General features: G+C 34.1%; 2 protein-coding genes across 7 annotated transcripts; one reads left to right on the top strand and one right to left on the bottom strand.

Annotated features, from left to right (window-relative positions):
* Positions 1–16526: 16526 nt before the first annotated feature.
* On the top strand, positions 16527–53936 carry LOC141483901 (uncharacterized). Its single transcript, XM_074178931.1, has 3 exons — positions 16527–16577; positions 18313–18761; positions 53726–53936. Exons 2-3 carry the CDS (start codon positions 18403–18405, stop codon positions 53835–53837), a joined length of 471 nt encoding a protein of 156 aa, XP_074035032.1. The 5' UTR covers positions 16527–16577; positions 18313–18402; the 3' UTR covers positions 53838–53936.
* Positions 20061–60271, bottom strand: LOC111508628 (uncharacterized). 6 transcript variants are annotated; one of them, XM_074178929.1, is made up of 15 exons: positions 60083–60271; positions 45516–45748; positions 43203–43266; positions 43086–43145; positions 40695–40775; positions 37839–37877; positions 37373–37429; positions 32189–32245; positions 31174–31248; positions 30699–30773; positions 27490–27552; positions 27261–27326; positions 27011–27073; positions 22960–23058; positions 20061–20587 (listed from the first exon to the last, which is right to left on the bottom strand). In XM_074178929.1, the coding sequence occupies exons 2-15, from the start codon at positions 45647–45649 to the stop codon at positions 20501–20503; spliced, it is 1020 nt and encodes a 339-aa protein (XP_074035030.1). In that variant the 5' UTR covers positions 45650–45748; positions 60083–60271; the 3' UTR covers positions 20061–20500. The 6 variants fall into 6 exon arrangements, with proteins under 6 accessions (XP_074035030.1, XP_074035031.1, XP_023019961.2 ...); XM_074178930.1 differs by having other exon boundaries at positions 60163–60259; XM_023164193.2 differs by lacking the exon at positions 60083–60271 and adding an exon at positions 52556–53315.
* Positions 60272–60948: the final 677 nt, after the last annotated feature.

Consider the following 60948-nt stretch of genomic DNA (forward strand, 5'->3'; position numbering starts at 1 on the left):
AACGCTTCCATCAAGATATCAAAACGATGGAAGAGAGATATCAGGGGAGATGGGACACTCACATGATGGCGGATTACTGCTGGAGTCTTCAAATGATCTGTCCTTTTAAAGCCTTTGCAAGAAAATAATATATAAGGACGTTCCTGGTTAGGTTACATGAAAAGTTAAGTTTTTTTTGGCAAATATGTGTGATGATTTTTGTAAGTATATTGTTGTACAATAAATATCTCACTTTTTATTCGTGTTTCGTTCATTTGATGGGTAGCAGCACTACATATATGTAGGTAGTGCTGCGTTAAATTACCCTATATGTTAGAAGTGTGATCTGTTGTCTTTTTTTCTGAAAACGATCTGATGGAGCAAATCTGGTGGCATTTTTGGATTCAGCAGACCTAAATTACCTAGAAACAGTAAAAAAATGTCCGGTAGCAAACTGTGGGTTTACCAGTGTTATGTAATATTCATTATAGACAAATGTATGTGTCTAAATTGAATAAATTGATTGATTGATTGATTGATTGATTGATTGATTCATTGATTGATATTAAAACTATTTTGGTACTATTGGCGGATACTTGATGAAAATCCAAATAAAAACTAATCAATATGGTTTATTGTATAATTTTCACTATTAAGGGTTTCACAAAAACGCTTGTGGAAGCTATTGTATAGCGAAACACGTGTCGCGGTTTTTGTAAAACCCTTTATAGTGAAAATCATACAATAAACTGTATTAATTAGTTTGATTTTGGTATTGATGTCATGGATTTTTATATATTTCTTGTTTCAATTGAATTGTTATTATTGAATCTAAAACTATCAAAGATTCATTCAATCACAAAGATCAAATTGACTGAATTAAATGCTGTAAAATTTATCCAAATCTCAAAATGGATATATTTGAATGTGAAATGAAAACATAATTTAGGTATAGATTCATTAAGTAACCAGTTAAAATTCGAATAAGTAATTCACTCATCACAATTTTTCGTTCTGTGATTATAAATTGACATTGACTATCACTATAACTATGTGAGGTGGATTCACAATTATCCAAAAGCATTCGCCGCCTTGCTGTTCTTACGTTTAATCGGTTAAGATAGAAGACTAGTTGATGTGTGTAATGTGGTGAAAATGTAGACAATCCTATAACAGAAGCTATGCTTAAATTGACCCATTTCTATGTTAAGTGTGGATGTGTTGGTTAAAAGCCCAAAAGAATTGGTAAGGTGAAACAGGTAGAATTTTTCATCAAGTAGAGGCTGCAACGTTACATTATCTGTCCAGAATTAATAGATCCAGCAAGGCAAAATTAAAAACCGTGACCACGTTACACAACATCCGTAGTTATAACAATTGAAGTTATGATATCCAGTTTTTGGGAAGTTTTTGCACGGATCAAGCGTTACTACGTATCTATCCTTATAAAACCCTGACTGTGACTCGAGTGACCCGTTGCTAACTTCACCAATATAACATTCGACCAGCGATCTGACCCGTCTCCGCACGGATGCAATGCTGATACTAAATATAAATTCACCCACCGGAAATTCAAGGGCATGGAGAAACAGTGACTTCGCCCCAGTAGGAATATTCAAAAATCCTTTGTCATTGCACATCTACAACATGAAACACATCTACATACAAAATTGCAGCCTTCGGAAAAATAGTGATGAAAACGTAATTTTCATTCGTACACACGCCCCATTCGCCCCCACGGGGGGTTTCCCAGTTGGAATATTTGAAAATATTTTCTTAGTGCACATTGAATTCCTGAAAAGCACCTATATAGTGAATTTTAGCTTCCTAGGACTCACCAATACGGAGAAACAGAGATGAGTGACAGTGTTAAGTGACTTTCGCATTCATAAGTATAGATCAATGGTCGCCAACCTGTCGATCGCGAGCTACCGGTAGCTCACGGAGACAATTCTGGTAGCTCTCACAACGATTTTAATTTAAAAAATACAAACTGCAAAAATTAGAGAAGCTTCCGAAAATTCCACAAAACAATCTAATTGTCATAATATTAAACATAAACATCGGCAACTTTCCGATGAACGATCTGCCGCTGACGCCATCAAGCTAGAATCGGCTAGAACCGACCAGCCGGACCAGCGCGTTAGTGTTCAAGAACGATCTGGATTGCTTTGAACGGATAAATACGCACGGCGCGGCGACATTGCGCTTAGTTTAAAACTGAACGCGTGACCAACGTCCAGCGGTTGGATTAGTAGAGAACAACAAAAATAATATTATGGCAAGCAGTTGTAAGAAGGTAAAGACATACCACTTTCATTCGGAATAGGAAGAACAGTACTTTTTTACAGAAGTTAAAGATAAAAATGTGTGTTTGTTATGTAATAATTCGGTCTCCGTTGCTAAAAAAGGAATTATTGAGAGACATCATAAAACTGTACATTCTCATTTTGAAAAATCATTCCCACTACATTCTGCCGCCAGAAAGGAGAAACTGAAACAGTTAAAAAAGCAGTTAATTGGACAACAATCAATATTTTTAAGAACAGTCGACAAAAATAAGGCTGTGTTCCAGATAATTGCACAAAAAAAGAAACCTTATGAAGACGGGAAAATGATAAAACAGGCGTTTTTAGAAGCTGCTGATTCGTTATTTGCCAACTTTAGAAATAAAGACGAGATAGTTTCAGCTATGAAATATATGCAACTTTCTGCTAATAAAGTGATGAGACGTGTAGAAGTAATGAGCAATGATACTTTTTTACAGTTAAGAACTGACTTAGATAACTGTGTTTTTTTTCACTTCAACTGGATGAATCAACAGATGTCGTTGACACTGCCCAGATGGCCGTGTTCGTCAGGATGGTTTTTAGTGATTTTACGATTAAAGAAGATCTTTTGAAGTTCATTCCACTGAAAGGACACACTACTGGACATGAGTTGTTTTCTCATTTAAAAAATATTATGCCTTCCGAGAAAATTCCAATATCGAAAATGGCTTGACAACCGATGGCGCTCCAGCTATGGTGGGTTGTGATAAGGGTCTGGTGGCATTATGTCGTAAAGATGAAACTTTTCCGCAATTTATCTGTTACCACTGCATTATCCATCAGCAAGCATTATGTGGAAATTTCCTGAAACTAAACAACGCTATGAAACTGGTGGTAAAAATTGTGAACAAGATTAGAGCTCAAGCGTTACAAAGAAGATTATTCAGAACCTTGGCCGATGAAGTTGACTATCAATACGGGGACCTACTCCTTCACTCTGAAGTCCGATGGTTAAGTAGAGGACGGGTATTGAAACGTTTCAATGATGGCCTATCTGGCATAGTTCAATTTTTCAAACAACGCGATGAACCGACTCCGGAACTAGAAAATTCAATCTGGCTTAGAGATTTTGGTTTTCTCGTGGACATTACAGAGAAATTAAACGAACTTAATTTGCAGCTTCAGGGGAGGGACAAAGAACTAGCGGAAATGATTTCTGATATAAAAGCATTTATCAAAAAGCTGGAGTTTTGGGAACAAAACCTAATTAACAGCGATGCTAAGCATTTTCCTATTCTTTCAGAAAAAATATCTCAAAATCCATTAGAACCCTATGACAACAAATATCATGTATAAATAATTTCTACCCTGAAGAATAACTTCAAAAATCGTTTTAAGGATTTCAATGAAATGGCTTTAGTAGCGCAGTTTGTTGTTTCACCCTTTATGGAAATTGATATCCAACAGTTTGCAACTTGTGTTATGCAGAACTTTGGCGAAGACATCGCTGCAACAGAAATGGAAGTTATTGAGTTTCAAAATGATTTAGCCTTAAAATCGTTAGTCTCAAGTACTGAATGTATCTGGCCTATTGTAAGTAAAAAAAATATTCAGTTTTATGCCGTGTTGCCTTGAAAGTGAAAGCATTATTCAGTTCAACCTATTTGTGTGTATCTTCTTTTTCCAATATAAAGTTTATTAAGAACAAATATCGCAATCGACTTACAGATGAACATTTGGTAATTGTATTCGAATGGCTGCATCAAATTATACTGCAAACATTAAAAAAATTATCGATGAGGCTGAGTGTCAGCCTTCTCATTGAACGTGCTTTTTTATTTTTCAATGTTTATGTTCATGATAGTGCGTTACTTTTTTGTTGTTATTATTAACTATTTTTAAATCATACGTGACATGCCGTTGTGGCTGGATAAAAGTTTGTGTTTATTTTTCAAACACCTTCGTTTGATAGGTAGGAATGTAGCTATGAACAAGTACGTACTAGTAATATTAGTTATTTTGTTATTAGTTTATTATTAGTACCTATGTATTATGTATTACCAGTTAAATAGTAAAATAAATACATATAATGGATTGTTTCATTTACGTTGCGTTACGTGGCTTCCGTGTGGGTAGCGCGCTGTTTATTCCAAAATTAACAAAGTAACTCAACACATTAAAGAGGTTGACGACCACTGGTATAGATAGACTAGCTGTTTTACCCGTACTTCATTACGGGTAATAATATTGTAAGTTTAGACATCAATGATGCTTATCTATATCATATATCCTTATTCATCGAAGGATGTACAAATATGAATTTAAATGAAAGTTTGTTATGTAAATGTTCTCAATTTTTAATTATTCTAACTATGTAGTAAATCTGGACGGTTTTACTATTATTATTATATTTACGTATCTCTTACGTATCTACAGGTTTATAGCTGAGTCATCTGTGGAACAATACGTCATTAACTGTCTATCAACCCTTGGTAACCCTTTTGCTATTTCCGTGTTTGTTTTATTCAAATAAAATGCTGCTGCTGTCACCAGATGCGAATTTCTCCATATCAAATTTTGGATGTCAGGCCAATCCGAAAGAGGCTTGAATTCCGCTTCCTGCACTAGGATGAGATCTTTGGATGCAGAGAGAAAATACCTTAAAAAAATTCGCAGACACTTCCTTCCAAGTAGTTACTATAGTAGATTTCGAAATAAAAGTCTGCTTAAAACCTTCACAAGATACTATATTCAATAAAAAAGAAAGCTAAAGAAAAAAAATTATAATACAAAATAGACAAAGAACAGAAACACCCAAAAAATTTAAAAAAATAACTATAACCAATATTTGTGCCTTCGCCGGAAGTTACTATAATATACGAGAGTGACGAAATACTCTAACTTGGCCGATGATTTCTGACCGCTAGATATATATAGACAATTATTAGGTCCACTCTGTATACAAATTTATTCCCAAAATCATTAAATGGTTAGTACACATGTTTATTTAACTTACCGCTGCCTTTTTCCTGCTCGTCCCCTATCTTACACTACACTGCTCGACTTTCGCTCGAAGCTTACACGCTCATTTATTTCTATGTCAGAATAAATAACTACCCAAAATCGCGCTAACCGCCTGTTTTTCAAAAATAAAAAAATTAAAGGTTCCACCCCGGAAAAGCATTTCCCAAAACAAAATACCGCCCTTGATTGACCGTCAAGAGAACCCTTCAAATTCCCAAGTTTTTGAAAATTCTCAAAATTCACGAAGACTTTTGCACCACTCTAAGACCGCTGCGCGCTGCCTCAGGCGAAGAGCTCCCAGAACTCTCTGTCTTTTCTTCTTTCAAAAGCCAAGAAGAAATCACGGATTCATCTTCCTCCTCCCATTCCTCAAAGCATTCTTTATAACAGTCGCCCACGTGAAACTGAGGTCACAAAAAAAAACATATTTCGCTGAGTTGACAATGCTTTCAATGCTGGGATATTGATATGCCCATATTTACATTTTGAGCTACGTGACAAATATCTGACCGTGAATCTTTTCAAACCACGCCGATAAATAGTGTTTATATAAACACTCTCGATCTTGCCGTAATTTACATTGTATGAGAGACAGATCCCGCGTTTGAAAAATTATGAAATAAAGAAATCTGTCTCTTCCCTAAGTTATAATTTATATTACCATACGTAGCTCTCGCTAGGTATTACAACTATTTCAACTGGGAGGCCGCCAGTCGCAGAAAAAAGATGTGTTTAGAAGTCAAAATCACCTATTTTTCACTGTTTCTCCTTACCGGTAAGTTTCACGTGGCCCAAATATTGTTTGTGATTTGAAATAAAAAAATGTTCCACATATTATGGTCGCTACGAAAGAGCATTTTTCCAACGCCTCGTATGATACATTAATTTTTAGAAAGTCCTATGTGGCTGAAATCTGAGTGTAACTTATATGTACAACATACACATTTGGTTCGTAAGAAAGTTGCCTAAGGAGAAAAAGTTTTCACGCTATTAAGAAAAGTGTCGTTATCGAGTTGGTGGTCACAATGTAGACATTTTCAACACTAAACACTGGCGGAGTTGTTATAAACAAAAGCAATATATGGAATTGATAATTTACTCTGTTAGAAAAGATTTCCGCTATTGTTCAATGTTAACATTATCTGAGTGTGAGTGTGAGCATTCGCTATCTCTATCGGTCTAAAACTTCATAATACACAATATTTTTTGTTTTGCCCTCGGGTTGAAGAATCACCAGGCTTGCAACATTGCAGTAGTGAATGAAGTAGCGCAGTAAACTTGCACGTACGGTGACCTGGGTTCGAATCCCAGCGAAAACTGAATTTCTCGGCACTGTACTTTGGATGTTACGGGGTCCACTCACATCTCGCAGCTACTCAAATATGAGTAGCTGCTTTCATGTGAGCAATGACCACATTATGGACAGATTGGCGTATTACTTGGAATATTAACCCATACAAAAATTCACCCACCGCAAACTCAAGGGCATGGAGAAACAGCAATGGAAACATACTTTTGTTTTATGGACATGCCTTTTCCCCGCGGCTGGCGCCACAGTTGTAATATTTAAAAATCCTTTTTATTGCACATCTCCAACACCTACATACAATATTTCAGCGTCCGAAAATAAGCAGTACGGAGAAACAGTGTTGAAAAGGTAACTATAATCCATGCACCCGCCTTTTCCCCCACGACTGGCGTCGTACTTGGATTATTGATCATGGAAGCAATTATATAATTTCGGAGATCATAGCATACTGAAAAATTTTTCAAATGCTTCTCTAAAATAGGACGTTTGTATGTAAAATGAACTGCAGAATCCACAAATGTATAAAAATACTGGATGTTTGATTTAAAATTACAAAGTTGGAGTAACTTTTTGTAAACCTGAAAATGCCACAAATGATATCGTCGATTCATTCGAATCAGCATGTTGATACCAGGAGAGACAATAACGTTATGAGGACGGCCCTAAAAGAATATACCACCCCGAGTATAGTCGAAGTAAACGATATTGTGCACTCTTGAAGTTGGCAGCACTCTCAAAGGCCAAAAAACCAATGCATAGAAATGAACCGACAGCGAACTAGTCCACGTGGACTGTAGACTTGGCGGTTCATATTGGATAATTTTCACTAACCGAGTTTTATAATAATAATAATAATGGTCTTTATTATTTCCAAAAAAAAGTACATATTTCTCATAATTTTTGCCTGGAAATAAAATATTGGAAATAAAAGACGAAGTTCAATTCATTCAGCGAGAATATCAGTGATGACTTGTCATTAGCTTAAGAGTCATAAAATTAAATTTGAAGTCATGTTACGGTGACGAATAGTAATCGGAAGTGCGGGGATGGTTATCGCCGTCGTGTTCAGTTCAGGAACTGATCGCGATTTGAGTGTTGAAATTCGATATCGGTACAGTTAATGACTTAAAATTTTTGTTATATGTTCAAAATGTGACGTCCTTGGACAAGTACTAATAGTAATAAGAAGTGTGATAACAACTCAGACTTTTTCCAGTGTAGTGATTCCAATAGCGATGGTGAACAATGCGAAAATGAGATACCAGTGAATAAGATTCCGATGCATTTGAATATTGAAACACAGAGAGTATGTTTCAATAAGTATAAGAGTCTACATCTCAAGTTTGGTTTCGAAGAAGCTTTCAAAGAAAGTTAGTGAAGTGTTTTTGAAGCGATCGATTGTATATATATATATATATATATATATATATATATATATATATATATATATATATATATATATATATATCAGAAGTATATTTTCAATCATCACCCTGTTGCAAAATGTGGCATAAAACCTTAACAGCGTTAAGGTTTTATGCCACAGATCAAACGATTTTGTTGATGTTGAATGTCAATTCGTCTTGAGCCCCGTAATTGGCTTATACAGCGCATGCTAATTTTGGATTACATGTCATATGTCTTTTTTTGAATCATGCACGTGGTTTCCTTTTCAAGGAACAGGTGTTTTTTTAATTTGATAACACAATGATATATCATTAAATCTACTATATATTGTTTGTCTGTAACGTCCTGAGTGACATCATAGTAATTTTTCATATATGTTATGTCCATACTTCTTTCAACCTGCCATATAACCTCACATGCACTGTAAGTTGGTTTGAATTATTATTTTATAAATATGACTGTTTTTTACCCTTATTGTAGCATCCCTGATGATGATAATAAAGATTATCGAAAGCTTGGAATCTGTGTTATAAGAGTACACTAAATTTTGGCCTGCTGCATACCCAAATATTGTTTCACTTATTTTCTGACTAGTCAGCAAAAAGACTACTTTTTTCTATATATATATATATATATATATATATATATATATATATATATATATATATATATATATATATATATATATATATATATATATACATCGACAAAGATTAATGCAGTCAAGCTGCTGGAAAATAATTCCATGAAAATCAAAATATAAATAGATAAGTACTATTTTGATCATTCCCATATTGATTTCAATTTAAGAGCTCTTAAGGCCAGGTGCATGTCATAGGAACCTGAAATAACAAATGTTACCTGAATAATCAATACCAATGGTACAATAACTAATTATCTTCTATAATATATCACAATTATCAACTGTTGAATGGATCCAAAAGTGGATGTCAAAATTGACACATTCAAAAGGGGCGAGCTGTATAGTTCTCGTTGATCATTGAGCGTTTGTACAATTGATTAATTTTCAATGCTACCAACAAATTCATATCCCTTCCTTCATTGCACGTATGAAGAATTTTCATGTTTTATTTATTTAGCCAATTTTAGACTACCTTCAGACCAGAGTCAAATTCTGACAAACACTGAAAACCTGTTTCGATTTGCGACGAGACAGGCTTTAAGAATGTGTTTTGCTGTTTCATCATCTTCCAAACAGAGATGGCACTGACTTTCGACAACCCAAGTCTCTTGTGCATATAATTGTTCAGACGATAGTGAGAAGGTCTGTTAGACTACATAGGTAATTCCTGCTGTAGTCTAAAGATTGCTTGGTACCATAGGAAGGATGTATAACTACTTCGCAATAGGCCAATCCTTCTAGATTTTGCGGAAAATCTGAATCTTTTCTCGCAGTCCACTTGTTCAGTGTTTGGTTTGCAAAGCCTTAAGCAATACCAATGACAAAAGGAGTCAGTATAGTTTCATTATCTTCCAGGCCACTGTAGTTAGGAATCCAGAGCAGAGACAATTTGTTGGGTCTTCCTTTTTTTGCATTTTACTACCAACTTGGACGTTACTCGATGAGGAGCATGTGCTTCCAAAACCACTTGGTTGTCCATGAATATTTCTATTTATTAATGTATGAAGTTATTTTCTACCTATCTCTCCATACACTCAATCGCATAGATTTCCGCTCCTTCGACATTGTGAACTGCGGCGCCGGATTCTCTATATTGTTGGAAAGGTTGTTCAATGCTGAGTCCGTCGATTTGTCGGTTTAATAAACCTACTGGTGATATGAATTAGCATCACATATCATTATCATTTGATAATAACTGACCATTTTGCTACAGTCGATTAGTAGGCGTACATCGAGAGAAGGAACTGTAATCAAAAGTCCGAAATGCAGAGCTGGCGATGATGTTCGTCGTATTCTCCTTGTTCGGTAGAAAAACTTGGATAGCTGATGAAGACAAATATAATAAAGAAAAAATAAAAAAGTTTTGGAAAAACTTCTCGGAGTTAATGCTATTGTCACGATCAAAATCAATAATATTATCAAATAAATCAGAATCACAACTGGATAATATTCTTAAGTCACACTTCATGATAATTTTGTTTGTTCACCAGGCGCTTCTCTTGCTTCCGAACTACTGCATGTTTTCAACTAATCTTCGAATTAATTCACACTCCAAAACAAACAGTACTCGTTTTGGATTTATTCCAGGCGACATATTGTAGTCTACCTTTAATTAATTCCCTCTGTCTCTACAACTGGAAGCTCTCGTAAACCATATTTCAACATCCTCACACAATTACGTACAAGGTAATATTTCAGCACTTAAGAAAAATAATTTGAATGCACTTTCAAAAATCTCTCAAACATGTTGAAATCATATATAATAGCGCTACTATTTGTCAAGTTTATGTTTGATTAAACTGTTGACCACTGTTGATTTTTTGCATAATGAATGAATGAAAACAGAATCAATATCAAAAACCACTCACCACTGATCATAATCGCGGAAATATAAATGCAAAAAAAAACATTAGAAAGTTGGTTTATTTTCATTATTCCGTTTCCCCTGTAAATGTATCCATTTATTTGCTACAAAGAAACATTTGTTTTGTCATGCAACTTAATTGTATTTTATGGTAATCTCGGAATCGGCTCACGCAAACACATTAATTTTCCGAAAATAAACTACTTTGTACTTGTAATAAGTTCGAGGAAGTATCCTCCTGCAACAATAAAAGAAGATTATGGCTCTGGTGAAGTAAATAGAATAAGGGGTAGAAACGCTGTAAAAGATAGATGGATGAGCTAGGTTTGGTGTATCAACTTTATAATTCTTAGAAATCTTGATAATTTCTGATCGAACGTTCTAGGGAATTAATTTTTCACGTCACAAACTTTTAGTGAGAGTAAGATAATGGAAAACATTTTTCTTCAGAAAATAGTTATTTTTTTTTAATACCTTGCGAATTTGTTATGTGTCTATAAAGAACTACGACAGGACAGAATTCACCAAAAACAAGATTTGAAGTTGCGTCTAGGCAAGACCGTAGCCAGAAAACAATTTCGGGGAGGGGGGGGGGGGGGGGGGGTTTCGTTTGGTGGAACGGTAGAAAAACGTGAAATATAAAAATAACGAAAGAAATAAATGGTGTTACATGAAAATATATATTTATTAGAAAACAATTACAGAAATATTAACATCTTTTTGCAAAATCATATTTAATTTTCTAGCTTTCTTTGCAGCGAACAAATCAATTACCTCCTCGGTGTCGATGTCAATTCTACGGTGGATTGACATTAACGCCAAACCATTTAGTCGTTCCTGGCTTGTGGAGTTTCTTAAATAAGTTTTGAGTCGTTTCAGGAAAGAGAAAGTCCTCTCAGGGGTACATGTGGAAACAGGCAGTGTCGCCAAAATCTTTAAAAGTTTGTACGCACATTGCCGTAAGTTTTTTTCATTGTGTTCCGAGAAAGTTATTTCAATATTCTCTTTCAAGCACTTGGTTCGTTTTGCAAAAGACTTGATAAAATTTCTAACGGAGTTTATAAATCCAATAGTATCTGTAGAGTAGGAACGATGAGTATAGACCCACAGCACTTAGGCCACATGTGACCCATTGTACATCCTCCCGAGGAGTTGTCCTCCTAGGTCATCGTCCATCTTGTCCTTTCCAGAAAGGTGAACAGGTAACTAGGAGACATCTCCTTTATATCGGCAGGTGTATGCCAAGACTCGCCGAATACACGTCTCTCATTGACGATAACTCCGGGCACTCTAATCCAGTCATTTAAGCTTAAATTAGGTAAGAATCTCGGAATTCGAGATACCCAGCTGTAAGTCTGTAAATACTTGTATATTGACACCCTAAAAGTTGTCTCAAAACCTACATATGGTAGGGTGTAAGCAACTATTAAATTTCAAGGTCAAAGGTCACAAAAATCGGTTTTTTGCGCTTTTTTGTAAATATCTCATTTCCTATGGGTTTTTTGCTATTTGTATTTTATCAATATTGTAGAATACAAAATTCTCTACAAATTTTGTTTAAAAAAAATTTTTATACGGTGAACCGTTTTCGAGATAGAGGGCGGAGAGCGCGCTGTCAGAGCATCACTTCAGGTCAACCGGTGCCTCCGGTCGAAAACGCGCCATATATAGTTGATGAACTATCGATAAATCAATGATTATAAATAAATTGAGAAACTGACAAATTTGGATAAACTAGCTGCATTTGAGGAAGAAAATTGTTCGGCCCAAAGATTATTAGAGAGTGGAACTCAAACCTTATTGGCAGTCTATAATGCTCCGAAATCTGTGAAAAGTCTCGATCATCTTCGTTATATGCATTACGTCAAGTCTACAAAACTTAATAAACCTGTGCAGCTTTCAAATATTCCACCAACAAGTGCAGCTGCTCATCAACATTTCAACCGTGTATATTATCAAGTTCAAACTTGGTTAGGACATGATTTGGAACCCCAGGTATGGGGTTGGGCAATGCGAAACGATTTTCTGGAGCCTATCATGACAATTTTACCACCTGCTCCAGAAGATTTGCTAAATACAATTTTCTGCAACTGCAAGAGTGGTTGTGGTTCGCGATGCGGATGCAGGAAAGCAGGCTTGCAATACTCTTTAGCTTGTGGCCAATGTAATGGGCAAGCTTGTCTCAATGCTCTACCATATCAGAGCGACATTAACGAAGATGGAACCTTTGACCCCGAAATCATGGAAGAACTTGAGACAAATGTCGTTGAAGACGATAATGAAGACCAGTTTGAAATTTACCAGCAGCCAGAAGACGACGATGTAGAGGAAGAAGATGATTAAAATTATAAATTGTAGTTTTTGTACCCTTTATTCCATTTCTTTACTTTCAATAAAAATAAATGTATTCAATGATATTTTTTAATAAAAAGATTAATTCATAATTTATTTGTTTTTTTTTTTCATCATGTAAGAAGTTATAAATATTAATTAGGTTAAAATTCAAATAAAATTCCTATATTTTCATTAACAATTCTGCAATTACATGGGCAGGTAAGTGCTGTTAAATAAATTAATACTGAATAAAAAGTGGATAAGTTAGGAAAAAAATTATAAAATATAATATAATAGTTAATAAAAATTGACAAATATTTATAATCATTGATTTATCGATAGTTCATCAACTATATATGGCGCGTTTTCGACCGGAGGCACCGGTTGACCTGAAGTGATGCTGTGACCGCGCGCTCTCAGCCCTCTATCTCGAAAACGGTTCACCGTATAAAAAATTTTTTTAAACAAAATTTGTAGAGAATTTTGTATTCTACAATATTGATAAAATACAAATAGCAAAAAACCCATAGGAAATGAGATATTTACAAAAAAGCGCAAAAAACCGATTTTTGTGACCTTTGACCTTGAAATTTAATAGTTGCGTACACCCTACCATATGTAGGTTTTGAGACAACTTTTAGGGTGTCAATATACAAGTATTTACAGACTTACAGCTGGGTATCCCGAATTCCGAGGTGTACTTACTATAATGACTGGACTACTCGCATAGGATGTGCCTGACAGTTTCATCTTCCTGTTCACACATCCTGCATAGAGATGTGTCCACTAGCCCCATATCATGGAGGTGTTTTCTTAGTTGACAGTGGCCAGTCAGAAATCATACTGTTAAGCGTAGACATTTTCTGTTCATCGCCAAATATTTCTTCGGCGCCAGCTTCCCAGAGTCGCCCAGGGTTACCCTGGCAACATTGCATCCTTTGATTCCATCCATCTCTTTAGGGATTGAGCATGGGTGTAACGTTTGGCTAGCTCCGCAATTGTCGAAGTCATCAGGCCGTATGTGCCACTGGGTCCTAAAATCATTAGTCCAGCCGCTTCCTTGGCTAAAGAGTCGGCAATGCAATTACTTTTACTTCTGTCGTGCCCTTTAATCCATCTCAGGATAATGTTATTATCTACCGAGGCTTTGGCTGAATCTTGGTGGCACTCTATGGTGATCCGGAGTACACTTCACATCCTGAGCCTTCTTTGGTTTTTGAGCCGTCCGTATATATGCGTATTGCATTTGTAGTATCTGACTTCGTGTTCTGTTTTATTTGTATTTTGTAGGGTTTATTAAACACAAACCTGAGTTCACTTGCATCACTGGTTGCCTGCAGCAGAGGTTGCGCAGTGAGTGCTTCTCGCCATAGGCTCAGCCTCAATTGACCCATTTCAACTTCGAGGTTCACACCAGCCGTGCGCAATCGTAACATGGTCATTAACGCGACCTTCTTAACGTACAGGTCCAGAGGGTACAGACTAATGATTAATTCCATTGTCGCGGTTGGTGTTGTTCTCATGGCTCCTGTGATGTTTAAACAAGCCAATCGTTGTATTTGATATGATTTTTGGATGGCTGTTGCTTGTCGAACTTTCGGGGGGACCAATCCCCCTTGATCCCCTCCTGGTTACGGCCTTGCGTTTAGGTATACAACATAGATGGAATTTACAATAGCATTTCGATGAAAATATAACACTTACAGAAGATTCAAATTAGTAAATAGAGAAAAATTCATAAATAAGATGGGTTAATAAAATGATTTTGTATTTGTTATAAGACGCGTACACAACTGTAACAAACGACCTGTAACGTAATCTCGAATAGGTTATGTTACACCATTTGTCGATTTTTGAGCGTCACACCGAAGAATGTTCTGTATCTGTAGAATAGGGAGGGTGAGTGCAGACTCATGTGACCCATTGTACATCCTCCTGAGGAGTTGTCCTCCTAGGTCATCGTCCATCAAGTCCTTTCCAGAAAGATGAACAGGTAACTAGGAGACATCTCTTTTATATTGGCAGGTGTAGGCCAAGACTCGCTGAAACCTTGAGGTATCTCACGGTGGCCTCCGCAAAGGTTTTGGAAGGTGCAACGATATTGTCGTTGCGCGGCTTCTTCAACCTTCTTGGGGTTCCCTGCGTGGAGGTGAACAAGTGAGGGAGCTTTCCTGCAGAGGCAGCCGGTTCCTTGCCTTTATTCAAGGCGGAGCTCTTGGCGCCCGCCGTAGGAAGTGCCCTTGCTGTTGGAGGTGATCTGCTATGTCCAGCCTCATTCCAAGCGGTAGATAGGGGTCAACATTTCTGTTCATCGAAGAATGTTTTTCACAGCGACAAGTTGCGACGAGTATACATATTTATATATCGCGTATTTTTGCTGGTTCGAACAATCGAAACGGACAAAACTAAAAATGCTTTCGTATCATCTTACAACGAACCGAGATTCAGCTACATATTCAAAATCACGACGTATACATGCTTGTTGCAGAATCATATCAACTTCAACCAGATTAATTCCTCCGAGAAAAATATCTGATCGAGATTGGTATCCGAACTCACGACCTTCCGATCGTGAGTCGGGGCACTAATAGAAATTTAAAATATTAAATCAGTGAATATGTTTTCAATCGCAGGAAGCCAGTTTGTTTTTTCAATAAGCCTACTCACTTTCATCGAGTTTCTCATCGTGTAATATTGGACTTAGGTTTACTCGTAGTATCTTTTAACAATCGTCTTTACTTGTATGTTGTATTTTTCTTAGTTCCGATTTATTTTTTCAGGGCTTCATAGCAACTCTTTTGAAGCATATTTGTATCATACAAAATATTTTGATAGACAGGCCTCGTTAATTCCCAGTTCGTACAAGTTTCGACTTTTGAGTGTTGACGTTCTTGGGGCGACAACAGCTGATTAACGGAAAAACAGATTTCTACAGATCCTCTGTGTGTGTATACATATACAAGAATAAGACATAGGCATTTTTGGCGCGAATGAAATAATTTGGAATAAAATGCTAGTGCACCCCCCAAATCATTTATATTCCTCACCAAAATGTTTCAAAAGATGTACTACCAAATTAGTGATTTAAATAATTAATGAAAAGAAAGACAAAGCTATTAAGTAGCACCGTTTTTAATTTTTGGTTGAAATGCCTTATGATGGGAAACCCACTATGAATTTTTTTTTGGTGGGACATGATATATACTGGAATCAATTTATAAGAAAATGGTTAAGATGTATGTTAGATAACCGGAGAATCTGGAAATAATGGGCATGGGCAAACTGCAAAAATTCACCCAGTAAAATTAACTCGTAATAAAAACTCTGAAGAGTTCAGTCATTTATCAGTCAATTTTATTTTAAAATTTGCCTGTTAAAAAGTCGTTAATGGAAAAATATATCCTTAATACTCAGTTTTCTTTGCAATGGCTAGCGTTTCGCAAAGCGGTCTCTTTCCGTTCTCAAAACGTAAAATTCGTAAAAAATGTCTGGATTGAAAATTTGTCGATTTTATTTATATACTCAAATGCCCTCTAGACTCCACTCTTTTCTATTCACAAGTTCAGATTAGAAAACTGCATCTTGACATTGTACAACACATATGTTGTGCTTTCGCTTGATAGATGGCGGAAGCATTCAATTTTCAAACTACCCCAGAAACGTGTTATACAGTTTTTTACTTCATTATTGAAAAATTCTTAGTCGTATTGGTGTTGATTGTAGTTTGTATTGTCATAAATGAATATGGTACGTACGTACTCACGTTTTCTTGTAACCTCCCTAGTCAAGCAAAAATAAATTGAATTACACTTTTCTATATAGTCTATATTAGATAAGGAGTAACTTTGGGGACTCCCAACTGTGCGTATTTGTTCGATATATCGATAATGCTGATGCGAATACACGTGTGAACAAAGTATATACAGTGTCATCCCCAAAGTATGCACCATATGAGAAACTTCTTTATTAAGGGTTTTTCGACAAAAAGTTATTATTGATAAAATACAGTAAAACACACCTAATATATGAGGAGCCATCAAATATTTGATTTTGAGACAAGAGTAAAGTACTCTCATTTTGAAAAATCTTGGGAAATGTTATTTAGAAACGTTGTTCAGCATTGAAAAATAGGTACATCTAAATTTGAAGACATTGCCATCTAAGTGAAGTTTCATTTTTTTACCTTTTTTCTTAATGGGGACTACGAAAAGAAAAGTTTGCTAAAACGATAAATAGTCAGCATCCTGTATATGACGTTTTATTTTAAAATCCTGAAATATTACAAATCACATAACTATGGTGTTAACCACGGTTAATTTTTTTGAGGAGTAAAATAATTTTCAAAGTTTTTGATGCTGAGTTTTTTTATTTTTTGTTAACACCGAAAATTACTCAAAATTATACGGTATTGTAATAAGAACCTAATATTCAATAATATCAAATCTCGTTGATTTTCTGGAGATTATTTTGGAGAATATTATTTTGGACAAGAAAATCTCCAGAAAATCAACAAGTTTGTTCCGAAATACCTATTTTATTTTGATGTTTTGTGATTTGATATTATTGAATATCAAGTTCTTGTTACAGTACTGTATAATTTTGAGTAATTTTCGTTAACAAAAAATAAAAATAACTTTACATCAGTAACTTTGAAAAGTTTTTTATTTTTCAAAAAAATTGACCGTGGTTAACACCATAGTTGTGTAATTCGTAATATTCCAGGCTTTTAAAATGAACCGTCTTATACAGGATGATATCTATTTATCGTTTCAGCAATTTTTTTTCGTAGTGCCCATTTAAAAAAATGGGTAAAAAATAAAACTCCACTTAGATGGCCATGATTTCAAATCTGGATGTATTTTTCAATGCTGAACAACTTTTTAAAATGACATTTTCCGAGATTTTTTTTCAAAATAAGAGTACTTTATTCCTGACTCAAAATCAAATATTTGAAGGCTCCTCGTATATTAGGTACGTGTTTTATTGTATTTTGTTGGTGCATGTTAAGTTCAGGGGATGCACAAACTTTTATCAAGAATAACTTTTTGTCGAAAAGCTCTTAATAAATAAGTTTCCCATATGGTGCATACTAATCTCTGTGAGGCATCTTGCATAAATGTCTGTCGGATATAATTCAATATCTATCGTGGTACTAGCCGGGGAATTAGTTCTTTTCCAGCAGGCATTTACCATGATAATGATGTTTCTTCAAAAAGTATAATAACAAGTCTTGATTTTAAAAGCTGGTTTGAACTTCCGTAGACCTCAGAGAAACTGATATCACAGAAAATATGGTGCTTATAATACGGAAGCGAAGAAATGTCACATTTTTAATGTTCGTTCCGTAGTATACACAATCATCTTCGGGTGATGACTAGAGATTTCAAATCATATCATATTAGACGGAAGTCCTAACTGATGAAATTCACCATGAAACATTGTCAACTACCTTCAAACAATCTTTTTCCTTGTTTACCTCTAGGTTAAATCATGTGGTGTGTGAAATAGTAACTACATACAGGTCTTGAAATAAAAACTGAAAAAAATAACAAGTGTGCCATCTAAAAAAGACATGGTTTCATTGAATACGTCCACTATTAGCTCCCCAATGACCGTCGGTTCAACCCCGGTTTTGGATTCCGCATATCCAATTTCAGAAGGGGAGAGTGAAACGGCTTCTCCTCAGACAGATGACAGCCTAACGACCCACAAGAGTTCTAGATCAAGAAGTTGCAAAGTAACTGCATGGTCTTATGAAAAACTTCCAGATATGGACTCCTCCCCTCAGATGCACCCGGCGAGGGCTAGGGTAAATTTTCCTCCCGAAATGATGGATAGAAGGACTAGCAGATCACTCTTTATTCCGAAAAGAAGTAGAAGCATGAGTGCGTGGAGTGACATCAGCAGGTCTAGTTGGCGATTAGATGACAGGTGAGTTCCTTTAAGTTATATAAGCATTTGTCGTGCTTAGAAATGTGATAATAGAGAGCGCTATAATAACCAATTATTTCAGGCCCTTGATTGGTACAAATAAGAAAATTAAAATAGGATGTGATCAGCAATAAAAAACACGTACTCAATATCGATTTTATATTTTTTTGGAAAGTGTAAATGTCTATTGTTTCCCATAGTTTCATTTCAGACCAAAGATTCCAAAGGAAATGTGGTTGTATATTTCATAGACATACCACTTCTAACTATATATTGATAAAATATTGTGCTTTCCAAGAATCATGTTTTCATACATATCGTTCTGAAGAGACCATGCCCGGTACTGAAGATGGGGCAATCATCACGAAACCGGTCTATTGATTGGTCGGATCGACCAAACGAAATTAATTTCTGCTTTTCATAGTGGAAAATAATTTGCCACGAATCTTCCAGGTCGAAGACATTGCACAGGTGCCTGATGGTTTTACTTCAACTCTCTGGGCGGCATTAGCTGGGTTAGTTGCCATTTTTTCCGTTGGGTATCTGCCACACGTACCTACAAAGTCGTAGGTCTGCATGAGAGGAAAGAAGGAACCTTGAGCATGTCATATATGTATATAAAAACTACTGATTCGATTTATATACATTATGAACAACCTGGCTATGCAAATAACAGTTTTACATTATCTGAAAAATAAACTCTACAGCACCTTCAACTATCACCAAGCCAATGCTGAACCAGCTGGGCTACAGACCATAATATCCGACATATGCGAAAAATTCTTGCCTTTTGGGTAGTGAGACTAGCATCTACTCGATGAAAGTTTGGGTATGTTGAAACATTATCCACATCATTGAATATTAATAAAGGGATCAAATAAAAAAAGAAACAATATATTAATAATATAACTTTCACAAAAGATTAATACGTGACAACATGAATTATTAATTTTTCCAGATTCTTGAAATGTTGATTTTCATTTTGGATTGAATGATAGTGATTCATTGAAATAACCAGTAATCAAGAAATATCAGTTCAATTTCTATCATTATTATTATTATGGAAATAAAATTCTACATATTTTTATCAGATCACAGGTCATATGTGTTTGTGGTGCAATATGTATTACTAAATATTCTAAGCATAGAGACAATGTACACATAACATCCCAAATAAATATCTCTCATAATGACAAGATATATAAACTTCCAAATGGCCTCAAAATAAATTTTGGAATACTAGAATTCTATCATCTATCTACCTTGAATTGTATAATTAGATCAGAAATAATAAACTAATTGAAATTTAATTTTATTTAATACAGTCAAACAATTACATAAACGTTATCAAAAATGTTCAATTCAAGATTGCTATTAAAATTATTGAATCCTATAAAAGTATAAGCTATGTTCAATGAAATCAATTGAAACAGTAACAAAGTGGACATACAAAATACAACACAATGGTGTATGTATTGAGAACTGTCAATAAAATACTAATAATTAAAATCTACAAACTATTGGATAAATATAAATATCAACTCGAAACTTAATCTAAATATTTGAAAATTATTGCAACATTTTGAGTACAACATTTTTCAAAATTTACAAGTACAAGTACAAATTACTAATACAAACAGATATAAGCCTAGTTAACTATCAAAATGTAGTATAACTCTAAGAATACAATATTTAACTTTGAAAATTATTTAAAATATATGCAATAAGAGATGATTATACTAATAGTGTTGTCCGTTAACCTGGAGAACAACTACATTGTATGGCAGAGTTGCTGGAGAGAGGTTTATGAATTGACAAGTTTCATTCTGAAAAAAGAATAGTTCATTAATTAAATGAAAAGCTTGAAATTATCACAAGCTTTTATTAAAGTTGACCTGTTAGTATGTTAGTGCAGTAAAAATCTTGTTTAAATGCTAAAACGGCGGACGCCACAAAATGAAGATTTGCCTTTCCATAGTCATGAGATCAAACGTATCAAATGAAAGGGTTTGATGGGAGGTAATGCCAACTCGCCGACGAGTGATGCAACATCTTTCTTGTCAAGAAGTAATGAAAATAGTACGTAAATTATATTCTACCTTGATATCTTGTCCAGTTCACAAGTTATTATAATTATTATTAGTACTATCAAAACGAATACCGGGGAGCATAATACAGCTGTGGAATAGACTATAAGTAGTTTGAATTGAAGGGGTTATATTTTTAGATGTGATTAATTTTTTGGGAAAGAAAGTTTTTGGCTTTCTACTACTCCATCTGATAAAAAAAAGGGGGATGAGAGAATCTTCCAAAGAAAGGAAGGAAGTAATCAATTTGAAACTCTATACATGAATGTGTAGATCATACAAAGAAGTAACTTTCAGACAAAAACTGAAAGAAAGTCCTCCTGAAACAGCTACTTTCATATAAACTTTGAATTACACGAAAGAAAATAATTCTTTCGAAACAAATACTTCTATATGAACAATGAATTATACAGTAGATACTTTTCTCTACTCAGTTTGTATTTCAAACATTTGTTGTGGAATAAGAATCGGATATCATTCACATGAGTTCTACTTTGAATGAATGGTAATAAATTGTACTCACATAGAACACTGTCACCCTCACTGGTATACACCGATGTTTTGCCTTAAGACACTTGCCCTAAGGCTCTTCAGTACCAAATTGGATAGCATAGAAAATACAGACACTTCATTCATGAATTACGATTTTGAATGTCACGGAATAAGCTTGATCTGCTTATGTCATCGATGACATCGTAATGACATTCATTCACCTATTTGATTTAATCCCAGCCAAGAGGAATCTTATTTGAATTGAAGGGGTTATATTTTTAGGAGTGATTAATTTTTTGGGAAAGAAAGTTTTTGGCTTTCTACTACTCCATTTGATACAAAAAAAGGGGATGAGAGAATCTTCCAAAGAAAGGAAGGAAGTAATCAATTTGAAACTATATACATGAATGTGTAGATCATACAAAGAAGTAACTTTCAGACACAAACTGAAAGAAAGTCCTCCTGAAACAGCTACTTTCATATAAACATTGAATTACTCAAAAGAAAAAATTCTTTCGAAACAAATACTTTTATATGAACACTGAATTATACAGAAGATACTTTTCCTTACTCAGCTTGCATTTCAAACATTCGTTGTGGAATAAAAATCAGATATCATTCACATGATATCCCGTGTTAGGAATCACACGTTAAAAGGTAAGACCTCGTTAATCCTCAGCTCGCACAAGTTTCGACTTTTGAGGGTTGTTGTTCGTAGGGGTGCGACAGCTGGTTAACGGAAAAACAGATTTTAAAACAGACAGAACAGACAGATGAGTTCTACTTTAAATGAATGGTAATAAATTGCACTTACATGGAACACTGTCACCCTCACTGGTATACACCGATGTTCATTCAAAGTAGAACTCATGTGAATGATATCTGATTTTTATTCCACAACGAATATTTGAAATACAAACTGAGTAGAGAAAAGTATCTTCTGTATAATTCAGTGTTCATTTAGAGGTATTTGTTTCGAAAGAATGTTTTTCTTTCGTGTAATTCAATGTTTATATGAAAGTAGCTGTTTCAGGAGGACTTTCTTTCAGTTTTTGTCTGAAAGTTACTTCTTTGTATGATCTACACATTCATGTATAGAGTTTCAAATTGATTACTTCCTTCCTTTCTTTGGAAGATTCTCTCATCCCCTTTTTTGTATCAGATGGAGTAGTAGAAAGCCAAAAACTTTCTTTCCCAAAAAACTATAAGTAGTGTACTCCAGCATCGGAGTTTTGGGCAAATTCAAAACTGTTGGTCCTCAAGAGTTCGTCCAGGGAGTATTGGCTGGTGACAAAGAGAAATGTATATTTGAAGAGGATTAAATGGACTGTCAACTTATTTCAACCTTATCAGTCATGGAGACCAGATTGCATTCATCCAGTAATGTTGCAAAAAGAATTGGGATGTCTACTTTAAAAACTGCGAATCAATTATGGTTGAAATCCAAAACAAGTACTTCTGGTGTTTGAGAAAAGTGCTTGGAATATTAAACTTTTTTGGCTGCTGGAAATCATAATCCATTTGAGACTATTTGGAGGGAAAAACAGCCCGAGGATAGTGCCCTATCAACATCTATTATACTGTAAAAAAACAATCTGAAATCTACTATCTTTACTTACAGTGTTCAGATATCTTGGGAAAACCTCATCATTCCTTTGAGAATATGGTATGCCACTGACCAAGTACGAATTTTCAATATCGATTTGTCTCGGTATTTGCTGAAATAAGTCATTCGGTTATTCAATGATTAGAAGATTTATTTAACATCACTTTTTTACTTGTGATGTACTGTTTGGAACCTTTGGTGTAGTAATGAATATTACTGAAATTTTTCCAAACACCAAAACGTTATTTTAACACCTCGACACGTGTTTCGATCACCAAGTGATCATCTTCAAGAGGAAGATTGAACTTTTTTATCGAGTGTGTTTTTTTCAAGTTTTCTGGTTCAATAAAAAAATGTAATTGATTGATTGATTGATTGATAGCACTTTATTTCCAACAGGCATTCACCCAATTACAGGAAATGTACAAAGGTGTTGATGAAAATATATGCAAAACAGTATAATTAGTTAAAAAAAAAGATTGGTGCAAGTAAAAGAAAAATAAGTAGAAATAGAAATATATCCAGATGCAATAGTTAAAATAGATCCACGTCAACAGTGAAATATTTGTAATATGGTATTCAAGTCTTCCCTCCTCAAAACACTTATGAATGTCTAAAAATAGTGAAATATTTGCCAGAACTGTAGAGGGAAATATTGCTTGAATAGGTAAATCTAATATATGCTCTAATTTTTTTTGCGGAAATCTGATTGTTAAAGTGTCCAGTTAAGATCTATTAATATATTCAAATGATTAACCAACTTGAGTAAAGATATTAGTGTGCCTTCATTGCGGTAATTATGGTTGAAATGTTGAACATGAGCGAAAATCGGGTACGACGAGGTGCGTGAAATGGTAACATACTGAGAATTCTGAGGAATCAACATTTATCAAGAGTTTGTGCATGAATATCATTGAAGATAATTGGCGTCGCTGTTCTGATGATAAGTAATATTTTAAATTCATGTCGTAGATCCAAAGACCTTGTCGAGTTATAGTTTGGCCACTTGTGATATTGCTTAAAAAATAAATACCTCAAGAATTTCTTCTGAATTTTCTCTAGTTTTTTCATATAGGTTTGGTAGGTACTCCGCAAACCAAATAATGGAAGCAAACTCCAAGTTCGTTCTCACCAACGAAAAATTAAGTAATTTAATAATATCTATATTGGAGAATGAATGCCTGGTTACAAAACACAACATCTAACTACCAGATTTCATATCTCGTATATGATTAAGAAATGATAATTGTGCATTTTATCTCAACCCAAGATCTTTGGTTTCAGTTTTTCTTTGAAGAACCTTACCATCCATCTCATAACTCAATATGATTGGATCCATTATGCGAGTTATTGAGATGACTGAACATTTATTGAGATTGGAGTATAATTTGTTCTTCAAACTCTAATCTAAGATGTTATTTATATCCTTTTGCATATATGTACACGGTCTCGGACTGATTTGAAAAGTTTCGAATCAATTCAATCTGAATATTTCAGAGTTGACGGTAAATCACTGATGAAGTGGACCTAGATTCGATCCTTGTGGTACACCTGACCTAGCTGGAACTTTATCTGAGATTTTTCCATCGTGTTTGACGATGTAAAACCGATCTTGAAGACAAGTTTTCGTTAGTTCCAAAAGTTTTTTGAAAGTACATATTTACTAAGCTTTGCCTTCAGAACATCATGATGGACCTGATCAAAATCTTTACGAAAATCAGTTAAAGCAAAGTCTAACTAAATTTTTTTTTCCAAAAGTTCGAAGGCTTTATTACTGAATTCAAATAAATTTGTATTGATAGACTTTTGTCTCATAAATGCATGTTGTTGAGGTATAAGGTATTTGTTGTTGTACGCACTGAGTTTCCTAAAAAAGAGATGTTCGAATAATTTTGCTGTTGAATACAATTGATATACCTCTACAATTTTGAATATCCATTTTATTTCCGGATTTGTATATAGGTGTCGAAATTAAAGTTTTCCATACACCATGATAAATATTTGATTTGATTGAATTAAATATATGGACGAGAGGAGTTCTCAACCAATCGCCATATCCTTTCAATATATAAGAAGGAATCCCATCAGTTCCCGCTGCCTTCTTAGGTTTTAAACTTTTCAATGCCTTGTCAAAATCAATATAAATTGTCGAATGTACTGTAAAGTATTCGTTACAAATCCTAACATCATTCAAAGAATTATAATTATGTATATGTAGCAGTATCAGCACAAATAACGGAATGAAAGAAATTTGCAAATACATCTGCTGTTTTTTTTCCTCTGGTACGACCTCATCGTTATATACGTAAGTAACTAAATTTGTTCTGTTTCTTCTTTTACTATTTACATCATTCCAAAATTCATTGATATTCGCTTTTATGCCTTGCTCAATATTTTTGAAGTACAATTCATCTTCATGTCTAATCAAAAATTTCAACCTATTGTTATAATAATCTGAAATGGATTTAAGTTTTCTATAGCTCTTGTTTTCACGCAACAAATCCTTGATTCCTTTCAAAAACAAAATTAAATATGTTTCATTTCTTTTGTTTGCTAAATACTTTGGAACGCATTTTGCTATAATATCATTCCAAGTAGTGTATATAGAACACATCTAAAGCTACTTTTACATCACTTTCCGCTAATACTCTACCCCAATCTATTTTACCACTAATTTTAATCAAACCATCAAAGTTAGCTTTTTAATAGTTATACAACAAGATATTGCGCACTTTTAGGAATTAATACATTGGCACGGTAAGTGTCTTCCTTAACGAACGGTAAACCATCTGTATTTACTTCACAAATACTGAATTATTATCCGCAGAAAGAACCAAGTCGAGCATACGATTTTGATAATTTCTTGAATTGAATAATCAATGCCTCAAACGATGATGCATATTTGATAATGTTCAAAATTTTATATCTATCTTTAATTGCAATTAGGACATTACTAGAGAGCTGTAAATTTCTACTTTCTGAATTTTCACAGATATGCGTTATGTAACTTGATTTCCATTCAAAAGGAACTTCACCTAGACTATGTGAAGATGAAAAACGTAAAAATAGTGGTCTTACCAAAGTGAATCTACAAATTTTCAATAGCAATTCATAGCTTTTGGTTTTGGACCTTTCAGATCTAATTGAAACAGTTCATTGAAAATAATTTCTAAATTAATTGTATGACAATTCATTACCAGTTTTTTTGGTTACGAAGCTTGGTATTTCATCAACTGTATCAGATTTGTACACTAATTGAAACTGTTGTGCAAATGCATTTCGAATATTATTATCAATATCAAAAGTCAAATTATCACAGTACATAATCTAAGGAAAGTCTGTTATTTCCAATTTTTTTTTATTTTCGTAACTTACATTGCATGCTAATTTCACTAAAACATTATCGACCTCTTTTGCTATTCATTGCTTCGTTCAAATATTCACTTTGCGTTTCTACTGCTCTTATAAAAATTCAATTTTCATTTTCGTTTTTGTTTTATTTACTTTATCTTCAATATCATTTTGTAAATATAATCTGTTTACACATGATTTTTGTTATATCACTTTTTATTGTAAATGGTGATACTTTTGTTACTTTTCTATGCTTTTTTCTTTTCTTTAGGTGGTTTCTTTAAAATATTATCAAACCTTCGGAGAAATCTTGCCTCAGAAAGACGAACAGAGGAAAGTAGCGATTGTTGATATGATTAAAGATTATGAAACGAGAAGCAGTCTAACATTGTTTGGTCAGCAATATTGTTATTGTTAAGAGCAGACAAACCTAGCTCATCATAAGACCAGTCAATATTTGACAAGTTATAATCTCTTTATAGACAAAAATGATGCTGAGGAAACTTATCAATACACTTTCAACACTAGAAAAAGTAGTCCACGTACAAATCTAGGTTGGAAGCTGGCACATAACAAACTTGTATATGAAGTAGTCTCACAGTGTTCTCAATATATATGAAACATTTGAGCTTATTAAAGCACAAATAGCGCATTTCATCATATTATACTGAAAAATACTTATATAGATCAAAATATAAGTAATGGTAACTCACTGGTGTTAAAGCAGGCACATGATGTGCTGGAGAGGAAATCAAAGTATTCATCTGCACGGGATTCTGAAAACAAATTGATACATTTGTATGGAGCTATTTAAATTGAAGATCTCTTCAACGGTAAGAGACATTCTCACGTTTTCTCAAAATAGATACACTATTTGAAGTTATTGAAGCACAAATGGCACAATTTATCATATTATATTGAAAAATACTCATATAGATCAAAATATAAGTAATTGTAACTCACTTGTGTTAGAGCAGACATAATATGTTGTGCAGGAGAGGAAGTCAAAGTATTCATCTGCATGGGATTCTGAAAACAAATTGATACATTCATATAGAGCTATTTAAATTGAAGATGTCTTCAACGATCAGATAGATACACCATTTGAGCACTTATTAAAGCACCAATGACACACTCCATCATATCATCTTCAAAATAAACTTATATCAAAATAAAAATAATGGGTACTGACTGGTGTGTAAGCAGGCACAGGAGAGGCTGGAGGTGGGATAATAGTATTCATCTGCATGGGATTCTGAAAACAAATTGATACATTTATATAGAACTATTCTAATTAGAGATCTAATAAACGAAAAGAGGCAGTCATTAAAACTGGACTAAAGTCGTTCTGCCAATGTTGATGGTCGAAATATCACTTTTTAGTTTTAACCAACTCATTCGAATATTTCAGTGCTATTATTTTCAATATTTCATAGAATTTTTTTTACAAAAGCACTTCAACACATCTTTAGTAAATGGCAGTCCAAACCAAACCTGTAACATTCACTATTGCAGTTTTCAATGAATATTGTCAGACTTTAATTGAAAGTAGAGCCCAAAAACAATGCATTTGTAATGCAACAGCAGACAGAGTGGTCGAATACGTGGACTCTTGTTTCAATTAGTTGCCTTGCAGTGAAAGCTGCTGTAACAGACGTAGGAGAACCTCGTTCGCGTGATGCCTGGGCCATTCTTTCTAATTGATCGCTTTGGCTAGCCTCGTTTATCTTTTATATTCCAGGATTGAGTCTTCTGTGCTTTGAGGACAGTTGAGTCCAGGAACGCATTTGTGGTTGAGCCTAGCATCAATGTCCTTTGAGGACAGATGAATCTTCTGTCGATCCCATAGATTTCGTCCTCGTATAGGGAGATGTCATCGTCTTTACTTACTGTCGGAAGAAAATAACTTGAAGGAGTTGAAACAGTAAATAGATTACACTCTCAGACCATTGGGAGTATACTCCATGTGAAAGAATAACCATATGAAAGAATAACCATGTGAAAGAATAACCATGTGAAAGAATAAGAACCAGTATTACAAAAAAGACGAGACCATAAGGTTCAGGGTCACCAGGAGCTGCCCTCAAGGTGGGGTATTATCTCCCCTTCTGTGGTCGCCCCTGATGGATAGTTTGTTTGATGCCCTCGTACGAAGAGAAGTATATCTGCAAGCTTATGCAGATTACCTTGACATTTTGGCAACGTCCACGTCGGGAAATGTAGCATGTAATATCCTCCAAAGTACGATGGACGTGGTTCACAGTTGGTACCAGAGGGAGCAGATGTCTGTCAACCCCAGCAAAACTGTGATAATCGCCTTCACCAGGAGGAGAAAATTAGACGATTTAACGCCACTTTCCCTCAATGGTTGAATAATTCCAATTGGAACGGCGGTGAAATATCTTGGCATGGTCCTTGATGAAAAACTCACCTGGTACGCTCATTTGGAAAAAGTTTCCAAATCCAAACTGTTCCTATGGATATGTCGATGGATTTGTCATAAAACTTGGAGTTTAGGTCCCAAACAAATCCATTGGATATATCTGATGATTGTCAGATCAATGATCACTTATGGAGCAATTGCCTGGTGGCAATTGCTCCATAAGTGAAGGCTTTACAGAAAACGGCTCAGGCGAAGCTCTCTGGCTAACAGAGACAGGCTTGTCTGGCTATCTGTGGTGCCATCAGTACCACATCGTCAGCGGCCACGGAGATCCTTCTAGAACTACCTCCTCTCCACATTTTTCTGAAGAAAGAGGCTAGATGGACTGCATATAGACTTGTGAACATCACCAATCACACAAAGCAATATAATGCAGAGTGCACTAGACTGCTTGCTGACCTCTGACATTATGCCCCCAACTATCAATTGCGAACTGCCTGTACAGAATACAGAGGATTGCATCCTCCGAGAGAAGGAAATATAAGGGGCAGATAACTGTTAGTTCACAGATGGATCAAAAACACATTCAGGCTCTTCAGGCTGCAGACCCAGGACAGAGATATCAACCTGCCTAGGGACCCATGCGACTGTATTTCAAGCGGAAATCTATGCTATTAAATTTTGTGCGGAGAGATTGGTAGAATCCAACCTCGCACACAAGTCAATAAAACATTTTTTCGGACATTCAAGCGGCGTTGGAAGCTCTTGGCTCCAACCGAGCGACGTCTAAGTTGGTGACAAATTGCCAAAAACGACTCTCCTCAATAGGAAGACTTAACAAATTGTCTCTGGCCTGGAAGGCATTTAGGCTACTGACTCTTTTGCATTGCTTTAGGTTTTTGCCAAACAAACATTGAACACCTGGATGACATGAAGATTTGAAGACTTCTAGCAAAATCTTTCATGGTTGGTTCACTACAAGGCGTTATTTACCCTCTGAAGCTTGAAACCAAACAGTTGTTGGACTACAATAGGGATGAACTACGATGTCTAACGGGCCTCCTTACAGGTCACTGCTGTCTGAATAATCATATGCAGAGACTCGGACTGTCGGAAGACAGTGTGTGTCGCCTCTGTTTGGAAAATGATGAAATAGCAGAGCATATACTTTGTGCCTGTGCCGCTGCGGACCGAATCAGGTTTTCACCATCTGACCTGAAATATCACTCACCATATAAACTTTTCGGCTTGGTCAAGAAGCTGGGTTTATTTGGCTAAGTATGAATAGGTGTGAGCCACAATAAACCCTTGCGGGTTGCGGTGGACGTATTCGACCCTCTCACTTTCAACCCAACCTAACCTAACAAAAAATAAGCCTTGGTCTAAAATTATCTTTCCTGATTTGAAGCTCATACAATATTCCTCAGAGGGAAAATTAAAAAAATGAAAAACATCAAGAATGATAGCTAATTTCACTTTCCCAGTATCTTCAAAAATAAGAGTTTTACGTCGAATTTTTTTATCTTCAATTATTGGATTGTGTTATACTGTTCGATTTTGCTTCAGATCTAGATAATAATTTGTTCTCAACTAAAAATGAATGAATTTCAATAAAACGTCTAGAAATATCAAAGAATAGTGTCATACCGATTATAAATATGAAATATTAAAGTTGAGGAAGATCCAAGTCGGATGACAAACTATATAAAAGTTCAATGATAGTCCACAAGTTTCTATGGCAAAGCATAAACAAAAGTCCAAAATATCTGTGAAGATGGGACCAGATGTATATTTCCATAATAAACAAAACTAGTGTTGATTTTTTACCACTAATTAAAACCACTCTAGAAAAGACATATTTCTTCCAATTTTTTCAACTCTTGAGCAACACGAAATTCCAGTGTAAAGACTCCAAAAATGGTCCCTATATTATATACTCACACAGAAAATGCTTTTTTTTAACAATAATCTCTCTTAAATCATTCGTGAATATTAAAAAGTGAATATTGTTTACTCACCGATATTAAAGCAGGCATTGAATTGGTTGTTTGTTGATACATCCTAGGATCTTGAACGGTTGGATAACCTTGATTCTGCAAAAAATGTACCCTTCATAATTAACTTGATATAGTTCATAACTGATAATCTAATCTAGCATAACTGATCATTAATTCACAGTCGGTGGGTGTATGTATACAAGTGGAATTGCTTCTTTATGAATATATGCATGCAGAATATCGATTGTCTTGATATAAATCTAAGAGATAATTTTATCGGACATAGCACTCGGAAACGTGATAACCAAAGACACGTGTTTCGGGCTTCTGGCGCGTCATCAGTATGATGCGTCCAAGTACAAGAATGGGCAACGCTTGGTTGCCAACAGAAGTGCAAATGCTTCGACGCTTAGGACTGGGCAGATTGAGACTCTTGCGGACAATGATCTCTTAAAGATTATTCGTGACTATTGAAAGGTACATATTGTTTACTCACTGGCATTGAAGCGGGCATTGGACTGATTGTTTGTTGATACATCCTAGGATCTTGAACTGTTGGATAACCTTGATTCTGAAAAAAGGTATAGGTATTCATATATTTATAATTAAAAATCGAATCGATGTATATACATAATATATTTTATATATAATATATTGTATATATATATATATATATATATATATATATATATATATATATATATATATATATATTATATAAAATATAATATATATATATATATATATATATTATATGTTGGTCAAACCACCAACACTGATATAAAAACTTGGCAAGTTGACTTGGATGTAACACTTATAGGTGGTTCCACTTATATCTCGCTTGCGTTTACGCAGTTAATTTTATTGAGTACTTTTCTTGGTTATTCACATTCTGTCTTCAATCGAGGACGGCCTGCTCGGTACTGACGATGCCCAATAAGCTGAAACTGCTTTCGCTTCTAATGGGAAGCTTCTTCAGGGCCTATAATTCATTGAGTTGTGGATTTTTTTGCCATTGAAGAACATTACAAATCATACTTACAGTAAAAATGAGTGAAAAACAATGAATTAAACATATAAATTGACGAAAGAAAGCTGAACATGTATAAGATTTTTTTGGTTTTACAAATGTCATACCTTCACATTAATGTCATTTTTCAATGGGCATTATGATTTGATAATCTTTGACTCTTAATAGAGAGTTTATTGATACAATTCTCATTATCATTATGTTTTTTGGTATAGTTCTAGTAAGTTACTGTATATACTGCTGAGATTATCAATGTCAGTTCTCTTATTCATACAATCAGAAGACTTATTAGTTTCAACCATTTCAAGAAAAAGGCGTTTGAATATATTTTTTCTGTATGTAAAACAAAGTGAAACACCCCAACAAGTATTCGTGTAGATAAAATATGGAATTCAATAAAGAATGAATGATACAGCCCGTTCCATTGAGGGAAAAAGATGTTAAATTGTCTCCTCCTGGTGAAGGGGATATGTTTACTCACTTGCATCAGAGCTGCCACAGGATTGACTTCCAATAAGGATCCAGTATATCCTGAATTCTGAAAAAAAGTGGTCCATTTATATTGAAGTTGATAATCTCCATAATTTACAATCGTATTCAGTAAAACTGATTTTAATGTCATTATATTTGTATGTCATTTATTCTTCATAAGGCAAATGAATGACAATATTATTGGAATAGTAAAGTCTATGCTACAGTATTGTTTTGGGGACAACCCAGTATATAAGAATAGTTTTTGTGAGGTAAAAAAATGTATATGACAGGATAGCATTCTGAACTTTCATATAGAAAATGGTTCAGTTGACTACAGATTACCATCTATGCCAGATCATCTTGAATAGTGAAAAGAAATGAAAGTATCTAACGTTATTCAGATCTCTATTCGAAAACAAAAATCACCTTCTCATTGCAACTTATCAAGTTGAACAAGATGGAGACCATCACCAACTTTAATTTTTATATGTGCAAATTTTAAACCTAAGTTTCAATAAGCTTTGAAATAGACAATTTTCCTAATTATGTTGAGTTTGTATCTCTTGCGGTTTCCGATTTTCTCATACTGGCCCTCCTCATACAGGGTGTAACTGAATAAGTGTAAAACATTTAAGGAGGTGATTTCTCATCGAAAAAAAATAGGATCTTTCATATTAAGAAACTTCATTGGAGCATCCCTTGTTAAGATACAGCCCCTTAAAGAGGATACATAAAATTTGTATAACAATTTTTTTCACAAGCACTGAAAAAGTTGAAATATTGAAATCAACCTGACGTTTTGTACTACCAAAAAGACACTTGGCCAGTAATTTATTTGGTTTACCCCATGGTTGTAAGGGGTGGAAAACGCAACCCCTAAAATTTATTTCCAATATAACTTTTTATCATATTATTTGTTTACCATTTTATTTCCGACAGCCTGTTTCATTCTAAACAAAAAATGTCTCTTGGGTTTTTTGCCCAAAATAAACCAGTTCGCAGCAAAAAATTATTTTTACGAACAACTTCAGAGATACATCGTCATAAATGCGAACTGGATTTATTGTTATTTTGTAGTTAGGATCTGCATTAACCGATTAAAAGGTAATAAACAAAGCTAATTTATCAATAACAAAACACACAACATGTAGAAATCATAGTAAATGTTCAATATGTCTACCTTCAGACATTACGCATGCATCTAGACGTCGGCGCATTGAGCCACGTATTCGCTCAAATATTCCTGGAGTCTCTCTGATTACCCTGCACGCATCGATGATGCGGTTTCTTAAGTCCTCTACATCGCGAACAGGAGTACGATAAACCAAATGCTGTAAATGGCCCAAGATAAAGAAATCGAGAGGATTGAGATCCGGGGATCGAGCGGGCCAGTTCTGTGGTCCTCCTCGTCCTATCTACTGATTTGCATTTGTTTCAGTTAAATGCTGACGTGCTACTTGACTAAAATGGGCGGGAGCCCCATAATGCATAAAAAACATATCCCTTTAACGCCCAAAGGAACTTCCTCCAGCAGTACTGGATGCACACGTTAAGAGAAAACTGTTCTTGATGGTTAGTTTCGACAATAGCGTGAGAGTTTACATCAGCCCATATGTGGTGATTATGAAAATTAATAATCTTTTCCCGAGAAAAACTACATTCGTCTGTGAATTCTATCGTCTTCAGAAAGTCACAATTTCTTCTAATCATTTTCAGCATCCAATTGCAAAATTCAAAACGGTTCGGAAAGTCTCGCGGTAACAGTGCCTGTACTCGTTGCAGATGGTGAGGGTATAAGAGTTGTTCCTTTAAAATTCGAAATACCGTCATATGATCAACATTTAGCTGGAAAGCAATCTTTCTAGTACTGGTAGTAGGTTGTTCTTCAATCAAAGTACTGCTTCCTCAAGCTGTGGTGTTCGTACTTCTCGATGGCGACCACAATCCTGCGTTCTTTTGTCGAATGAACCATATTCTCGTAATCGTTGATGAAGTCGAGCAAATATTCTATGTGAAAGATGCTGCCGTTGAGGATACATTTCAGCATATCTTCTAGAAGTTTCTAACCCATTCCCCTTCGACAGACAGTAAACGTAACGCATATCAGCCATTTCCTCATTTGTGTATGCCATTTTAATAACAAGTGAATTATTAAAGTAACAAATTGAGAACAGAAGAACAACACACGATTAGTATTATTTCAATTTCGAAAATTCACAAACTGACAGCGTCATACCAATTTAATTGTCACTATCGCTAATAGTGACCTACTAGATAGATTAGTTTCGTATTTTCGCATTTATGACGATGTACCTCTGTAGTTGTTCGTAAAATAAATTTTTGCTGCGAATTGGTTTATTTTGGGCAAAAAACTCAAGAGACATTTTTTGTTTAGAATGAAACAGGCTATCGGAAATAAAATGGTAAACAAATAATAAGACAAAAAGTTGCATTGAAAATAAATTTTAGGGGTTGCGTTTTCCACCCCTTACAACCATGGGGTGAACCAAATAAATTTCTGGCTAAGTGTCATTTTGGTAGTACAAAACGTCAGGTTAATTTCAATATTGTAACTTTTTTGGTGCTTGTGAAAAAAATTGTTATACAAATTTTATGTACCCCCTTTAAGAGGATGTATCTTAACAAGGGATGCTCCAATGAAATTTCTTTATATGAAAGATCCTATCTTTTTTTTTGATGAGGAATCACCTCCTTGAATGTTTTACACTTATTCAGTTACACCCTGTATTGTACTCAGTATATACCAATATGTAACTGTTTAAATGAACTGACAGATATTTATCCTGATTTTAGTTTAGTGAATCAGAATGAATTGAAATGCAAGCTAACTGAATTCAAAAAATCAATGTACCCCTTTTTGTCTGTTCAGGAGTTTTAAACTTGAATTTCAAATTTGTACATTTTAATAACTTTCTTTTTAGTCGTTGCTGAGACGTAGTCAAGGTTTCTAAAACGACATCTTAGGTTAGGGTTAGGTCAAAAGGGAGTGGGTATATTCGACCCCACCGCAACCCATAAGGGTTTATTGTGACCCACACCTATTCAGGTGAGAGCTCTTTCAGTTCAGATGATAACAGTGCGGCTCTACCAAACTCAGAAAACCTGATTCTGTCCGCAGCTGGGCAAGCACAAAGTATGTGCTCTGCTGTTTCATCCTTTTTCCAAACAGAGGTGACACACACTGTCTTCCGACAGTCCCAGTCTCTGCATATGATTATTCAGACGACAGTGACCTGTAAGAAGGCCTTTTAGACATCGTAGTTCATCTCTACCGTAGTCCAACAACTGTTTGGTTTCAGGCTTCGAAGGGTGAATGAACGTCTTGGAGTGATTTTGCACAAACTCCATAAATCTTCTTGCCATCCAGGCGTTCAATGTTTGTTTGGCAAAGCCTAAAGCGATGCCAATGACATATTCTGGTTCGATGAAGCTGCTTGCAGCACCCTCCTTTGCAAGGGAGTCAGCAGTCTTATTGCCTTCCTGACCACTATGACCAAGAATCCAGACCAGACACAATTTGTTAAGTCTTCCTGTTGAGGAGAGTCGTTTTTGGAAAATTTGCTACCAATTGAGACGTTGCCCGGTAGGAGCCAAGAGCTTCCAACGCCGCTTGTGTGTCTAAGAATATTTGTATTGACTTGTGTATGAGGTTGGATTCTACCAATCTCTCCGCACACAATTCAATTGCATAGATTTTCGTTTGAAATACAGTCGCATAGGTCCCTAGGCAGGTTGATATATTTGTCCTGGATCTGCGACTAAAAACACCTGCACCAAAACCTGAAGGTGTTTTTGATCCATCTGTGAACCAACAATTATCTGCTCTTAATATTTCCTTCTCCAGGGGGATCCAGTCTTCTCTACCAAGTAACAGTACTGTATGAGGTAGTTCGTAGTTGATTGTTGTAGGCATAATATCAGAGGTCACTCCCAGAATGCTGTGACTTCGCAATTGGCGATGTGCACAAGTCTATATACAGTCCATCTAGCCTCTCTCCAGAAAAATGTGGAGAGGGGATAGATCTAGAAGGATCTCAGTGGCCACTAACGGTGTGGTACTGATAGCACCACAGATGGCCAGACGAGCATGTCTGTATGCCAGAAAGGTTCGCATGACCCGTTTTCTGTGAAACCTTCGGTCACCAGCAAACAAAGTCTGGCTTTGTGTAAAATGTTTTTCATCTGACGAGGGCATCAAGCAGTATATTCACAGCCCCTGGTGACCCTGAACGTAATGGCCTCGTCTTGAAGTCGTAGTTGCAGTTCTGTTTACCAGCATGGTATGGTCGATTATATGCCATTTCCAGCCAGGGATGATCCTAGTGATTGAGGTGGTGTATTGTCGAATGCTCCTTCAATATCGAAAAATGCAGCAATTGCATTCTCCTTTCGGTCAAGGGATTGGAAAATTTCTCTACAGTAGTATTGGGGGTCTTACTCGACCCCCAATACCATCGAAATGCGTAGGGGGTGGATAATTACTCATAAATGCTGGAAGATTGTATCCACGACATGTCTTGTACTGTACTTTCATTGTTCATGTGAAACTTATACACAGTATTTTTGGATCATTTTGATACATGTTAGTAGTTGTTTCCTGCAGATGTTTACCAGAACCCACGGTGTAGGTAGTTGTGATATATGAATGTTTCGTGATTCTATTTCGAAATATTTATTTTCTCTTGCATATGTATCTGTCTTCAGAAAAGTTTTGATTTCTGTTAAATTATTGGTACATGGGATGTTTCGTCCTCGCTTAGGGCTTTGTTTACGAGATGGAGCTGTTATTAGTTAATCATTCTCTTAAACCAAGCTGCGTTGAAATGAATCGGTTTATACATCCTGGATTAATATCCGATGACTGTCATCGAATATTAATGTAGGATGTATAAACCTCTGAAGAAGCTAGCGAAAGCGAAACGTCAGAAAGAAATTCCAAAAATCCACGACTTTCGAACCCGAAAAATAGTGACACTAAAAACCTCGGCCGCGAAAGCCTCAACCATTTTGTCACTTAAAAATGTTTTTTAATTTATTATGAGTGTCATTTATCTAGGAAACCTAGAGAAATATCATGTAACTCTGATATAAAGCAACCTCACAAGGTTTCTTAAAATCTATTAGATCATCTTGAAATTGTATTAATATTGAAATGTATGTGTTTACTCACTTGAAATGGCGCAGGCGTATAATGAGCTGGTGGTTGATATGTCGAGTAAAATGTATTCTTAAAAAAAATGTACCAGTTATAAATGGTATAATTTGATGAAGTGATTAATGGTAAATAATTTTTTCTTCAAACTCAAAAATGCATGTTTTGTGACTTAAATTCATATACTGAAGATGATGTTTATCTCCTATCAAAATCATCACAATGGTTACGGTTCTACTTGTAGTGTTAAAATGACAGATTTTACTGCCACTAGCAATAAAATTAATTACAAATTTTGAAATATCTCCTAATGTTTTCGAAAGATTGGCATTTTTCACTTTTGAAGAAAAAATAGTATGTTTTATTTGGAGAACAAAGTTTTGTCAGGCTCGCCAAAGAAAACATCACTTGTTCCGCTAATGAAACAAAATACTATTTCCATTTCGTCAAGAAATATTAAAAAAAAAATTAATAATCTACTTACCATGCCATTAATTGAACCGGCACAAGATGCTTGTTGGCTCTGAAAAAAATTTTATGAAAAATTAACCTATCTTCGAAGTTCAATTAGATTATGTGATGTGATCTTTATTTTTATATCAATTTCTGCTTCAATCAAGATGAAAAAAACAAAAAAAAAAGTGGTCACGCAATCGCATTATCTTTCATATATCATTTATTGGAACAAAAATTGCTTTGAATGCGAGGTATTTAGCTGCCCTAGAAAATAAGAATGGTGTGTCCTCTTCTGTTGCCAGTTCTGTTCGTTTACAAATCAGTAAATCATTATATTAAGATAGACATGTTATTTGATAATTGTGAATACTATTTCTCTTCTTTTTCAATCAGAACAACCATTTTTAAAATTTGAATTGTATTTTTTTTCATATATATATATATATATATATATATATATATATATATATATATATATATATAGTGTGGAGCTTGTTTGTGTAGGTACCCGCAAGTTCAAACCATCCACCATCACACAAAATGGCTGCCTATAATGCATTCATATATAGAATGTTAAGGTTACCACTCAGCAATGAAGCCCGAAACAAAGAACCGAAAATCATATACCAAATAGCGAACGAATACGGATACACCAAAAAGACAATAGATAAATTAGAAAACAGAATCAAACAAAAAATACCGAACAAGGATCAAGCCACCCCAACAGACAAAACAACACAACGATGGACAGTGAATTTCACTAGTTCGGACTTCCATTGGCTACTATATAAAATGATTTGAAATCCCTGAAACAACTAAAAAAGAAGAATTGAAAATGAATAGCTGAAAATAACAATTATATTAGGCAAAATGAACCTGAAATGAAATAATAGGGAAATAAAATACAAGTAAAAATAGAACAATTGAATGAATAAAAATGAAGAAATGAAAAAAGAAAATAAAAATAAAAAGTGGAGAGATTCCAAGTCACGTTAGTTCACGACGTTTCGATTGTTAGTATCTACAATCATCTTCGGGTGATGACTGGACTGATTCCTCCGAGAGATGACTATTTATAGGTCGTTCGAGTACTTTCACTTATCCCAGCTTTCCATTTTCCGCTTCACTGGTTCCGTGGGAGATGACCGTTTTGACGGGAGTTGGCCATTTTTCGCTTGATGATGGGTTTCCATATGTTGCATATTTCTACGCTGGCTTGGCTGAATACGTTGTTGGACAACATGTATGTGGCTTCCTTGAATTTTCTCCTAAACCAATGTTTCTCTCTGTGCAAGATCTCACCTTGGGACCACTCGATGTTGTGTTGATGGGTCCAAACATGGTCTGCTATTCCTGATTTGATGGTTTCCCCTCGCTGTGTGTGTTTCTTGTGCTCGGCAATGCGATCATTCAATGGCCTCTTAGTTTCACCACTATAGGATTTTCCGCACTCACAGGGTATCCGGTAAATGCAATTATTGGAATCGCAGTCCGCGTTTGGTGGCCTTGTTACCGGATCTGAAGCAGGTTCTGATGTTGTACTTGGAACCAATTCTTCTTATCCTCTCCGATAATCCTCTGATGTAGGGAAGTGCAAGCACTGGTTGTGACGGCTTCTCTTCCTTGCGAGGCTCCCGCTGTCTTCTAGCCAAAGTCTTTTCTACCATCGCTTTGGAGTAGCCATTCCGTTGAAAATCATTTTTGATGATGTCTAGTTCCTTCTCGAGACCTTCCTTCGTATTACAAAGCCCAAAAGCACGGTCTAATAGAGTCTTGATGATTCCTCTTTTAGTCGCTTAATGGTGGTTGGATTCGTGGTTCAGATACTGTCCCGTATGAGTGGGTTTTCGGTATACATATGTTTCCCACTTAGTGTCGGTCTTCTTTACCAAAACGTCTAAGAATGGCAATTCGTTGTGGATTTCCTTCTCCATTGTGAAATTGATGGAAGGTCTCACGCTGTTGATGTGTTTCAGGAAGGCGTCTAGTTCAGTATTCCCATGGTTCCATATTATGAAGGTGTCGTCAACATATCTCCACCAGACTCGTGGTTTCTCGTGGGCTTCTTCAATGGCCAGAGTTTCAAATCACTCCATAAATAGTCATCTCTCGGAAGAATCAGTCCAGTCATCACCCGAAGACGATTGTAGATACTAACAATCGAAACGTCGTGAACTAACGTGACTTGGAATCTCTCCACTGTATATTTTTATTTTCTTTTTTCATTTCTTTATTTTTATTTATTCAATTGTTCTATTTTTACTTGTATTTTATTTCACTATTATTTCATTTCAGGTTTATTTTGCTTAATATAATTGTTATTTTCAGCTATTCATTTTTAATTCTTCTTTTTTAATTGTTTCAGGGATTTCAAATCATTTTATATAGTAGACAATGGAAGTCCGAACTAGTGAAAGTATTCATGCATTAATTTCATTATTCCAAATTTAAATTTTTTGAGTTATACCACTTGTAAACAGTTTTTGAGAGTACAAACACCGTATGCCGCTGTTAACATTTCAAGTATTTTTTGAGCACACAATTCCATTTAGAATTTTCAAGATCTTGTTGAAGCAAATTTCTAGGATTCAAAAAAAATATTCTAAAAACATCTTTGAGGAATTTCTCTGTAACTAGTTGTTTCCATCCATTGCTTATTAGCGAAATCTTGAAGGGATTTTTCTATCTGTTCAAAAAAATGTGTAAAGCTCTGTAAAAATACACTACTATTTTTTAACATACATGATGGAATCCATGACGTATTCAAAAAACACTTCATTGCGAGATTTTCTTTGAAGAGTGAGTTATCATTTACACACAGAAATTTACTTAGTGTATAATTCATATTTAGATAAATCAACTGCATAAGAAGATTATTACTTACGGAAGGGGTAGACAGAATTGCAGGTTGTGGCACTGATACCATTACTTGTTCCCAATAGGAAGTCGGATAAGTTTGCAATGTCTGTAAAGAAATTATCAAGAGAATTTGATACTGAAACCACTTTTATTTTTGTCGCATCACATTCACTCAGTTTTTATTAGTTAATTCAAAAAACATCATTCGAGAAAGTTTTTTCAACTGTACCAAAAAACGTTTCCTGAATTACTTGTAAAAGTCGAGAAAGATTCATTAGATCCAAAAGAATTTCCCCCAGATAATTTATGTTTTCATTTGCAGTTTTCGAAATGGTGAGAAAATCTCGAAAGCTAACACAACATTATTCAAGTTTTGCTCTAAAAAATATAATTCAATTTAAAGAACACTGTGAGTTTTGTGATGTACTTTGATTTGTTCTGACTACCAGATCCTTTGTTGTCATAATACTTATATTTTATTCCAAGTGTTATCCAAAGTAAATATTATCATTATATTATTTGCATTTCATTAGTTCGGACTTCCATTTTCTAATATGATATAAATTGATTTGAAATCCCTGAAAATAATCTATAAAAAAATGTAAAAATTTGAAAAAAACAATTATATCAAGCAAAAAAAATGAAATTACAATGAAATAAAATACAAGCAACAACCAAAAAATCAAAAATGTTAACTATTAACAGAAGATGATGATTAAAAAAATTAATAACAAAAAATGAAAATCAAAAACTAAAAGATTCCAAGCCAAGTTACTTCACGACGTTTCGATTGTTTGATTCCACAATCGTCTTCAGCTGATAACCGGACTTATTCCTCCGAGATCTGTCTATTTATAGGTTATTCGAGTGCTTTCACTTATCCCTCCTTCCTTCTAACCGTTTCATCGGTTTTAGCAGGTACTGACCGTTTGGCGGGAGCTGACCGTTTGGCGGGAGTTGGTCGTGTTTCGCTTGATTAGAGGTTTCTATATATAGCGTATCTCTACGCTAGCTTGGCTAAATGAGTTGTTGAACAACATATATGCGACTTCTTTGAATTATCTCCTGAAGCAGTGTTCCTCCTTGTGGATGATTTCAGCTTAAACCCACTTGATGTTATGTTGATGAGTCCAAACATGGTCTACTATTCCGGATCTGCTGGTTTCTCCTCGCTGTGTGTGTTTCTTGTGCTCGGCGATGCGAACTTTCAATGGTCTCTTAGTTTCACCGATGTATGATTCTCCGCACTCGCAGGGTATCCGATAAATGCAATTCCTGGAATCGCAGTCTGCGTTTGGTGGCCTGGTTTTCGTGAGGCTGCTACGGATAGTGTTCCCAGATCTGAAGCAGGTCCTAATGTTATACTTGGACCCAATCCTTCTTATCCTTTACGACAATCCTCTGATGTAGTGAAGTACAAGTACTGGTTGTGGCGGCTTCTTTTCCTTGTGATGTTCTTGCTGTCTTGTAGCTGAAGTCTGTTCCACCATCACTTTGGAGTAACCATTCCGTTGAAGGTCATTTCTGATGATGCTAGTTCCTTTTCGAGGAATACAAAGGAAGTTCCAACTCCCGCCAAACGGTCAGCTCCCGCTAAAACCGATGAAGCGGAGAGAGGGAAGAGGGGATAGGTGAAAGCACTCGAATGACCTATAAATAGTCAGATCACGGAGGAATAAGTCCAGTCATCACCCGAAGACGATTGTGGATACTAACAATCGAAACGTCGTGAAGTAACTTGGCTTGGAATCTTTCAATTTTAAATTTTCATTTCTTGTAAATAATTTTTTTTAATTTTCATTCCTGTAAATAGTTCAATTTTTTTTTTTTTGGTTGTTGCTTGTATTTTATTTCATTGTAATTTCAGTTTTTTTGCTTAATATAATCGTTTTTATCAGCTAATCTTATTAGACAATGGAAGTCCCAACTAATCAATTGCACCACGAAACATTGTCAACCACCTTCAACAAACATTATACCTATTATTGACAGATCAGCAAAAAGACGAAGAATTTTTTCTGCGCACGCGGTTTTATATATATCGTCATGAACTTTCCAATATTTTTCCATTCATTTGATGACTATCAGAAGAGCACAAGTTCTCAATTCATGAACTTACAGAATATTTATAAATAAATCATATTTGGTTTGATTGTTTTTTTAAATTAGGGACAAGCTCAAGACAGTTGACATATTTACTCTCCTATTTAATTATTAAGCTAAACCTATCCTTGAATAAAATCTGAAGGAAACCTATAGTATAAAATAATAATAATCCAAGAAAATCTCAGTGAAATAACAAAACAGTACCTTGAATAGTATCTGTAGTTCATGTAATTTTTGGGTTTGAATTAGGTGAACCTGTTTTGTAATGGAACATTTTGTTGAGAATAGTTCTTACAAATGATATCCTTACCCGTTCATCTCCTGAAGCAGATTGTTGTTGAGCAGCAGCTCCATCTTCAATGTATGTTACCTGATAACAAAAAAACATAGATAATAATGAAGACATTCTTAAATACGAAATATTTACTGTTTTCTCGTTTCCGTTTTCATCATCCTCAACTCTGCTTGAGAAATCATTTTCCCTTTGATAACTGCAAAATAAAAACTCATCAAAATCATAAGTAGAAATTTTTTCGCGAGCACAGCAACAAAATTTTCAACTTACAATTAACAAATATGTATTAACGTTGGTAGGAAAATTATATTAATTATTGCTCTACGAACACAATATTTTGAACTCTTCATTTGTTTTGCATGGGACGTCATCATGATTATCTTCCAAATTAGTTTTCCTCGTACTGGATGATTTGTTGAACATGGCGAACCAAAGCTATTTTGTTTTCAATGACACACTCAGTGGATAAGCATCAGCCTCAGAAGAATGTTTTCTTTGAAAAAAAATTATTTTTAAACTCTTTGTAAAAAAATCACCTCTATCACATTTATAGAAATTGAGGAAATATTTTCATTACTAGTTGGCGAGATGATTGTGAACATTATAGACCTTTAGATTCCTGAAATGGACGTACAGGGTATTCTCACTTTTTCCAATTGGATCATCCGGTATTTTTATACCTAAATGAGATTCTTCAACATTATTTTTCACTCGTACTACACGAAATTGTGTGTAGATTGGTCTTGTAGTTTTTCTTGTAGAATATATGTAGTAGAAGTTCTGGTACTGTTTGCAGCATTACTGGATAATTGCCCTCTGGTCCCAACAATTTATATGGTTGACACGAGTTTACTGGTCATTTGATGATATTCAACTTAAACATCACAGATCAAAGGATGTTCCATAAATTGAATCATACATTTTCAATTTCTCGAGATCATTTTCTTTCAGATGTCCAGAACATTGGTACCGTTTTTCTAATTCACAGATCTCATCACTAACTGAAGCTGTTGTTTCTGATTGAGCTCGGATATAATACAAATCCACCTTATCTAATTGCTATTGCTCATTTAAAACTTTATCAATTTTTCTTGAAACTAGACAATTTTGGCTTTTTTATATTTTGGAGATAAACGCAAGAGACTATATAGTTTTGATGTCAGGAACATATAGATAGTGTTTTCCAATCACAAGTTTTGCACCTCACTACCTCCAGAAACAATTGAATGGACAATACATTTCCCGATGATATCTGCAGTTTTACCTATTGTGAGTTGTACTTTACTTCAACAAAATAAGGAAACTGGATATATCATGCCACCACTGTCCAAACACTCAACTTATATTTCAGTTGTACCTGCAGTGAGAGCCTGTGGAATGTTGCAATTTCTTTATCAAGGAGTTTTCAGTACATTGCATCATTAATGATTCTTTTCATACATTTGATGCGGATTGTTTCTGCCCTATCTTCTTACAGCACTCGGATCACTCGAATCCTTTATGGCCTGGTTTGTGATGAATCACAAACTGTTACACTCGCAACAGAATTTATTGGTGAAAATCGTCCTTCCTTTTTCATCTCGAAATTTTTATAATTTGACTGCCAATTTAATCCTTTCCTCTGGTTTTTGTATTTTGCTTATGGGGCGCTGCGAAAAATATTTTCATTGCCATTTCTTGCACTGAATTCATCAAGAAGTTTCATCTTCAGGTTTCTGGCTTTGGTAATTCGTCCCTTGACTCTATGAACTAGCAAAAATTTTCGTAGATTTTTGTACACTATGCAGCTATAAAAATCAATTCCTAATTCGTTTAGTTTATCAACGGTGACAAAGAAGTTTTTTAAGTGATCTTGCTTTGAGTATTCTTCTTGTGACAGTTTTAAAATAAAACTCGTTTTAGGAGATTTGTCTTTCTAGCTGAACCGTGAGAGTCATAAACATTTCACAGTTTGCATAGCATAATTCGGATGCATACACTTATAGAATTATATCAGATTTTGCTTTCTGGTCGACTTTCCTATGCTGCTGCCTTGCCTGGTTTTATCGTTTATCATTTGCATAAGACCAATGATCATTTTTTATCAAGACTGTCTCCATCTAAAGGTTCCAGGTGTCATAATTGTTACCTCCCAACTTTTCTGATTCTACTGATTTCTAGAAAGGACCGTTACCGATATAAGCACGTCTTTCCGATCCAAGAGGGCAGTTCAGAAAGTGCATCGAGCGGCTAAACAAGAAATTTAGTTAGTTGCTGAGTGTTGTAAATAAATTAGTTTGTGGTTAGTGAAATATTGTTGGAAATAATTTTTTTAAGACAGTTAATTCTTTAATTTGTTACAATATTCTCAAGTTGACAATATAATGATAATCAACAAAAGTAATTGAAAATCTATCGTGTAAAACCAACAGTATCTCAAACAAATTGTAATCAGTATAAACTCACGTGTTACGGAATTCCAAGAAGGAAAATTTCAACTGAGTTCCACATAATTTCTTAGTCCGCAATATTACGAGAGATTCAAATGCCTTTTTTTCATTTATGAATAAGATGTATCCATAGCCTTTCCTCAGAAACATGTTCAAAATATTCTCGGGATCGACATACCGCACAATCTCCTCATATAGCTCTGATTTTCTTACTCCAGGTTGAGCATTTGCAAAATATAGGCGTTTACTCTACAAAAAAAACGGAAAATCACTACAAATAACTACACACTTATTAATGGCACCATAATGGCTCATTATTATTCAGAAATATTTCTGTTTTACCAACATTTCGATATAATACACACCCAATCAAGGAAAATCATAAAAATCCCATTGGAAAAATAAAAAACTAGTTATCAACAATTCACTTAAAAAGGTTCAATGAATCATTGAAAATATTTTCATAATATTACCATCGATCCGTTTTTTTTTATGATCAGAAGCTACTTGAAAATGCTTTTTTTTTATTTTTATCTGCTATTTGTTGAAAAATTGTTGTAAACAAAAGCGTTGTTAATAAGATAATTCAAATTTTGTTTTGAAAACATAATCTTTGATGCAAATTATGATTAAAAAAAAATGTTAAAAAAAATTATTGGTTAAAAACAGATTTGTTGATTAACAATAATTTTCTAACCCTTGTAATTAATACTGAGGAACCCTTTTTTTATCATAACTCATTTTGCTCTTTAATAACTGAAAAAAAATTTCATTTGAATTTTCATTGTTTATTTAATGAACATTTGTTATAAACAATTCATTTTTTTCTATACATTTTTTTCTCCCTACACAATATAATAAAAATGACCGTGTATTATTTTTTGAGACAAAAAATATATTTATATTTTATATGGAACTCCATCTAATCTGACTAATAACCAGTCCGTGCCAAGGTTATTGTTAAATCATCTGATAATAGAATTTTTAACAGGTGATGATCGACTGTATTGCCAAACATGCGCCAAAATAACTGACTGCTATAAGGAAACAAGTATAGCTGAGGCACCAGTCAATTAAATAATAACACTGATGATTTTCAAACATGAATCAACCTCTGACGGAAGCACCAAACTCTTACGGTTAGAAATAGATGAACATTTCAATCTAGCAGACCACTATTATAATATTCATGCAGTCATTGTTCACTGTGGTTCTGGCGTTAAATTTGGTCAAAGACGAAACGGACTGGTTTAAGTTTGACGATAATCGTGTCACGAAGTATTTGGCGATGTATTAAAGCTATTGGAGCCCCTGGAGACACCCTACATTTTGTTTTATGAGAGAGAGAGGACATTGGCAGATCAAGATGTTCAGATGATGTGGTTCTGCAGGTTTTTCCGGGTTTTCCTGTAGCTGAAAAAGCAATTGCGCCACTGGAATCAATTATGTCGCCCCGGAGCGCCAATTAATTTTTATTGTTGTTTTTATTTTTATCGTTCTTTTATAATTTCACAAATAAAAATTTGTTTTAATATCGAATTTTAAAAATTATGTTTTTCTTTATTCCATTATTCTCACCTGTTTAAACTCATTATAACTTATAAATTAATTGAGATACGATAAAAAAACTTAGGATTTATTTATTCTCTATTAATTAACGAACAAATTGAGCCCAAAATTCAAACTGCTATCCAATTATTCACTTCATTCATTGCATTCGTTTATGAAAAAAATCAGGAAATTTGTTTTTCAATTTGTATGTTCAATTATCTTATAAACTATAATAAATTTGAATATATTACTCACATAACTTCAAATCTATTAGTTTATGAATTATGAATAAAAATAAGCAAAACATTTCTATAATCTAAAAATAAACTGGAAATTGTGTTTATTTCAATAAATTTTTTTTATCAATGATTGTTTGCATTTAATTAAAGTTTTTTCAAATTCCATTTTAGATTAGCCTTTTCTGAGAACATTTTTTAGATAGTGGCTCATAATCTTCAGTATCATCTTGTTCCTATTCCGATCTTTATTCAAATTTGAAAAATGTCAAATAGTTTTTGAGTTATTTACAAAAAACCAAAGCTCATTTTTTTTAGTTGGTTGTTTATTATTTTTGCAAGGGGAGACGGGAAAAAGTTTGACCAGACTTTCATTTTTAATATTTTCTGAAGTAAAAACTCCATTCGTAAAAAATAAAACAGCATTTTTCTCTGTATAAGTCGAGAAGGGCATTACGGTAGTTATTTTTTTCATTTATTCGACTTCATATCATTCATTCATATCATTGGAATATAGCAAAGTTACCACATGACAAAAGAAATGGGCTATATATGTATAATTATACATGACCCAGATTGTAATATAGAAAAATGATAGTTTGAGTAGACTTCAACGGTACCCTAACTGTAATAGAAATTAAAGATTCGTAATTTATCAATATATTTTAATTTCTCAGATGATTTTATTTGATAGTTGCGTGATTAAATCAATTTGCAGAGCCGTCGGGGAAAGTGGTGAAAATAAAAACTGATTTTTTTGACATATTTTTGATGACATCCCAGTTATTAGAAGATGATCGTTGATGAATTTTTCACTGAATGGTAGCAAATTATTCATAGATAACATGTTCAAGATCAAATCAATTTGCAGTACCATCGGGGAGAGTGGAAAAAATAAAAACAATTTTTTTTGACATATTTTTGCTGACATCTCAGTTAATAGTGGATGATCGTTAATGAATTTTCCACTGGAATATGGCAAATAATGTTAGTCATGAATCATTTGCTATATTTCAGTGAAAAAGTCATCAACGATCATCCACTATTAACTGAGATATAAGCAAAAATATGTCCAAAAATCAGTGTTTATTTTTTCCACTCTTCCCGACGGCACTGCAAATTGATCATCTACGAATTATTTGCCATATTTCAGTGAAAATTCATCAACGATCATCCACTATCAACGGAGATGTCAGCAAAAATATGTCAAAAAAACTAGTTTTTATTTTTTCCACCCTCCCCGACGGCACTGCAAATTTATTTGAACATATGGAACATATGGAACCCATCATCAAGCGAAAAATGGCCAACTTCCGCCAAAACTGTCATCTCCCACGGAACCAGTGAAGCGGAAAATGGAAAGCGGGGATAAGTGAAAGTACTCGAACGACCTATAAATTGTCATCTTTCGGAGGAATCAGTCCAGTCATCACCCAAAGACGATTGTAGATACTAACAATCGAAACGTCGTGAACTAACGTGACTTGGAATCTCTCCACTTTTTATTTTTATTTTCTTTTTTCATTTCTTTATTTTTTTTTATTCAATTGTTCTATTTTTACTTGTATTTTATTTCACTAGTATTTCATTTCAGGTTTATTTTGGTTAATATAATTGTTATTTTCAGCTATTCATTTTCAATTCTTCTTTTTTAGTTGTTTCAGAGATTTCAAATCATTTTATATAGTAGACAATGGAAGTCCAACCTAGTGAAATACAAAAAAAACTAGTTTTTATTTTTTCCACCCTCCCCGACGTCACTGCAAATTGATTTGATCTTGAGCATGTTATCTATATGAATTATGTGCTACCATTCAGTGAAAAATTCATCAACGATTAATTATCTACTATTACTCGTATCTGAGATATAAGCAAAAATTGTCATAAAAATCAGTTTTTATTTTTCCACTCTCCCCGGCGACACTGCAAATTGATTTGATCTTCTTCATGTTATCTATGAGCTATTTGTCATATTTCAGTGAAATATGACAACGATCATCCACTATCAACTGAGATGTCAGCAAAAATATGTCAAAAAATCAGTTTTTATTCTTTCCACTCTCCTCGACAGCACTGCAAATTGATCATCTACGAATTATTTCGTTACTGTTAGTGCAAAAGGTCGTATGTAAAAATTGTCCATTTTCATTTTATTCGTGCTAAAGGTGGCATTTTGCAGTCTGCAACTGCTACAAAAATATTGTATGTTATCAGCTGATCTATTATAGGATATGGTTAAATGTAAAAAAGTCGTATGTTGTGCAGCAGATTTTTTTTACTGCAAAAAGTCGTATGTACAATATTACCTTGACGGACAACAAAGAGGTTAGGTTACTCACATGTGCTGTACGAAAGTTTAAGGACCTCCAAGACCTGAAAACTTGCCTTGAAGAAGATCATCATTTTTTTATGATAATCTCCGTCACAATAATTGCTCAGAAACAATGTGCCCTTACATTATTACGCAATGAATTTGATCATTTTGAAGATTTATGATTTAATACTTTCAAATCATTTCTAACTTCCTCATCAGAAACATGAAAGTTGAAATCTGAAACAACTCTAATTCTCACGTTTCTGATACGTAAGCTAAAAATACGTCGAAACTTAAATGATAATCTTTTAAATATTCATTAAATCAATTGTATAATTTTTCATTTTCTTTGTACAACATTTTTAATAAAAGTTATTTATACATTTTTGAAGTCTAATATTTTTTTAATCAGTTTAATTGTATGTTTAAATATGGTTTTAAATTCTCCTTGGTTTGATAATTATACAAATCAAGCGCGGAAAGATATATGTGCCTAAATGCAAAAGGATGTATGGTAAATTTAGGCTCAAACATTAATTGCAAAGAGTCCTATGTTGATATGAAAAAAGTCGTATGTCAAATTAACTTCCAATTTAAAACTGAAAAAAGTCGTATGTTACTGTAATTATCTTATTTATCAATTTAATGTTCAAAAAGTTACATTATACATTAGTTACTATGGAAACAGCAGACAGAAATATAATAATGAAATCATACCAATAAATCATACGGAAATAATCAGTTTTTATGCTCCCCTGTAAAGTAATTAACTTTTACATACGACCTTTTGCACTATCAGTAACGATTTGCCATATTTCAGTGAAAAATTCATCAACGATCATCCACTATTTATTTTTTCCACCCTCCCCGACGGCACTGCAAATCGATTCGATCTTGTATTTATCATCTACGAATTATTTTCCATATTTCAGTGAAAAAATCATCAACGATCATTCACTTTTAACCGAGATGTCCGCAAAAATATGTCAAAAAAACTAGTTATTATTTTTTCCACCCTCCCGGGCGGCACTGTGAATTGATTTGATCTTGAACATGTTATCTATGAATAATGTGCTACCATTCAGTGAAAAATGTATCAACGATCATCTACTATTACTCGTAATTGAGATATAAGCAAAAATATGTCATAAAAACCAGTTTCTATTTTTTCCACCCTCCGCGACGGCACTGCAAATTGATTTGATCTTGAACATGTTATCTATGATTATTTGTAATATTTCAGTGAAAAATTAATCAACGATCATCCACTATTAACTGAGATATCAGCAAAAATATGTCAAAAAATCTATTTTTTATTTTTTCCACCCTCCCTGACGGCACTGCAAATTGATTTGATCTTGAAAATGTCATCTATATGAATAGTGTACTACCATTCAGTGAAAAATTCATCAACGATCATCTACTATTACTCGTATCTGAGATATAAGCAAAAATATGTCATAAAAATCAGTTTTTATTTTTCCACTCTCCCCGACAGCACTGCAAATTGATTTGATCTTGAACATGTTATCTATGAATTATTTGTTATATTCCAGTGGAAAATTCATCAACGATCATCCTGTATTAAGTCAGATGTCAGCAAAAATATGTCACAAAAACTAGTTTTTATTTTTTCCACCCTCCCTGAAAGCACTGCAAATTGATTTGATCTTGAACATGTTATCTATGAATTATTTGTTATATTTCAGTGAAAAATTCATCAACGATCATCCACTATTAACTGAGATGTCAGCAAAAATATGTCAAAAAACTAGTTTTTATTTTTTCCACCCTCCCCGACGGCACTGCAAATTGATTCGATCTTGAACACATTATCTGTGAATAATCTACTATCATTCAGTGAAAAATTCATCAACAATCATCCACTATCAACGGAGATGTTAGCAAAAATATGTCAAAAAAATCAGTTATTACTTTTTCCACTCTCCCCGACGGCACTGCAAATTGATTTGATCTTGAACATGTTATCTATGAATAATGTGTTACCATTCAGTGAAAAATTCATCAACGATTCACTCATAACTGAGATATAAGCAAAAAATATGTCATAAAAATCAGTTTTTATTTTTTCCACCCTCCCCGACGGCACTGCAAATTGATCATCTACGAATTATTTGCCATACCTATTTCAGTGAAAAATTAATCAACGATCATGCACTTTCAACTGAGATGTTAGCAAAAATATGTAAAAACTAGTTTTTATTTTTTCCACCCTTCCCGACGGCACTGCAAATTGATTTGATCTTGAACATATTATCTATGAATAATTTGCTATCATTCAGTGAAACATTCATCAACGATTATCTACTATTAACTGAGATATAAGCAAAAATATGTCAAAAAACTAGTTTTTATTTTTTCCATTTTTTTCCATTTTGTTCCATCTTGAACATATTATCTATGTACCACCGTTCATTGAAAAATTCATCAACGATCATTTATCAACTGAGATATACCTAAGCAAAAATATGTCAAAAAAATCCTCTATTCCGATTTCGTTCAAAATATATTCATATAGGTATGTAGGTATTCACAAAAAGTATTCTGAATATGGTAAGTAAAAATTTTATGTTAGCTTCTCCCTATGGTTACTTGGAATCATTGAGAAATTTCCACTTTTCTCAAGATTATTGTGAAAGTTTTTATCTCAGGTACATACAACTCTCAAACTTTAAAAAATTGTCATATTAGTGATTTTTCTAATATCTACTATTTTTACCTAATATTCAATTTTTTCTATATGTAATTCACTTTTTACATATCAAACATTCACACAGTTACAACCTCACTATTTCTGTTATTAATTCTTCAGAGTTGTACATTGCGTACTTCAACTCAATGTTATCAAAGTGACTAATGTTAAATAAATATTATCTCACCATCTAAATACCTTCTTTGTCAAGAACAAAAAAAACTGAATATGTGAAACCCTACCTTATTTTCTACAGGAATGTTCCATTCAATTTGTATGTCTTTTCCAAAAATTTGAAAAGTTGGATAAACCTTCTTTCTAGCTTCAACTGCTTTTTTATGGCTTTCGTATTTCAACAAATATTTGTCGGTTTCAGCATTTTCTTCTTCCGTTTGTCTCATTAGTTGTACTGATTGCAACCCATTTCCAATAATTTTGGATACCTCTTGTAAAACTTCTTCGGAATTAATTTCTTTTGGTACATTCAACAGCTCTAAGCGATGGTTGTCGAGTGAGTATGTGACGCCAATTGGAGATCCATTTATTTTTTCGCCATCAAGTAGTACCACAGCCTTTCTTGCAGATCTAACGTCGAAATAACTAACGAAACAATATCCCCTGTTATAGCCACTGAATTCGATAAGAATTCTGATTTGGTAAATATTCCCGGCTTTTATGGCAAACTCTAGTATATCTTGAAGAAGTAGGTCAACGGGAATATTCCTTATGTATATCTCTGTCCCGCGACGAGGGCGCGAAATATGTTTAAACGTGGCAATAAATTGCCCATTTACATGAGAAATATCGTACATTGACGAATAATCGCCTTTGCTACATATCATTTTGTGTAAAGCCATGTCGAACAGAGGCTCAGTTGGTGAAGCCATATTTAAAATAAAAATCACAACACAAACTTCTGCCCCAATTCACAATAAACACAAAAGAAACTAGAAAAGACGTACTACCGCACTATGGCACTCTGGTAGTCCATTCGGTTTATATTTGCATTTGCATAGAATTTTGCCCTTTCCAGTCCACGGTCATTGGCGCTCATTGGCGCTCAGTTGGCGCTCATTGGCGGATTCGCACTAAAGAAAACTATGCTTTTGGAAACATGAGTCAGCCCAGTTGTGGTAGAAGGAATAACTAAATGTTTTTCGAATGCATTATATTTGATTTCGTGATGTTTGAGATTTGAAATTTTCCGGTAAACGTTGAATAAGGGCGCTCACTCTGGATTTAGACTTCAGAACAATATTTTCTAGAAGTTTTTGAGATACCAATTAGGAGTTTCGATAAAAATACTTTTGAAAATAAATAGGATGTCAAATTGATTTAAAAAAAACAAACTGTGGAAGACTGAAATTATTATTTTCAATAGAAAATCATTATCAATTGATTATTGTGAGCAGGGCCGGATCCAAAGGGGGAGCACGCGCCCCGGGCGACAGTTTTTGGGGGGCACCAAATGATGACGCGACAAAAACCAAAAATATAAATTTCATGTTTTTATATTTCTATTGAATATAAAAGGGTTTGCAGCAAATAAGGCTAGAAATCTAAGATGCTAAAGTTTAATTAATGTAGTTAATGTATTATTTTCAATAAAACTTTTGAAACTGTCTTGAGCATTTTACTTTCACTCGACCTTTCATCATAATCATTTTTATTTCATTTATATATTAGGGAGGTGTATTTTTTTTATTTATTATTTCCTTATTTTTTATACCAATTCAAGAAAACTTTATAACAACTTATTTCTTATATGTTCAGAAACGATTGTGATTTTCATCATTTTTTTTATAATACCATTTGTTTCTCTATGTTTTGTAACTGTTATTCATATTCTACTGTTGCTGTTCTTCTGTAATTATTATTATATTCATCGTGAAGTTTTGAACTTCACGTGAGGCGCAAAGAAGAAGAAAACGGATGAATATCGAGATCTTAGTATTGAGTTGGGTAGACTCTATCAAATGATTGTTCTTGTTGTTGAAGTCCATGGTAACGCAGAAATCTTGGCCGGGCAGATGCTGAAGGCTATCATTCTTGGTCCATTGCATCTATTCACAACAGACGATTATCGCACCCAATGAACACTCAATCCACGGTATGGGGAGTGGTTATCGGTTGGTAATGCCGGTGCGTCCTCCGAGTGGCCGGCTTATGTCAAAAATAAGCACAAGAACAATAATTAATATGAGCCAGAGGGTAACGATTGGAGTTTATGTCCAATCGTGGAGATTGGACTTTATTAGCCTTCATCGGTTCGACGATTATTCGGTACACTATTTTTTAGGTCCCGTCTAGGAGTGAACATGAAAAACTCTCAGATACGCGAATGAGGTCCTTATGAAGGTGAGAAATTTAACAGGTATGAAAAAATAATAGAGATAAGTATAAAACTATATAATTAACTTATAAACTGATGAAAAGTAGACACAACATTCAAGAATGAGAGAAAAAGTTAAATTACTACAAGTGTCTGTTGGTGAAAACTACAAACTTGTAATTAGAAGAACAAACAGTATATTACTGTTTTAATAGTACATAATTCTGAAGAAGTTATGCATGAGTACCTACTTATCAGTGTTGATGGGCTATTTAATTATTAGAAAATGTAGTGAATAAAAAATATAATATATCCTAAATAAAAATTTTAAAAATGTTTCACTATAGGTTCGAACCCCTCTTGCTGTATATAAAGTTCTCCGTTATTATTCTCATATTTTTCATATTGTGGAAGGTGAAAATACCCAAAGGAGGTCGATAAAAAACTGATTTTCTCTCACAAAAAATGACTTTCGTCCAATACATATTACATATTTTATTTAAAGAAAGTATTTCAAAGTGTTGATTAATGAACTGCCAAATGCTTGACATTTCGTGAAATTCGAATGGAAGTGATAATGTTCCCAGGAAAGGTAATGTTCATCTCATTGGCATGCATTTGATCAGGAATTTTTCAATTTGATTTTTATTGCGTGGATTTTTTGTCTACCTCACCAAATCATTTGTACTGTAACTCATTAGCCAATAATAGCATAAATTTATATGGATAACAGTATAGGTCAAAGTTATAATTGTTTCCCATTTTTCTTTCGATAATTTTGTATTTTTTAGCGTTTTGATACTATCATCACAGGCTTTCAAAAATATTATAAAATTGCTTATTACTCAGGAAAACTGAGTGAATATACTTTCAAAATAGGGCCAGTGTTGGAAAAATAATTGGAAGACCTATCAAACGAGCTGTCACAAGACCCTCTTGTATAAGAAAAAAGTGAATAGTATTCTATCGACGGTGACGTTATAGGTACTATTTATTGTATTCATGTAACACTTTATTGGGAGAGTTTCACTAAACAGTTTACAAAACCGCAACGCAGTTTATACTATGAACATGTCTGATGAAGCTATTTTATAGCGAAACACATGTTGCGGTTTTGTAAAGTGTTTAGTGTTACTTGAATACATTATGGATTTTCGGCCAGTCCCAATGTTATTCTATTGTCTTTTATCAAAAAATACTGAAAATTATGCATTTTATAACTTTTGTCCGATCTTGATATCTGGTCTAATACTTCCTCTCCCTTGCCTGTAGGTATATTCTAGAAATATACTGTGATAACACAGCAGATCACAGTCTTTCACTTTAGTGCGATATAGCAAAGTGAGAACAATGTTTTTTACTAAATAATATCAGTCTCTCCACAGAATTCATAGAGATACGTTTGGAATAAAGAGTCATAGATAATAAAGATACGGAATAAATAGGTATATGGAAATTAAAGTGATAATTTAAGTGAACACAACAAAAATTTTCAAATCTATTGCTGTAGCCTTAGCAGCCCCCTTCACCTGCGTCTTTGATATCAACCATAGTGAAAAAGTATAACTGTATCTAAATATTTCTATCTTCTCATAAAAATTATACAGCGGCAACTACGCTCCCTTGTTAATAGATATACGAAAATTGCAAATTTCTGGTAAAACAGAAAATTAACCTTGCAGGTCAGGCCTCCCTAAGAAGAAACTGAACGACATTGATAATTTCCAAGAAAAAAACTTCAACTCCCATCCGCCGAGCATGGTAATAGGTGGTATTACACATTTTCTGTAAAATGAAAAATAGTAGCAGAGTAACTATTGAAACAAGAGAAAAATAAAAAACTATATTAAAGAATAAACATATTGACATATATATTAAATAATAAAAGAATAACAAGAATCAATTTTAATGAACTAAACCAACGATAAAAAGAATAACTGTCAAAACAACTGAAAAATTAAGAAAGAAGATTGAACCAATTGACGTTCCGTTGTTTAGATTACGACAGTTGTCAAGGTCAAGGCAATTCGTGGTTGTGCGCACATGAATAATTGTTATGCCATCAGAGTCATGTAAAATAAATATATGGAAATTGAAGTAATGATGCAAGTGAATACAACATTTTCAAATATGTGGCTGTGAAACCTCAGTAGTCCTCATCCTGTCACCTTACCTACGCCCTCGATAAAAATATGATGTATCTAAATATTTATAGATACCTTCTTATAAAAATTATAAATTATCAACCGTGAACCAAAAAAATTTATCTTGTTGTGCCAGATACTTCTTTCAAACTTCCATTATTTTCTAAATTTTTGGAAAACTCATAACTTATCTCATGATAATATTAGAGTGTTCAGTGCCGGCTTGTCGTTGGGTCTGTCGATGATGATCGACACCGGCACCGGTCTAAAACAAACTTTGTTTTCAACAAATAATTTCCGATAAAAGCGAGACAATTTGTGATTGTGCGCGCATGCATAATTATTATGCCATAGAAAATAAAGTCATAGGGCCATAAAAATAGAGACATGAAAATTGAAGTTGGATCTCCCACAGGAGAATAGGTGGAAAAATGGAAAATAATGGCAGAATAACTATTGAAACAATTGAAGAATTAAGGAAAAAGATCAATGATAAAACTAATTAACGTTTGGCTTGTTAGGTTGTCATGATGCGCGCAAAGTCAATTATTGATTGTGCGCGCATGAATAATTTTATGCCATTAGAGTGATTATAGTCATATAAAAAAATATAAGAAATAAAGCAATGATGCAAGTTAACAAAACCAATTATTTCAAATATGTGATTGTAGCCTCAGCAGCCGTCTTTTTACCTGCGCCCTTAATATTAACTATACTGAAAAGTATGATGTATCTAAAAATTTCTATCTCCTCATAAAACTGTGAAACCCAAAACTGTATGAGAGAGACTTCTTTCACACTTTTACAATTTTCATCATTTTTAGAAGCCTCATAATTCATCAAACTCATAATAATATTTAAGTAGGTTGGTTACCATAATGTGTTGAGTGAATATATTTCACCCCAAGTCGGTTCTGTAGGTGATTAAGTTTTCGACAAATAATTTCCGATAAAAATAACAGCTACTCCCCCTCGTGAGTATAGGAACATTCTACATTTCTGATAGAACATCAGAAAATAGACCAAGCACGTCGAGCATCACAGAAAATGAACTGGACCAGATTAATAAAAAAAACAAACCCCCATCCTCCGGGAATGGCATATTTTCGATAAGCTAGAAAATAATAAGAGAATAACTATCAAAACAGTCGACAAATTGAGAAATAATATTGAGGATTGAACAAATTGACGTTTATTTGGTTTGTTAGGTTGCTACAGTTGCAATGGTGAGCGCAAAGTCAATTTGTGATTATACCTGTTCCATAATAATTTATTCATCAAAAAATATTGTAAATATATATATAAAAACAAGAATATTTTATTTGAAGATGAATAATAAGTTGGTCACATCGTCTACTGTTTTTGCAGTAGACCTCCTGTTTTGGCCCTTGAGGTACTCTTTGATAGTTGAAATGAACTGGTGACTAAGTTCACTTTCTATAATCATTATTGAATGATTATAAATAGTGGAAATAGTAGGATATCTAAAAAATACTTTTCTACTGTTTTCTGCATGAATCTATTTTTTATTTGACACGAAATCTATCGCTAAACATGAAAATGTCCTGGCAATACTGACCGTTTTGAAATGATCCTCAGCTCAGAATTTAACACAGTGTGAGACAGTTCGAAGTTCACCGGGCCAGCTAGTTCATGAAATTGAAAATAATCCTTGCAGGTAACAGATTATTTCTGATGAAATAGAAAAGAAACTTTGCAGATACCATAATAAAGTCTTCTTTGCAATTAATTTTCGAATCATATAAAAGGAACTCCATGGATTACCAATGTTATTAATGAAGCAGCATAGTTTTTTAATATTGTTACATAGTTTTCTACTATCCAGTTCACTTCTAATTTGTGCCATTTTTTATCGTAGACGTCTCTCTCGATTTCTTCGGTAACAAGTTTTTTGTTGCTATTTCTGTTTTTTAACAATTTTAACAACAGGAATTTGAAAATTTTCTTGAGTTGAACTTTCGAGTTCAACAAATAGAAATAAGAATCGCTTCCTTAAAAAAAATAACCTCGGCATTTCAGTAACGATATAATCACATAAGTACCTACATAATACCTTTTATACAAACATAACTATTCTTCATATTTTCAGTAATATTGCATTTTTTCAATTCCTCAGGCATAGTTTACCCTATTCCCAATCAAAAAGTAAGGAAAAATATTTTCATTTTACCGTTCGATCGTTACTTGCATTTAAATTTAATTTTTTTATATCCAGTACAAGTGACCAAAACTGACACATTTTTGCTACAAACACTTGAACTTATTATTGTATACATAAATGATCTTCCTACATATATTGATACAGCAGATGTTTTTTTTTGTCATAAGTAACCAACAAGTGGGGAAACTAAATCAGTTGTCATGTGAAACACTGGCAAAATGCGAAACATACTTTAGCGCTAATAAGACTCAGGAAATAACCATTGCAAATAGATCCCAAATGTCCGACGGTGACAAAGAGGTGTGTCTACTAGGATTCCACCTTGACAACAAATTAAATTGGAATGGACATACGACATCATTATGTAAAAAGCTCTCAAGGTGTCGCTACGCATTGAGAGGACTAAGGAGTTTAGTTTCGAACGATGTGCTGAGAACTGCATATTTTGGCATGGCTCATTGCCATATAAACTATGGAACACTGATATGGGGTGCTTCCTCACATGCAAGTGACGTATTCATTATCAAAAAAAGATAATGAGAGATTTTGAAAAAGTTGATTACAGAACCCATGCTAAAATGGGTCATACTTACATTACCTTCCATGTATATACTAGAAGCAGTATTGTTTGTACATAAAAATGAAAATACAAAACACAAAGATATCATCAGGCTACTGAAGATGCATTATCAAAACACAGACAAACAAACGGAGTTTCTTCCCATAAAAATATATAACACTTCGCCTAGTGAGTGGAAAGACCTTCTTATCGAAGAATTGAAGTTCAAAGTAAAAAATTCACTTGTCAACCAAGGCTTCTATAAGATTGATGAGGTATTCAATTGTCAGTGGACCTAATATATGTACCTATATGTGTGTATGCGTGTATATATGTGTATTTATATTGTGAGTCATAACTATTGTGAGATTTTTTTATGTACTCTATGTATATTTTTTATATTTTCAGTATGACGTACCTAAGCAAATTTTGTTATTGCAGATAGGTCAATAAAATTTCTTTCTTTCATGTCAGCTCTCACGATGTTTAATCGGGAATCAATCAGCTATATGAAAATACGAGTTATTAGTCAAATAACGATCTGGTACTGACCTCAAACTGAATTTATCTTTTCCAGTTCAAAGCTCACATTAGTATTATACCGTGAAAAGAGAACTGGATCTGCAACATACTCCTGTGAAACACGATAGTAATTCTGCTTCTGCAGCAGTATTTTGTGATCAACGCCTTGTAAAAATTACGGAACATTGCTGCAACTGCCTCACCATCACTGAACTGAACTGCAATAATATTCTCGACATGAGATCCACAACAATCAAGTTTGCGTCATCCTGATTTCAACTATAAACTACAACAGTCAAGTGCTTTGAGAGAAGCGTTACAGTACCGGCTTATAGGAGCGGTATTTGTTTTGAATTTATTTCAATTCACTAAATTTCTAGGAGCGTTCATAGACCAGAATTTAAAATTTGTGGATCATGTTAAACAACTCAATAGAAAAGTCTCCTCTGGCTGTTATGCGGTTAGAGTGATTTATAAAGAATAGGGGTTCAGTACTGCAAAAATGGCGTACTACGCACTCATAGATTCTCACTTACGCTACGGAATACCGTTTTGAGGAGTATGCAGTCCAACTTTATTCAAAAGTCTACTAATATCACAGAAAAGTGCAATAAGTTGTATAGGAATCCTTAAACCAAGAGACTCCTGTAGAACCTTCTTCAAAAAACATAATATTCTAATGATAACTGCATTATTTATACTGGAGTCTGTGTTTTTAATAAATAAGCATATATTAAATTTTGCTGCATCCTCTTCCCATTCAACACCCGTAACAGCACACACTCTGAAACTCACTGTGCCAACTAAAAACATCATCAGAGACTCCATATTTTACAACAGCGGAAAAATTTACAATCATTTGTCTATGGACATAAGATCTGCCAATATAAATGAAT

Source organism: Leptinotarsa decemlineata, unplaced genomic scaffold, assembly GCF_025532065.1.
Source record: "Leptinotarsa decemlineata unplaced genomic scaffold, Ldec_3_MD MMD2_tig00004307_RagTag_RagTag, whole genome shotgun sequence".
Lineage (NCBI taxonomy): Eukaryota > Metazoa > Arthropoda > Insecta > Coleoptera > Chrysomelidae > Leptinotarsa > Leptinotarsa decemlineata.

Excerpts from the sequence above, each read along its gene's own strand:
- LOC141483901 (XM_074178931.1), top strand. The coding sequence starts at position 18,403 with ATGGTTTCATTGAATACGTCCACTATTAGCTCCCCAATGACCGTCGGT. Across the intron at positions 18,762-53,725 it reads AGTTGGCGATTAGATGACAG|GGCCGGATCCAAAGGGGGAG; the intron begins GTGAGTTCCTTT and ends TATTGTGAGCAG.
- LOC111508628 (XM_023164193.2), bottom strand. The coding sequence starts at position 53,200 with ATGGCTTCACCAACTGAGCCTCTGTTCGACATGGCTTTACACAAAATG. Across the intron at positions 37,878-40,694 it reads CAATTCTGTCTACCCCTTCC|AGCCAACAAGCATCTTGTGC; the intron begins GTAAGTAATAAT and ends AATTTTTTTCAG. Across the intron at positions 23,059-27,010 it reads ATGTGCCTGCTTTAACACCA|CAAATACCGAGACAAATCGA; the intron begins GTGAGTTACCAT and ends GACTTATTTCAG.